Source organism: Silene latifolia, chromosome 7, assembly GCF_048544455.1.
Source record: "Silene latifolia isolate original U9 population chromosome 7, ASM4854445v1, whole genome shotgun sequence".
NCBI classification, from domain to species: Eukaryota; Viridiplantae; Streptophyta; class Magnoliopsida; order Caryophyllales; family Caryophyllaceae; genus Silene; species Silene latifolia.
Genome location: NC_133532.1, coordinates 3,291,866 through 3,363,954, shown reverse-complemented (window position 1 = coordinate 3,363,954; position 72,089 = coordinate 3,291,866).

The window sequence follows — 72,089 nt, the reverse complement described above, 5'->3', positions numbered from 1 at the left end:
GATTTCTGAAATCGAACAGGTTGATTCCAAAAATGAGCTCGGACGCGTGATTGAAAAACAGCGAGAAAAAGAAACAGGTTCCGGTATGACCTTCCGAACGGATGAAATTGAAGTGTATAATACACGGTTTTTCGGGATTCCGGGTCCCGGAATAAAATTCTCCGGAAATCACATAGAAAGTTCCTCGGATCAGATAAAGCGGCCACGCAAGTTTTGAGCACCAACAGAACACATTTGGGGGTCCCGGTGTGCCACAAACAACCATTCGTCGTAACTCGGATTATCGTGAAAAATGTGTTAAAGCTCGTTATTTGAGGCAGAAATCGAACAGGTTGATTCCTGAAATCGAACAGGTTGATTACTGAAATGATCTCGGACACATGATTGAAAAACAGGGAGAAAAAGAAACAGGTTCCAGTGACGACCTTCCGAACGGCTGAAATTGAAGTGTATAATACACGGTTTTTCGTGATACCGAGGTCCCGGAATAAAATTCTCCGGAAATCACATAGAAAGTTCCTCGGGTCAGATAAAGCGGCCACGCAAAGTTTGAGCACCAACGGAAGACATTTGGGGTGCGGTGTGCCACAAACAACCATTCGTCGTAATTTCGGATTATCGTGAAAAATGTGTTAAAGCTCGTTATTTGAGGCGAGAAATCGAACAAAGTTGATTCTGAAATCGAACAGGTTGATTACTGAAATGATCTCGGACACATGATTGAAAAACAGGGAGAAAAAGAAACAGGTTCCGGTACGACCTTCCGAACGGCTGAAATTGAAGTGTACAAAACAAGGTTTTTCGGGATTCCGTGGTCCCGGAATAAAATTCTCCGGAAATCACATAAAAAGTTCCTCGGGTCAGATAAAGCGGCCACGCAAAGTTTGAGCACCAACGGAAGACATTTGGGGGTGCAGGTGTGCCACAAACCAACATTCGCCGTAACTCGGATTATCGTGAAAAATGTGTTAAAGCTCGTTATTTGAGGCAGAAATCGAACAAGTTGATTCCTGAAATCGAACAGGTTGATTCCTGAAATGAGCTCGGACGCGTGATTGAAAAACTGGGAGAAAAATTACAGGTTCCGGTACGACCTTCCGAACGGCTGAAATTGAAGTGTATAATACACGGTTTTTCCGGATACCGGGGTCCCGGAATAAAATTCTCCCGAAATCACATAGAAAGTTCCTCGGGTCAGATAAAGCAGCCACGCAAAGTTTGAGCACCAACGGAACACATTTGGGGGTGCCGGTGTGCTAAAAACCAGATTCGCGAAACCCTCGGATTATCGTGAAAAATGTGTTAAAGCTCGTTATTTGAGGCTGAAATCGAACAGGTTGATTCCTGAAACCGAACAGGTTGAATCCTGAAATGAGCTCGGACACATGATTGAAAAACAGGGAGTAAAAGAAACAGGTTCGTGACGACCTTCCGAACATTTGAAAATGAAGTGTATAATACACGGTTTTTTCGTGATACCGAGGTCCCGGAATAAAATTCTCCGGAAATCACATAGAAAGTTCCTCGGGTCAGATAAAGCATCCACGCAAAGTTGAGCACCAACGGAAGACATTTGGGGGTGCCGGTGTGCCACAAACAACCATTCGTCGTAACTCGGATTATCGTGAAAAATGTGTTAAAGCTCGTTATTTGAGGCAGAAATCGAACAGGTTGATTCCTTAAATCGAACAGTTGATTCTGAAATGAGCTCGGACACATGATTGAAAAAGAGGAGAAAAAGAAACAGGTTCGGACGACCTTCCGAACTACCGAAATTGAAGTGTATAATACACGGTTTTCGGGATTCCGTGGTCCCGGAATAAAATTCTACGGAAATCACATAAAAAGTTGCTCGGGTCAGATAAAGCGGCCACGCAAAGTTTGAGCACCAACGGAAGACATTTAGGGGTGCCGGTGTGCCACAAACCAACATTCGCCGTAACTCGGATTATCGTGAAAAATGTGTCCTCGTTATTTGAGGTGAAATCGAACAAAGTTGATTCTGAAATCGAACAGGTTGATTCTGAAATGAGCTCGGACACATGATTGAAAAACAGGAGAAAAAAAACAGTTCAGTCACGACCTTCCGAACGGCTGAAATTGAAGTGTATAATACACGGTTTTTCGGGATTCCGTGGTCCCGAAATAAAATTCTCCGGAAATCACATAGAAAGTTCCTCGGGTCAGATAAAGCGGCCACGCAAAGTTTGAGCACCAACGGAAGACATTTGGGGGTGCCGGTGTGCCACAAACCAGCATTCGCCGTAACTCGGATTATCGTGAAAAATGTGTCCTCGTTATTTGAGGTTGAAATCGAACAGGTTGATTCCTGAAATCGAACAGGTTAATTCCCGAAATGAGCTCGGACGCGTGATTGAAAAACAGGGAGAAAAAGAAACAGGTTCCGGTACGACCTTCCGAACGGCTGAAATTGAAGTGTATAATACACGGTTTTTCGAGATTCCGAGTCCCGGAATAAAATTCTCCGGAAATCACATAGAAAGTTTCTCGGGTCAAATAAAGCGGCCACGCAAAGTTTGAGCACCAACGGAAGACATTTGGGGGTGTCGGTGTGCCACAAACCAGCATTCGCCGAAACTCGAATTATCGTGAAAAATGTGTTAAAGCTAGTTATTTGAGGCTGAAATCGAACAGGTAGATTCCTGAAATCAAACTGGTTGATTCTTGAAATAAGCTCGGACGCGTGATTGAAAAATAGGTAGCAAAGAAACAGGTTCCGGTACGACCTTTCGACGGCTGAAATTGAAGTGTATAATACACGGTTTTTCGGGATTCCGGGGTTCCGGAATAAAATTCTACAGAAATCACATAGAAAGTTCATCGGGTTAGATAAAACGGCTGCGCAAAGTTTGAGCACCAACGGAAGACATTTGGGGGTGTCGGTGTGCCACAAATCAAAGATTCGCGAAACTCGGATTATCGTGAAAAATGTGTTAAAAGTCGTTATTTGAGGCTGAAATCGAACAGGTTGATTCCTGAAACCGAACAGGTTGAATCCTGAAATGAGCTCGGACACATGATTGAAAAACAGGGAGTAAAAGAAACAGGTTCCGGTACGACCTTCCGAACGGCTGAAAATGAAGTGTATAATACACGGTTTTTCGTGATACCGAGGTCCCGGAATAAAATTCTCCGGAAATCACATAGAAAGTTCCTCGGGTCAGATAAAGCATCCACGCAAAGTTGAGCACCAACGGAAGACATTTGGGGGTGCCGGTGTGCCACAAACAACCATTCGTCGTAACTCGGATTATCGTGAAAAATGTGTTAAAGCTCGTTATTTGAGGCGTAAATCGAACAAAGGTTGATTCCTTAAATCGAAACAGGTTGATTCCTGAAATGAGCTCGGACACATGATTGAAAAAGAGGGAGAAAAAGAAACAGGTTCCGGTACGACCTTCCGAACGGCTGAAATTGAAGTGTATAATACACGGTTTTTCGGGATTCCGTGGTCCCGGAATAAAATTCTACGGAAATCACATAAAAAGTTGCTCGGGTCAGATAAAGCGGCCACGCAAAGTTTGAGCACCAACGGAAGACATTTGGGGGTGCCGGTGTGCCACAAACCAACATTCGCCGTAACTCGGATTATCGTGAAAAATGTGTCCTCGTTATTTGAGGCTGAAATCGAACAGGTTGATTCCTGAAATCGAACAGGTTGATTACTGAAATGATCTCGGACACATGATTGAAAAACAGGGAGAAAAAGAAACAGGTTCCGGTACGACCTTCCGAACGGCTGAAATTGAAGTGTATAATACACGGTTTTTCGGGATTCCGAGTCACAGAATAAAATTCTCCGGAAATCACATAGAAAGTTTCTCGGGTCAGATAAAGCGGCCACGCAAAGTTTGAGCACCAACGGAAGACATTTGGGGGTGTCGGTGTGCCACAAACCAGCATTCGCCGAAACTCGAATTATCGTGAAAAATGTGTTAAAGCTAGTTATTTGAGGTGAAATCGAAGGTAGATTCCCGAAATCAAACTGGTTGATTCTTGAAATAAGCTCGGACGCGTGATTGAAAAATAGGTAGCAAAGAAACAGTTCCGTACGACCTTTCGATTTTGAAATTGAAGTGTATAATACACGGTTTTTCGGGATTCCGGGGTTCCGGAATAAAATTCTACAGAAATCACATAGAAAGTTCATCGGGTTAGATAAAACGGCTGCGCAAAGTTTGAGCACCAACGGAAGACATTTGGGGGTGTCGGTGTGCCACAAATCAGCATTCGCAGAAACTCGGATTATCGTGAAAAATGTGTTAAAAGTCGTTATTTGAGGCTGAAATCGAACAGGTTGATTCCTGAAACCGAACAGGTTGAATCCTGAAATGAGCTCGGACACATGATTGAAAAACAGGGAGTAAAAGAAACAGGTTCCGGTACGACCTTCCGAACGGCTGAAAATGAAGTGTATAATACACGGTTTTTCGTGATACCGAGGTCCCGGAATAAAATTCTCCGGAAATCACATAGAAAGTTCCTCGGGTCAGATAAAGCATCCACGCAAAGTTGAGCACCAACGGAAGACATTTGGGGGTGCCGGTGTGCCACAAACAACCATTCGTCGTAACTCGGATTATCGTGAAAAATGTGTTAAAGCTCGTTATTTGAGGCAGAAATCGAACAGGTTGATTCCTGAAATCGAACAGGTTGATTCCTGAAATGAGCTCGGACACATGATTGAAAAAGAGGGAGAAAAAGAAACAGGTTCCGGTAAGGCCTTTCCGAACGGCTGAAATTGAAGTGTATAATTCACGGTTTTTCGGGATTCCGAGTCCCAGAATAAAATTCTCCGGAAATTACATAGAAAGTTCCTCGGGTCAGATAAAGCGGCCACGCAAAGTTTGAGCACCAACGGAAGACATTTGTGGGTGCCGGTGTGCCACAAACCAGCATTCGCCGAAACTCGGATTATCGTGAAAAATGTGTTAAAGCTCGTTATTTGAGGCTGAAATCGAACAGGTAGATTCCTGAAATCGAACAGGTTGATTCCTGAAATGAGCTCGGACGCGTGATTGAAAAATAGGGAGCAAAGAAACAGGTTCCGGTACGACCTTTCGAACTACTGAAATTGAAAAGTATAGTACACGGTTTTTCGGGATTCCGTGGTCCCGGAATAAAATTCTACGGAAATCACATAAAAAGTTGCTCGGGTCAGATAAAGCGGCCACGCAAAGTTTGAGCACCAACGGAAGACATTTGGGGGTGCCGGTGTGCCACAAACAACCATTCGTAGTAACTCGGATTATCGTGAAAAATGTGTTAAAGCTCGTTATTTGAGGATGAAATCGAACAGGTTGATTCCTGAAATCGAACATCTTGATTCCTGAAATGAGCTTGGACGCGTGATTGAAAAACAGGGAGAAAAAGAAGCAGGTTCCGGGACGACCTTCCGAACTACTGAAATTGAAAAGTATAGTACACGGTTTTTCGGGATTCCGAGGTCCCGGAATAAAATTCTCCGGTAATCACATAGAAAGTTCATCGGGTCAGATAAAGCGGCCACGCAAAGTTTTAGCAACAACGGAAGACATTTGGGGGTGCCGGTGTGCCACAAACCAGCATTCGCCGTAACTCGGATTATCGTGAAAAATGTGTTAAAACTCGTTATTTGAGGCTGAAATCGAACAGGTTGATTCCTGAAATCGAACAGGTTGATTCCAGAAATGAGCTCAGACGCGTGATTAAAAACAGGGAGAAAAAGAAACAGGTTCCGGTACGACCTTCCGAACGGCTGAAATTGAAGTGTATAATTCACGGTTTTTCGGATTCCGAGTCCCGGAATAAAATTCTCCGGAAATTACATAGAAAGTTCCTCGGGTCAGATAAAGCGGCCACGCAAAGTTTGAGCACCAACGGAAGACATTTGTGGGTGCCGGTGTGCCACAAACCAGCATTCGCCGAAACTCGGATTATCGTGAAAAATGTGTTAAAGCTCGTTATTTGTGGCTGAAATCGAACAGGTAGATTCCTGAAATCGAACAGGTTGATTCCTGAAATGAGCTCGGACGCGTGATTGAAAAATAGGGAGCAAAGAAACAGGTTCCGGTACGACCTTTCGAACTGCTGAAATTGAAGTGTATAATACACGGTTTTTCGGGATTTCGGAGTCCCGGAATAAAATTCTACGAAAATCGAATAGAAAGTTCATCGGGTCAGATAAAATGGCTGCGCAAAGTTTGAGCACCAACGGAAGACATTTCGGGGTGCCGGTTTGCCACAAACCAGCATTCGCCGAAACTGGGATTATCGTGAAAAATGTGTTAAAACTCGTTATTTGAGGCTGAAATTGAACAGGTTGATTCCTTAAATCGAACAGGTTGATTCCAAAAATGAGCTCGGACGCGTGATTGAAAAACAGGGAGAAAAAGAAACAGGTTCCGGTACGACCTTATGAACGGCTGAAATTGAAGTGTATAATACACGGTTTTTTCGGGATTCCGGGTCCCGGAAAAAAATTCACCGGAAATCACATAGAAAGTTCCTCGGGTCAGATAAAGCATCCACGCAAAGTTCGAGCACCAACGGAAGAAATTTGAGAGTGCCGGTGTGCCACAAACCAAGAAATAAACTCGGATTATCGTGAAAAATATGTTAAAACTCGTTATTTGAGGCTGAAATCGAACAGGTTGATTTCTGAAATCGAACAGGTTGATTCCAAAAATGAGCTCGGACGCGTGATTGAAAAACAGCGAGAAAAAGAAACAGGTTCCGGTATGACCTTCCGAACGGATGAAATTGAAGTGTATAATACACGGTTTTTGCCGGGATTCCGGTCCGAATAAAATTCTCCGGAAATCACATAGAAAGTTCCTCGGATCAGATAAAGCGGCCACGCAAGTTTTGAGCACCAACAGAACACATTTGGGGGTCCCGGTGTGCCACAAACAACCATTCGTCGTAACTCGGATTATCGTGAAAAATGTGTTAAAGCTCGTTATTTGAGGCAGAAATCGAACAGGTTGATTCCTGAAATCGAACAGGTTGATTACTGAAATGATCTCGGACACATGATTGAAAAACAGGGAGAAAAAGAAACAGGTTCCGGTACGACCTTCCGAACTATTTGAAATTGAAGTGTATAATACACGGTTTTTCGTGATACCGAGGTCCCGGAATAAAATTCTCCGGAAATCACATAGAAAGTTCCTCGGGTCAGATAAAGCGGCCACGCAAAGTTTGAGCACCAACGGAAGACATTTGGGGGTGCCGGTGTGCCACAAACAACCATTCGTCGTAACTCGGATTATCGTGAAAAATGTGTTAAAGCTCGTTATTTGAGGCAGAAATCGAACAGGTTGATTCCTGAAATCGAACAGGTTGATTCCTGAAATGATCTCGGACACATGATTGAAAAACAGGGAGAAAAAGAAACAGGTTCCGGTACGACCTTCCGAACGGCTGAAATTGAAGTGTACAAAACAAGGTTTTTCGGGATTCCGTGGTCCCGGAATAAAATTCTCCGGAAATCACATAAAAAGTTCCTCGGGTCAGATAAAGCGGCCACGCAAAGTTTGAGCACCAACGGAAGACATTTGGGGGTGCCGGTGTGCCACAAACCAGCATTCGCCGTAACTCGGATTATCGTGAAAAATGTGTTAAAGCTCGTTATTTGAGGCAGAAATCGAACAAGTTGATTCCTGAAATCGAACAGGTTGATTCCAGAAATGAGCTCGAACGCGTGATTGAAAAACAGCGAGAAAAAGAAACAGGTTCCTGTACGACCTTCCGAACGGCTGAAATTGAAGTGTATAATACACGGTTTTTCGGGATTCCGGGTCCCGGAATAAAATTCTCCCGAAATCACATAGAAAGTTCCTCGGGTCAGATAAAGCAGCCACGCAAAGTTTGAGCACCAACGGAACACATTTGGGGGTGCCGGTGTGCTAAAAACCAGCATTCGCCGAAACTCGGATTATCGTGAAAAATGTGTTAAAGCTCGTTATTTGAGGCTGAAATCGAATAGGTTGATTCCTGAAACCAAACAGGTTGAATCCTGAAATGAGCTCGGACACATGATTGAAAAACAGGGAGTAAAAGAAACAGGTTCCGGTACGACCTTCCGAACGGCTGAAAATGAAGTGTATAATACACGGTTTTTCGTGATACCGAGGTCCCGGAATAAAATTCTCCGGAAATCACATAGAAAGTTCCTCGGGTCAGATAAAGCATCCACGCAAAGTTGAGCACCAACGGAAGACATTTGGGGGTGCCGGTGTGCCACAAACAACCATTCGTCGTAACTCGGATTATCGTGAAAAATGTGTTAAAGCTCGTTATTTGAGGCAGAAATCGAACAGGTTGATTCCTTAAATCGAACAGGTTGATTCCTGAAATGAGCTCGGACACATGATTGAAAAAGAGGGAGAAAAAGAAACAGGTTCCGGTACGACCTTCCGAACGGCTGAAATTGAAGTGTATAATACACGGTTTTTCGGGATTCCGTGGTCCCGGAATAAAATTCTACGGAAATCACATAAAAAGTTGCTCGGGTCAGATAAAGCGGCCACGCAAAGTTTGAGCACCAACGGAAGACATTTAGGGGTGCCGGTGTGCCACAAACCAACATTCGCCGTAACTCGGATTATCGTGAAAAATGTGTCCTCGTTATTTGAGGCTGAAATCGAACAGTTGATTCTGAAATCGAACAAAGGTTGATTCTGAAATGAGCTCGGACACATGATTGAAAAACAGGGAGAAAAAGAAACAGGTTCCGGTACGACCTTCCGAACGGCTGAAATTGAAGTGTATAATACACGGTTTTTCGGGATTCCGTGGTCCCGAAATAAAATTCTCCGGAAATCACATAGAAAGTTCCTCGGGTCAAATAAAGCGGCCACGCAAAGTTTGAGCACCAACGGAAGACATTTGGGGGTGCCGGTGTGCCACAAACCAGCATTCGCCGTAACTCGGATTATCGTGAAAAATGTGTCCTCGTTATTTGAGGTTGAAATCGAACAGGTTGATTCCTGAAATCGAACAGGTTAATTCCCGAAATGAGCTCGGACGCGTGATTGAAAAACAGGGAGAAAAAGAAACAGTTCGTCACGACCTTCCGAACTAGTGAAATTGAAGTGTATAATACACGGTTTTTCGGGATTCCGAGTCCCGGAATAAAATTCTCCGGAAATCACATAGAAAGTTTCTCGGGTCAAATAAAGCGGCCACGCAAAGTTTGAGCACCAACGGAAGACATTTGGGGGTGTCGGTGTGCCACAAACCAGCATTCGCCGAAACTCGAATTATCGTGAAAAATGTGTTAAAGCTAGTTATTTGAGGCTGAAATCGAACAGGTAGATTCCTGAAATCAAACTGGTTGATTCCTGAAATAAGCTCGGACGCGTGATTGAAAAATAGGTAGCAAAGAAACAGGTTCCGTTACGACCTTTCGACGTCTGAAATTGAAGTGTATAATACACGGTTTTTCGGGATTAGGGGTTAGGAATAAAATTCTACGGAAATCACATAGAAAGTTCATCGGGTTAGATAAAACGGCTGCGCAAAGTTTGAGCACCAACGGAAGACATTTGGGGGTGTCGGTGTGCCACAAATCAAAGATTCGCGAAACTCGGATTATCGTGAAAAATGTGTTAAAAGTCGTTATTTGAGGCAGAAATCGAACAGGTTGATTCCTGAAATCGAACAGGTTGATTCCTGAAATGAGCTTGGACGCGTGATTGAAAAACAGAGTGAAAAAGAAGCCGGTTCCGATACGCTTCTTCCGAACGGCTGAAATTGAAGTATATATATAATACACGGTTTTTCGGGATTCCGAGGTCCCGGAATAAAATTCTCCGGAAATAACATAGAAAGTTCCTCGGGTCAGATAAAGCGGCCACGCAAAGTTTGAGCACCAACGGAAAACATTTGGGGGTGCCAGTGTGCCACAAACCAGCATTCGCCGTAACTCGGATTATTGTGAAAAATGTGTTAAAACTCGTTATTTGAGGCTGAAATCGAACAGGTTGATTCCTGAAATCGAACAGGTTGATTCCAGAAATGATCTCGGACGCGTGATTGAAAAACAGGGAGAAAAAGAAACAGGTTCCGGTACGACCTTCCGAACGGCTAAAATTGAAATGTATAATACACGGTTTTTCGGGATTCAGGGTCCCGGAATAAAATTCTCTGGAAATCACATTGAAAGTTCCTCTGGTCAGATAAAGCGGCCACGCAAAGTTTGAGCACCAACGGAAGACATTTGGGGGTGCCGGTGTGCTCAAACCAAAGATTCGCGAAACTCGGATTATCGTGAAAAATGTGTTAAAGCTCGTTATTTGAGGCTGAAATCGAACAGGTTGATTCCTGAAACCGAACAGGTTGAATCCTGAAATGAGCTCGGACACATGATTGAAAAACAGGGAGTAAAAGAAACAGGTTCCGGTACGACCTTCCGAACGGCTGAAAATGAAGTGTATAATACACGGTTTTTCGTGATACCGAGGTCCCGGAATAAAATTTTCCGGAAATCACATAGAAAGTTCCTCGGGTCAGATAAAGCATCCACGCAAAGTTGAGCACCAACGGAAGACATTTGGGGGTGCCGGTGTGCCACAAACAACCATTCGTCGTAACTCGGATTATCGTGAAAAATGTGTTAAAGCTCGTTATTTGAGGCAGAAATCGAACAGGTTGATTCCTTAAATCGAACAGGTTGATTCCTGAAATGAGCTCGGACACATGATTGAAAAAGAGGGAGAAAAAGAAACAGGTTCCGGTAAGGCCTTTCCGAACGGCTGAAATTGAAGTGTATAATACACGGTTTTTCGGGATTCCGTGGTCCCGGAATAAAATTCTACGGAAATCACATAAAAAGTTGCTCGGGTCAGATAAAGCAACCACGCAAAGTTTGAGCACCAACGGAAGACATTTGGGGGTGCCGGTGTGCCACAAACCAACATTCGACGTAACTCGGATTATCGTGAAAAATGTGTCCTCGTTATTTGAGGCTGAAATCGAACAGGTTGATTCCTGAAATCGAACAGGTTGATTCCTGAAATGAGCTCGGACACATGATTGAAAAACAGGGAGAAAAAGAAACAGGTTCCGGTACGACCTTCCGAACGGCTGAAATTGAAGTGTATAATACACGGTTTTTCGGGATTCCGTGGTCCCGAAATAAAATTCTCCGGAAATCACAAAGAAAGTTCCTCGGGTCAGATAAAGCGGCCACGCAAAGTTTGAGCACCAACGGAAGACATTTGGGGGTGCCGGTGTGCCACAAACCAGCATTTGCCGTAACTCGGATTATCGTGAAAAATGTGTCCTCGTTATTTGAGGCTGAAATCGAACAGGTTGATTTCTGAAATCGAACAGGTTGATTCCAAAAATGAGCTCGGACGCGTGATTGAAAAACAGCGAGAAAAAGAAACAGGTTCCGGTATGACCTTCCGAACGGATGAAATTGAAGTGTATAATACACGGTTTTTCGGGATTCCGGGTCCCGGAATAAAATTCTCCGGAAATCACATAGAAAGTTCCTCGGATCATATAAAGCGGCCACGCAAGTTTTGAGCACCAACAGAACACATTTGGGGGTCCCGGTGTGCCACAAACAACCATTCGTCGTAACTCGGATTATCGTGAAAAATGTGTTAAAGCTCGTTATTTGAGGCAGAAATCGAACAGGTTGATTCCTGAAATCGAACAGGTTGATTACTGAAATGATCTCGGACACATGATTGAAAAACAGGGAGAAAAAGAAACAGGTTCCGGTACGACCTTCCGAACGGCTGAAATTGAAGTGTATAATACACGGTTTTTCGTGATACCGAGGTCCCGGAATAAAATTCTCCGGAAATCACATAGAAAGTTCCTCGGGTCAGATAAAGCGGCCACGCAAAGTTTGAGCACCAACGGAAGACATTTAGGGGTGCCGGTGTGCCACAAACCAACATTCGCCGTAACTCGGATTATCGTGAAAAATGTGTCCTCGTTATTTGAGGCTGAAATCGAACAGGTTGATTCCTGAAATCGAACAGGTTGATTCCTGAAATGAGCTCGGACACATGATTGAAAAACAGGGAGAAAAAGAAACAGGTTCCGGTACGACCTTCCGAAACGAAATTGAAGTGTATAATACACGGTTTTCGGGATTCCGTGGTCCCGAAATAAAATTCTCCGGAAATCACATAGAAAGTTCCTCGGGTCAGATAAAGCGGCCACGCAAAGTTTGAGCACCAACGGAAGACATTTGGGGGTGCCGGTGTGCCACAAACCAGCATTCGCCGTAACTCGGATTATCGTGAAAAATGTGTCCTCGTTATTTGAGGCTGAAATCGAACAGGTTGATTCCTGAAATCGAACAGGTTAATTCCCGAAATGAGCTCGGACGCGTGATTGAAAAACAGGGAGAAAAAGAAACAGGTTCCGGTACGACCTTCCGAACTATTTGAAATTGAAGTGTATAATACACGGTTTTTCGGGATTCCGAGTCCCGGAATAAAATTCTCCGGAAATCACATAGAAAGTTTCTCGGGTCAGATAAAGCGGCCACGCAAAGTTTGAGCACCAACGGAAGACATTTGGGGGTGTCGGTGTGCCACAAACCAGCATTCGCCGAAACTCGAATTATCGTGAAAAATGTGTTAAAGCTAGTTATTTGAGGCTGAAATCGAACAGGTAGATTCCTGAAATCAAACTGGTTGATTCCTGAAATAAGCTCGGACGCGTGATTGAAAAATAGGTAGCAAAGAAACAGGTTCCGTTACGACCTTTCGACGGCTGAAATTGAAGTGTATAATACACGGTTTTTCGGGATTCCGGGGTTCCGGAATAAAATTCTACGGAAATCACATAGAAAGTTCATCGGGTTAGATAAAACGGCTGCGCAAAGTTTGAGCACCAACGGAAGACATTTGGGGGTGTCGGTGTGCCACAAATCAGCATTCGCAGAAACTCGGATTATCGTGAAAAATGTGTTAAAAGTCGTTATTTGAGGCAGAAATCGAACAGGTTGATTCCTGAAATCGAACAGGTTGATTCCTGAAATGAGCTTGGACGCGTGATTGAAAAACAGAGTGAAAAAGAAGCCGGTTCCGATACGCTTCTTCCGAACGGCTGAAATTGAAGTATATATATAATACACGGTTTTTCGGGATTCCGAGGTCCCGGAATAAAATTCTCCGGAAATAACATAGAAAGTTCCTCGGGTCAGATAAAGCGGCCACGCAAAGTTTGAGCACCAACGGAAAACATTTGGGGGTGCCAGTGTGCCACAAACCAGCATTCGCCGTAACTCGGATTATCGTGAAAAATGTGTTAAAACTCGTTATTTGAGGCTGAAATCGAACAAAGTTGATTCCTGAAATCGAACAGTTGATTCAGAAATGAGCTCGGACGCGTGATTGAAAAACAGGGAGAAAAAGAAACAGGTTCCGGTACGACCTTCCGAACGGCTAAAATTGAAATGTATAATACACGGTTTTTCGGGATTCCGGGTCCCGGAATAAAATTCTCTGGAAATCACATTGAAAGTTCCTCTGGTCAGATAAAGCGGCCACGCAAAGTTTGAGCACCAACGGAAGACATTTGGGGGTGCCGGTGTGCTACAAACCAGCATTCGCCGAAACTCGGATTATCGTGAAAAATGTGTTAAAGCTCGTTATTTGAGGCTGAAATCGAACAGGTTGATTCTGAAACCGAACAGGTTGAATCGAAATGAGCTCGGACACATGATTGAAAAACAGGAGTAAAAGAAACAGTTCCGATTCGACCTTCCGAACGGTGAAAATGAAGTGTATAATACACGGTTTTTCGTGATACCGAGGTCCCGGAATAAAATTTTCCGGAAATCACATAGAAAGTTCCGGGTCGAGATAAAGCATCCACGCAAAGTTGAGCACCAACGGAAGACATTTGGGGTGCCGGTGTGCCACAAACAACCATTCGTCAGAATTTCGGATTATCGTGAAAAATGTGTTAAAGCTCGTTATTTGAGGCAGAAATCGAACAGGTTGATTCCTGAAATCGAACAGGTTGATTCCTGAAATGATCTCGGACACATGATTGAAAAACAGGGAGAAAAAGAAACAGGTTCCGGTACGACCTTCCGAACGGCTGAAATTGAAGTGTACAAAACAAGGTTTTTCGGGATTCCGTGGTCCCGGAATAAAATTCTCCGGAAATCACATAAAAAGTTCCTCGGGTCAGATAAAGCGGCCACGCAAAGTTTGAGCACCAACGGAAGACATTTGGGGGTGCCGGTGTGCCACAAACCAACATTCGCCGTAACTCGGATTATCGTGAAAAATGTGTCCTCGTTATTTGAGGCTGAAATCGAACAGGTTGATTCCTGAAATCGAACAGGTTGATTCCTGAAATGAGCTCGGACACATGATTGAAAAACAGGGAGAAAAAGAAACAGGTTCCGGTACGACCTTCCGAACGGCTGAAATTGAAGTGTATAATACACGGTTTTTCGGGATTCCGTGGTCCCGAAATAAAATTCTCCGGAAATCACATAGAAAGTTCCTCGGGTCAGATAAAGCGGCCACGCAAAGTTTGAGCACCAACGGAAAACATTTGGGGGTGCCGGTGTGCCACAAACCAGCATTCGCCGTAACTCGGATTATCGTGAAAAATGTGTTAAAACTCGTTATTTGAGGCTGAAATCGAACAGGTTGATTCCTGAAATCGAACAGGTTGATTCCTAAAATGAGCTCGGACGCGTGATTGAAAAACAGGGAGAAAAAGAAACAGGTTCCGGTACGACCTTCCGAACGGCTGAAATTGAAGTGTATATAATACACGGTTTTTCGGGATTCCGGGTCCCGGAATAAAATTCTCTGGAAATCACATTGAAAGTTCCTCTGGTCAGATAAAGCGGCCACGCAAAGTTTGAGCACCAACGGAAGACATTTGGGGGTGCCGGTGTGCTACAAACCAGCATTCGCCGAAACTCGGATTATCGTGAAAAATGTGTTAAAGCTCGTTATTTGAGGCTGAAATCGAACAGGTTGATTCCTGAAACCGAACAGGTTGAATCCTGAAATGAGCTCGGACACATGATTGAAAAACAGGGAGTAAAAGAAACAGTTCGCACGACCTTCCGAACGGTGAAAATAAATGAAGTGTATAATACACGGTTTTTCGGGATTCCGGGTCCCGGAATAAAATTCTCTGGAAATCACATTGAAAGTTCCTCTGGTCAGATAAAGCGGCCACGCAAAGTTTGAGCACCAACGGAAGACATTTGGGGGTGCCGGTGTGCTACAAACCAGCATTCGCCGTAACTCGGATTATCGTGAAAAATGTGTCCTCGTTATTTGAGGCTGAAATCGAACAAAGTTGATTCTGAAATCGAACAGGTTAATTCCTGAAATGAGCTCGGACGCGTGATTGAAAAACAGGGAGAAAAAGAAACAGTTCCGGTACGACCTTCCGAATTTGGTGAAATTGAAGTGTATAATACACGGTTTTTCGGGATTCCGAGTCCCGGAATAAAATTCTCCGGAAATCACAAAGAAAGTTTCTCGGGTCAGATAAAGCGGCCACGCAAAGTTTGAGCACCAACGGAAGACATTTGGGGGTGTCGGTGTGCCACAAACCAGCATTCACCCAAACTCGAATTATTGTGAAAAATGTGTTAAAGCTCGTTATTTGAGGCTGAAATCGAACAGGTAGATTCCTGAAATCAAACTGGTTGATTCCTGAAATAAGCTCGGACGCGTGATTGAAAAATAGGGAGCAAAGAAACAGGTTCCGGTACGACCTTTCGACGGCTGAAATTGAAGTGTATAATACACGGTTTTTCGGGATTCCGGGGTCCCGGAATAAAATTCTACGGAAATCACATAGAAAGTTCATCGGGTTAGATAAAACGGCTGCGCAAAGTTTGAGCACCAACGGAAGACATTTGGGGGTGTCGGTGTGCCACAAATCAAAGATTCGCTAAACCTCGGATTATCGTGAAAAATGTGTTAAAAGTCGTTATTTGAGGCGTAAATCGAACAGGTTGATTCCTGAAATCGAACAGGTTGATTCCTGAAATGAGCTTGGACGCGTGATTGAAAAACAGAGTGAAAAAGAAGCCGGTTCCGGTACGCCCCTTACGAACGGCTGAAATTGAAGTATATATATATAATACACGGTTTTTCGGGATTCCGAGGTCCCGGAATAAAATTCTCCGGAAATAACATAGAAAGTTCCTCGGGTCAGATAAAGCGGCCACGCAAAGTTTGAGCACCAACGGAAGACATTTGGGGGTGCCGGTGTGCCACAAACCAGCATTCGTCGTAACTCGGATTATCGTGAAAAATGTGTTAAAACTCGTTATTTGAGGCTGAAATCGAACAGGTTGATTCCTGAAATCGAACAGGTTGATTCCAGAAATGAGCTCGGACGCGTGATTGAAAAACAGGAGAAAAAGAAACAGGTTCCGTTACGACCTTCCGAACGGCTAAAATTGAAATGTATAATACACGGTTTTTCGGGATTCCGGTCCCGAATAAAATTCTCTGGAAATCACATTGAAAGTTCCTCCGGTCGATAAAGCGGCCACGCAAAGTTTGAGCACCAACGGAAGACATTTGGGGGTGGGGGTGTGCCACAAACCTATCGTGAAAAATATGTTAAAGCTCGTTATTTAAGGCTGAAATCGAACACGTTGATTCCTAAAATCGAACAGGTTGATTCCTGAAATGAGCTCGGACGCATGATTGAAAAACAGGAGAAAAAAAAGGTTCCGTACGACCTTCCGAACGGTGAAATTGAAGTGTATAATACACGGTTTTTCGGGATTCCGTGTTCCCGGAATAAAATTCTCCGGAAATCACATAAAAAGTTCCTCGGGTCGATAAAGCGGCCACGCAAAGTTTGAGCACCAACGGAAGACATTTGGGGGTGTCGGTGTGCCCACAAACCAAAGATTCGCCGAAACTCGAATTATCGTAATAAATGTGTTAAAGCTCGTTATTTGAGGCTGAAATCGAACAGTAGATTCCGAAATCGAACAGGTTGATTTCGAAATGAGCTCGGACGCGTGATTGAAAAACAGGAGCAAAGAAACAGGTTCCAGACGACCTTTCGAACGGCTGAAATTGAAGTGTATAATACACGGTTTTTCGGGATTGCGGGGTCCTGGAATAAAATTCTACGGAAATCACATAGAAAGTTCCTCGGGTCAGATAAAGTGGCCACGTAAAGTTTGTGCATCAACGGAAAACATTTGGGGGTGCGGTGTGCCTGCCACAAACCAAAGATTCACTGAAACTCGGATTATCGTGAAAAATGTGTTAAAGCTCGTTATTTGAGGTTATGAAATCGAACAAGGTTGATTCCGAAATGAGCTCGGACGAGTGATTGAAAAACAGGGAGAAAAAGAAACAGGTTCCGGTACGACCTTCCGAACGGCTTAAATTGAAGTGTATAATACACGGTTTTTCGGGATTCCGGGGTCTCGGAATAAAATTCTCCAAAAATCACATAGAAAGTTCCTCGGGTCAGATAAAGTGGCCACGCAAAGTTTGAGCACCAACGGAAGACATTTGGGGGTGCCGGTGTGTGCCACAAACCAGTATTCGCTGAAACTCGGATTATCGTGATAAATGTGTTAAAACTCGTTATTTGAGGCTGAAATCGAACAGGTTGATTCCTGAAATGAGCTCGGACGCGTGACTGAAAAACAAGGAGAAAAAGAAACAGGGTCCGGTACGACCTTCCGAACGGCTGAAATTGAAGTGTATAATACACGGTTTTTCAGGATTCCGGGGTCCCGGATCAAAATTCTCCGGAAATCACATAGAATGTTCCTCGGGTAAGATAAAGCGGCCACGCAAAATTCAAGCACCAACGGAAGACATTTGTGGGTGCCGGTGTGCCACAAACCAAAGATTCGCGAAACTCGGATTATCTTGAAAAATGTGTTAATGCTCGTTATTTGCGGTTTGAAATCGAACAAAGTTGATTCCGAAATCGAACAGGTTGATTTGAAATGAGCTAGGACCCGTGATTAAAATACAGGAGAAAAAGAAACAGGGCCGGTACGACCTTCCGAATCAATGAAATTGAAGTGTATAATACACGGTTTTTCGGGATACCGGGGTCCCGGAATAAATTTTTTCCGGAAATCACATAGAAAATTTCTCGGGTCAGATAAAGCGGCCACACAAAGTTTGAGCACCAACGGAAGACATTTGGATGTGCCGGTGTGCCACAAACCAGCATTCGCCGAAACTCGGATTATCGTGAAAAATGTGTTAAAACTCGTTATTTGAGGCTGAAATCGAACAAAGGTTGATTCCCGAAATCAAACAAGGTTGATTCCGAAATGAGCTCGGACGCGTGATTGAAAAACAGGGAGAAAAAGAAACAGTTCCGTGACGACCTTCCTAATTTGAAATTGAAGTGTATAATACACGGTTTTTTTCGGGATTCCGGTCCCGGAATAAAATTCTCCGGAAATCACATAGAAAGGTCCTCGGGTCAGATTAAGCGGCCACGCAAAGTTTGAGCACCAACGGAACACATTTGGGGGCGCCGGTGTACCACAAACCAAAGATTCGCCGAAACTCTGATTATCGTGAAAAATGTGTTAAAGCTCGTTATTTGAGGTGAAATCGAACAAAGTTGATTCACGAAATCGAACAGGTTGATTCCTGAAATGAGCTCGGACGCGTGATTGAAAAATAGGGAGCAAAGAAACAGGTTCCGGTACGACCTTTCGAACTGCTGAAATTGAAGTGTATAATACACGGTTTTTCGGGATTTCGGAGTCCCGGAATAAAATTCTACGAAAATCGAATAGAAAGTTCATCGGGTCAGATAAAACGGCTGCGCAAAGTTTGAGCACCAACGGAAGACATTTGGGGGTGCCGGTGTGCCACAAACCAACATTCGCTAAATCGGGATTATCGTGAAAAATGTGTTAAAGCTCGTTATTTGAGGTGAAATTGAACAGTTGATTCCTTAAATCGAACAGGTTGATTCCAAAAATGAGCTCGGACGCGTGATTGAAAAACAGGGAGAAAAAGAAACAAGTTAGTCACGACCTTATTTAACGGCTGAAATTGAAGTGTATAATACACGGTTTTTTCGGGATTCCGGGTCCCGGAAAAAAATTCACCGGAAATCACATAGAAAGTTCCTCGGGTCAGATAAAGCATCCACGCAAAGTTCGAGCACCAACGGAAGAAATTTGGGAGTGCCGGTGTGCCACAAACTGAAATCGATAAACTCGGATTATCGTGAAAAATGTGTTAAAACTCGTTATTTGAGGCTGAAATCGAACAGGTTGATTTCTGAAATCGAACAGGTTGATTCCAAAAATGAGCTCGGACGCGTGATTGAAAAACAACGAGAAAAAGAAACAGGTTCCGGTATGACCTTCCGAACGGATGAAATTGAAGTGTATAATACACGGTTTTTCGGGATTCCGGGTCCCGGAATAAAATTCTCCGGAAATCACATAGAAAGTTCCTCGGATCAGATAAAGCGGCCACGCAAGTTTTGAGCACCAACAGAACACATTTGTGGGTCCCGGTGTGCCACAAACAACCATTCGTCGTAACTCGGATTATCGTGAAAAATGTGTTAAAGCTCGTTATTTGAGGCAGAAATCGAACAGGATCATTCCTGAAATCGAACAGGTTGATTACTGAAATGATCTCGGACACATGATTGAAAAACAGGGAGAAAAAGAAACAGGTTCCGGTACGACCTTCCGAACGGCTGAAATTGAAGTGTATAATACACGGTTTTTCGTGATACCGAGGTCCCGGAATAAAATTCTCCGGAAATCACATAGAAAGTTCCTCGGGTCAGATAAAGCGGCCACGCAAAGTTTGAGCACCAACGGAAGACATTGGGGGTGCCGGTGTGCCACAAACAACCATTCGTCGTAACTCGGATTATCGTGAAAAATGTGTCCTCGTTATTTGAGGCTGAAATCGAACAGGTTGATTCCTGAAATCGAACAGGTTGATTCCAGAAATGAGCTCGGACGCGTGATTGAAAAACAGGGAGAAAAAGAAACAGTTAGCACGACCTTCCGAACGGCTAAAATTGAAATGTATAATACACGGTTTTTCGGGATTAGGGTCCCGAATAAAATTCTCTGGAAATCACATTGAAAGTTCTCTGGTCGATAAAGCGGCCACGCAAAGTTTGAGCACCAACGGAAGACATTTGGGGGTGCCGGTGTGCTACAAACCAGCATTCGCCGAAACTCGGATTATCGTGAAAAATGTGTTAAAGCTCGTTATTTGAGGCTGAAATCGAACAGGTTGATTCCTGAAACCGAACAGGTTGAATCCTGAAATGAGCTCGGACACATGATTGAAAAACAGGGAGAAAAAGAAACAGGTTCCGGTACGACCTTCCGAACGGCTGAAATTGAAGTGTATAATACACGGTTTTTCGGGATTCCGTGGTCCCGAAATAAAATTCTCCGGAAATCACATAGAAAGTTCCTCGGGTCAGATAAAGCGGCCACGCAAAGTTTGAGCACCAACGGAAAACATTTGGGGTGCGGTGTGCCAAACCAAAGATTCGCCGTAACTCGGATTATCGTGAAAAATGTGTTAAAACTCGTTATTTGAGGCTGAAATCGAACAGGTTGATTCCTGAAATCGAACAGGTTGATTCCAGAAATGAGCTCGGACGCGTGATTGAAAAACAGGGAGAAAAATAAACAGGTTCCGGTACGACCTTCCGAACGGCTAAAATTGAAATGTATAATACACGGTTTTTCGGGATTCCGGGTCCGCTAATAAAATTCTCTGGAAATCCCATTGAAAGTTCCTCTGGTCAGATAAAGCGGCCACGCAAAGTTTAAGCACCAACGGAAGACATTTGGGGGTGCCGGTGTGCTACAAACCAGCATTCGCCGAAACTCGGATTATCGTGAAAAATGTGTTAAAGCTCGTTATTTGAGGCTGAAATCGAACAGGTTGATTCCTGAAACCGAACAGGTTGAATCCTGAAATGAGCTCGGACACATGATTGAAAAACAGGGAGTAAAAGAAACAGGTTCCGGTACGACCTTCCGAACGGCTGAAAATGAAGTGTATAATACACGGTTTTTCGGGATTCCGGGTCCCGGAATAAAATTCTCTGGAAATCACATTGAAAGTTCCTCTGGTCAGATAATGCGGCCACACAAAGTTTGAGCACCAACGGAAGACATTTGGGGGTGCCGGTGTGCTACAAACCAGCATTCGCCGTAACTCGGATTATCGTGAAAAATGTGTCCTCGTTATTTGAGGCTGAAATCGAACAGGTTGATTCCTGAAATCGAACAGGTTAATTCCTGAAATGAGCTCGGACGCGTGATTGAAAAACAGGGAGAAAAAGAAACAGGTTCCGGTACGACCTTCCGAACGGCTGAAATTGAAGTGTATAATACACGGTTTTTCGGGATTCCGAGTCCCGGAATAAAATTCTCCGGAAATCACATAGAAAGTTTCTCGGGTCAGATAAAGCGGCCACGCAAAGTTTGAGCACCAACGGAAGACATTTGGGGGTGTCGGTGTGCCACAAACCAGCATTCACCCAAACTCGAATTATCGTGAAAAATGTGTTAAAGCTCGTTATTTGAGGCTGAAATCGAACAGGTAGATTCCTGAAATCAAACTGGTTGATTCCTGAAATAAGCTCGGACGCGTGATTGAAAAATAGGGAGCAAAGAAACAGTTCCGAGACGACCTTTCGATTACTTGAAATTGAAGTGTATAATACACGGTTTTTCGGGATTCCGGGGTCCCGGAATAAAATTCTACGGAAATCACATAGAAAGTTCATCGGGTTAGATAAAACGGCTGCGCAAAGTTTGAGCACCAACGGAAGACATTTGGGGGTGTCGGTGTGCCACAAATCAAAGATTCGCTAAACTCGGATTATCGTGAAAAATGTGTTAAAAGTCGTTATTTGAGGCAGAAATCGAACAGGTTGATTCCTGAAATCGAACAGGTTGATTCCTGAAATGAGCTTGGTCGCGTGATTGAAAAACAGAGTGAAAAAGAAGCCGGTTCCGGTACGCCCCTTCCGAACGGCTGAAATTGAAGTATATATATAATACACGGTTTTTCGGGATTCCGAGGTCCCGGAATAAAATTCTCCGGAAATAACATAGAAAATTCCTCGGGTCAGATAAAGCGGCCACGCAAATTTTGAGCACCAACGGAAGACATTTGGGGGTGCCGGTGTGCCACAAACCAGCATTCGCCGTAACTCGGATTATCGTGAAAAATGTGTTAAAACTCGTTATTTGAGGCTGAAATCGAACAGGTTGATTCCTGAAATCGAACAGGTTGATTCCAGAAATGAGCTCGGACGCGTGATTGAAAAACAGGGAGAAAAAGAAACAGGTTCCGGTACGACCTTCCGAACGGCTAAAATTGAAATGTATAATACACGGTTTTTCGGGATTCCGGGTCCCGGAATAAAATTCTCTGGAAATCACATTGAAAGTTCCTCTGGTCAGATAAAGCGGCCACGCAAAGTTTGAGCACCAACGGAAGACATTTGGGGGTGCCGGTGTGCCACAAACCTATCGTGAAAAATGTGTTAAAGCTCGTTATTTAAGGCTGAAATCGAACACGTTGATTCCTAAAATCGAACAGGTTGATTCCTGAAATGAGCTCGGACGCATGATTGAAAAACAGGGAGAAAAAGAAACAGGTTCCGGTACGACCTTCCGAACGGCTGAAATTGAAGTGTATAATACACGGTTTTTCGGGATTCCGTGTTCCCGGAATAAAATTCTCCGGAAATCACATAAAAAGTTCCTCGGGTCAGATAAAGCGGCCACGCAAAGTTTGAGCACCAACGGAAGACATTTGGGGGTGTCGGTGTGCCACAAACCAGCATTCGCCGAAACTCGAATTATCGTAATAAATGTGTTAAAGCTCGTTATTTGAGGCTGAAATCGAACAGGTAGATTCCTGAAATCGAACAGGTTGATTTCTGAAATGAGCTCGGACGCGTGATTGAAAAACAGGGAGCAAAGAAACAGGTTCCGGTACGACCTTTCAACGGCTGAAATTGAAGTGTATAATACACGGTTTTTCGGGATTGCGGGGTCCTGGAATAAAATTCTACGGAAATCACATAGAAAGTTCCTCGGGTCAGATAAAGTGGCCACGTAAAGTTTGTGCATCAACGGAAAACATTTGGGGGTGCGGTGTGTTACAAACCAAAGATTCATTTGAAACTCGGATTATCGTGAAAAATGTGTTAAAGCTCGTTATTTGAGGCTGAAATCGAACAAGTTGATTCCCGAAATGAGCTCGGACGAGTGATTGAAAAACAGGGAGAAAAAGAAACAGGTTCCGGTACGACCTTCCGAACGGCTTAAATTGAAGTGTATAATAATACACGGTTTTTCGGGATTCCGGGGTCTCGGAATAAAATTCTCCAAAAATCACATAGAAAGTTCCTCGGGTCAGATAAAGTGGCCACGCAAAGTTTGAGCACCAACGGAAGACATTTGGGGGTGCGGGTGTGCCACAAACCAACATTCGCCGAAACTCGGATTATCGTGAAAAATGTGTTAAAACTCGTTATTTGAGGTGAAATCGAACAAAGGTTGATTCCTGAACCGAGCTCGGACGCGTGACTGAAAAACAAGGAGAAAAAGAAACAGGTCCCGGACGACCTTCCGAACGGCTGAAATTGAAGTGTATAATACACGGTTTTTCAGGATTCCGGGGTCCCGGATCAAAATTCTCCGGAAATCACATAGAATGTTCCTCGGGTAAGATAAAGCGGCCACGCAAAATTCAAGCACCAACGGAAGACATTTGTGGGTGCCGGTGTGCCACAAACCAGCATTCGCCGAAACTCGGATTATCTTGAAAAATGTGTTAAAGCTCGTTATTTTATTTGAAATCGAACAGTTGATTCTGAAATCGAACAGGTTGATTCTGAAATGAGCTCGGACGCGTGATTAAAAAACAGGGAGAAAAAGAAACAGGGCCCGGCACGACCTTCCGAACGGCTGAAATTGAAGTGTATAATACACGGTTTTTGGGATTCCGGGTCCCGGAATAAATTTTTTCCGAAATCACATAGAAAATTTCTCGGGTCGATAAAGCGGCCACACAAAGTTTGAGCACCAACGGAAGACATTTGGATGTGCCGGTGTGCCACAAACCAAAGATTCACGAAACTCGGATTATCGTGAAAAATGTGTTAAAACTCGTTATTTGAGGTGAAATCGAACAAAGTTGATTCCGAAATCAAACAAAGTTGATTCGAAATGAGCTCGACGCGTGATTGAAAAACAGGGAGAAAAAGAAACAGGTTCCGGTACGACCTTCCGAACGGCTGAAATTGAAGTGTATAATACACGGTTTTTCGGGATTCCGGGTCCCGGAATAAAATTCTCCGGAAATCACATAGAAAGGTCCTCGGGTCAGATAAAGCGGCCACGCAAAGTTTGAGCACCAACGGAACACATTTGGGGGCGCCGGTGTACCACAAACCAGCATTCGCCGAAACTCGGATTATCGTGAATAATGTGTTAAAGCTCGTTATTTGAGGCTGAAATCGAACAGGTTGATTCCTGAAATCGAACAGGTTGATTCCTGAAATGAGCTCGGACGCGTGATTGAAAAATAGGGAGCAAAGAAACAGGTTCCGATACGACCTTTCGAACTGCTGAAATTGAAGTGTATAATACACGGTTTTTCGGGATTTCGGAGTCCCGGAATAAAATTCTACGAAAATCGAATAGAAAGTTCATCGGGTCAGATAAAACGGCTGCGCAAAGTTTGAGCACCAACGGAAGACATTTCGGGGTGCCGGTTTGCCACAAACCAACATTCCTAAATCGGGATTATCGTGAAAAATGTGTTAAAGCTCGTTATTTGAGGTGAAATTGAACAGTTGATTCCTTAAATCGAACAGGTTGATTCCAAAAATGAGCTCGGACGCGTGATTGAAAAACAGGGAGAAAAAGAAACAGTTCCGCATTGACGACCTTACGAACGGTGAAATTGAAGTGTATAATACACGTTTTTTCGGGATTCCGGGTCCCGGAAAAAAATTCACCGGAAATCACATAGAAAGTTCCTCGGGTCAGATAAAGCATCCACGCAAAGTTCGAGCACCAACGGAAGAAATTTGGGAGTGCCGGTGTGCCACAAACCAGCAGTCGCCGAAACTCGGATTATCGTGAAAAATGTGTTAAAACTCGTTATTTGAGGCTGAAATCGAACAGGTTGATTTCTGAAATCGAACAGTTGATTCAAAAATGAGCTCGGACGCGCGTGATTGAAAAAAAAGCGAGAAAAAGAAACAGGTTCCGTATGACCTTCCGAACGGTTTTTCGGGATTCCGTGGTCCCGAAATAAAATTCTCCTAAATCACATAGAAAGGTCCTCGGGTCGATAAAGCGCCACGCAAAGTTTGAGCACCAACGGAAGACATTTGGGGTGGCGGTGTGCCACAAACCTATCGTGAAAAATGTGTTAAAGCTCGTTATTTAAGGCTGAAATCGAACACGTTGATTCCTAAAATCGAACAGGTTGATTCCTGAAATGAGCTCGGACGCGTGATTGAAAAACAGGGAGAAAAAGAAACAGGTTCCGGTACGACCTTCCGAACTGCTGAAATTGAAGTGTATAATACACGGTTTTTCGGGATTCCTGGATCCCAGAATAAAATTCTCCGGAAATCACATAAAAAGTTCCTCGGGTCGATAAAGCGGCCACGCAAAGTTTGAGCACCAACAGAAGACATTTGGGGGTGCCGGTGTGCCGCAAACCAAAGATTCGCCGAAACTCGAATTATCGTAATAAATGTGTTAAAGCTCGTTATTTGAGGCTGAAATCGAACAGTACATTCCGAAATCGAACAGGTTGATTTCGAAATGAGCTCGGACGCGTGATTGAAAAACAGGAGCAAAGAAACAGTTCCAGACGACCTTTCGAACGGCTGAAATTGAAGTGTATAATACACGATTTTTCGGGATTGCGGGGTCCTGGAATAAAATTCTACGGAAATCACATAGAAAGTTCCTCGGGTCAGATAAAGTGGCCACGTAAAGTTTGTGCATCAACGGAAAACATTTGGGGGTGCCGGTGTGCCACAAACCAAAGATTTTGAAAACCTCGGATTATCGTGAAAAATGTGTTAAAGCTCGTTATTTGAGGCTGAAATCGAACAGGTTGATTCCCGAAATGAGCTCGGACGAGTGATTGAAAAACAGGGAGAAAAAGAAACAGGTTCCGGTACGACCTTCCGAACGGCTTAAATTGAAATGTATAATACACGGTTTTTCGGGATTCCGGGTCCCGGAATAAAATTCTCTGGAAATCACATTGAAAGTTCCTCTGGTCAGATAAAGCGGCCACGCAAAGTTTGAACACCAACGGAAGACATTTGGGGGTGCCGGTGTGCCACAAACCTATCGTGAAAAATGTGTTAAAGCTCGTTATTTAAGGCTGAAATCGAACACGTTGATTCCTAAAATCGAACAGGTTGATTCCAGAAATGAGCTCGGACGCGTGATTGAAAAACAGGGAGAAAAAGAAACAGGTTCCGGTACGACCTTCCGAACGGCTAAAATTGAAATGTATAATACACGGTTTTTCGGGATTCCGGGTCCCGGAATAAAATTCTCTGGAAATCCCATTGAAAGTTCCTCTGGTCAGATAAAGCGGCCACGCAAAGTTTAAGCACCAACGGAAGACATTTGGGGGTGCCGGTGTGCTACAAACCAGCATTCGCCGAAACTCGGATTATCGTGAAAAATGTGTTAAAGCTCGTTATTTGAGGCTGAAATCGAACAGGTTGATTCCTGAAACCGAACAGGTTGAATCCTGAAATGAGCTCGGACACATGATTGAAAAACAGGGAGTAAAAGAAACAGGTTCCGGTACGACCTTCCGAACGGCTGAAAATGAAGTGTATAATACACGGTTTTTCGGGATTCCGGGTCCCGGAATAAAATTCTCTGGAAATCACATTGAAAGTTCCTCTGGTCAGATAATGCGGCCACACAAAGTTTGAGCACCAACGGAAGACATTTGGGGGTGCCGGTGTGCTACAAACCAGCATTCGCCGTAACTCGGATTATCGTGAAAAATGTGTCCTCGTTATTTGAGGTGAAATCGAACAAAGTTGATTCCTGAAATCGAACAGGTTAATTCTGAAATGAGCTCGGACGCGTGATTGAAAAACAGGGAGAAAAAGAAACAGTTCCGGTACGACCTTCCGAATGGTTGAAATTAAAGTGTATATAATACACGGTTTTTCGGGATTCCGAGTCCCGGAATAAAATTCTCCGGAAATCACATAGAAAGTTTCTCGGGTCAAATAAAGCGGCCACGCAAAGTTTGAGCACCAACGGAAGACATTTGGGGGTGTCGGTGTGCCACAAACCAGCATTCACCCAAACTCGAATTATCGTGAAAAATGTGTTAAAGCTCGTTATTTGAGGCTGAAATCGAACAGGTAGATTCCTGAAATCAAACTGGTTGATTCCTGAAATAAGCTCGGACGCGTGATTGAAAAATAGGGAGCAAAGAAACAGGTTCCGGTACGACCTTTCGACGGCTGAAATTGAAGTGTATAATACACGGTTTTTCGGGATTCCGGGGTCCCGGAATAAAATTCTACGGAAATCACATAGAAAGTTCATCGTGTTAGATAAAACGGCTGCGCAAAGTTTGAGCACCAACGGAAGACATTTGGGGGTGTCGGTGTGCCACAAATCAGCATTCGCAGAAACTCGGATTATCGTGAAAAATGTGTTAAAAGTCGTTATTTGAGGCAGAAATCGAACAGGTTGATTCCTGAAATCGAACAGGTTGATTCTTGAAATGAGCTTGGTCGCGTGATTGAAAAACAGAGTGAAAAAGAAGCCGGTTCCGGTACGCCCCTTCCGAACGGCTGAAATTGAAGTATATATATAATACACGGTTTTTCGGGATTCCGAGGTCCCGGAATAAAATTCTCCGGAAATAACATAGAAAATTCCTCGGGTCAGATAAAGCGGCCACGCAAAGTTTGAGCACCAACGGAAGACATTTGGGGGTGCCGGTGTGCCACAAACCAAAGCATTCGCCGTAACTCGATTATCGTGAAAATGTGTTAAAACTCGTTATTTGAGGTTGAAATCGAACAAGGTTGATTCCTGAAATGAGCTCGGAGGCGTGATTGAAAAACAGGAGAAAAAGAAACAGGTTCCGGTACGACCTTCCGAACGGCTAAAATTGAAGTGTATAATACACGGTTTTTTGGGATTCTGGGGTCCCGGAATAAAATTCTCCGGAAATCACATAGAAAGTTCCTCGGGTCAGATAAAGCGGCCACGCAAAGTTTGAGCACCAACGGAAGACATTTGGGGGTGCCGGTGTGCCACAAACCTATCGTGAAAAATGTGTTAAAGCTCGTTATTTAAGGCTGAAATCGAACACGTTGATTTCTAAAATCGAACAGGTTGATTCCTGAAATGAGCTCGGACGCATGATTGAAAAACAGGGAGAAAAAGAAACAGGTTCCGGTACGACCTTCCGAACGGCTGAAATTGAAGTGTATAATACACGGTTTTTCGGGATTCCGTGTTCCCGGAATAAAATTCTCCGGAAATCACATAAAAAGTTCCTCGGGTCAGATAAAGCGGCCACGCAAAGTTTGAGCACCAACGGAAGACATTTGGGGGTGTCGGTGTGCACAAACCAAAGATTCGCCGAAACTCGAATTATCGTAATAAATGTGTTAAAGCTCGTTATTTGAGGCTGAAATCGAACAGGTAGATTCCTGAAATCGAACAGGTTGATTTCTGAAATGAGCTCGGACGCGTGATTGAAAAACAGGGAGCAAAGAAACAGGTTCCGGTACGACCTTTCAACGGCTGAAATTGAAGTGTATAATACACGGTTTTTCGGGATTGCGGGGTCCTGGAATAAAATTCTACGGAAATCACATAGAAAGTTCCTCGGGTCAGATAAAGTGGCCACGTAAAGTTTGTGCATCAACGGAAAACATTTGGGGGTGCCGGTGTGCCACAAACCAGCATTCGCTGAAACTCGGATTATCGTGAAAAATGTGTTAAAGCTCGTTATTTGAGGCTGAAATCGAACAGGTTGATTCCCGAAATGAGCTCGGACGAGTGATTGAAAAACAGGGAGAAAAAGAAACAGGTTCCGGTACGACCTTCCGAACGGCTTAAATTGAAGTGTATAATACACGGTTTTTCGGGATTCCGGGGTCTCGGAATAAAATTCTCCAAAAATCACATAGAAAGTTCCTCGGGTCAGATAAAGTGGCCACGCAAAGTTTGAGCACCAACGGAAGACATTTGGGGGTGCCGGTGTGTGCCACAAACCAGTATTCGCTGAAACTCGGATTATCGTGATAAATGTGTTAAAACTCGTTATTTGAGGCTGAAATCGAACAGGTTGATTCCTGAAATGAGCTCGGACGCGTGACTGAAAAACAAGGAGAAAAAGAAACAGGGTCCGGTACGACCTTCCGAACGGCTGAAATTGAAGTGTATAATACACGGTTTTCAGATTAGGGGTCCCGGATCAAAATTCTCCGGAAATCACATAGAATGTTCCTCGGGTAAGATAAAGCGGCCACGCAAAATTCAAGCACCAACGGAAGACATTTGTGGGTGCCGGTGTGCCACAAACCAGCATTCGCCGAAACTCGGATTATCTTGAAAAATGTGTTAATGCTCGTTATTTGCAATTTGAAATCGAACAAAGTTGATTCCGAAATCGAACAGGTTGATTCCTGAAATGAGCTCGGACCCGTGATTAAAATACAGGGAGAAAAAGAAACAGGCCCGATGCACGACCTTCCGAACGGTGAAATTGAAGTGTATAATACACGGTTTTTCGGGATTCTGGGGTCCCGGAATAAAATTTTCCGGAAATCACATAGAAAATTTCTCGGGTCAGATAAAGCGGCCACACAAAGTTTGAGCACCAACGGAAGACATTTGGATGTGCCGGTGTGCCACAAACCAGCATTCGCCGAAACTCGGATTATCGTGAAAAATGTGTTAAAACTCGTTATTTGAGGCTGAAATCGAACAGGTTGATTCCTGAAATCAAACAGGTTGATTCCAGAAATGAGCTCGGACGCGTGATTGAAAAACAGGGAGAAAAGAAACAGGTTCCGGTACGACCTTCCGAACGGCTGAAATAGAAGTGTATAATACACGGTTTTTCGGGATTCCGGGTCCCGGAATAAAATTCTCCGGAAATCACATAGAAAGGTCCTCGGGTCAGATAAAGCGGCCACGCAAAGTTTGAGTACCAACGGAACACAATTGGGGGCGCCGGTGTACCACAAACCAGCATTCGCCGAAACTCGGATTATCGTGAATAATGTGTTAAAGCTCGTTATTTGAGGCTGAAATCGAACAGGTTGATTCCTGAAATCGAACAGGTTGATTCCTGAAATGAGCTCGGACGCGTGATTGAAAAATAGGGAGCAAAGAAACAGGTTAGAGACGACCTTTCGAATCTTTGAAATTGAAGTGTATAATACACGGTTTTTCGGGATTTCGGAGTCCCGGAATAAAATTCTACGAAAATCGAATAGAAAGTTCATCGGGTCAGATAAAACGGCTGCGCAAAGTTTGAGCACCAACGGAAGACATTTCGGGGTGCCGGTTTGCCACAAACCAACATTCGCCGAAACTGGGATTATCGTGAAAAATGTGTTAAAGCTCGTTATTTGAGGTGAAATTGAAACAGTTGATTCCTTAAATCGAACAGGTTGATTCCAAAAATGAGCTCGGACGCGTGATTGAAAAACAGGGAGAAAAAGAAACAGGTTCCGGTACGACCTTACGAACGGCTGAAATTGAAGTGTATAATACACGGTTTTTTCGGGATTCCGGGTCCCGGAAAAAAATTCACCGGAAATCACATAGAAAGTTCCTCGGGTCAGATAAAGCATCCACGCAAAGTTCGAGCACCAACGGAAGAAATTTGGGAGTGCCGGTGTGCCACAAACCAGTAGTCGCCGAAACTCGGATTATCGTGAAAAATGTGTTAAAACTCGTTATTTGAGGTGGAAATCGAACAGGTTGATTTTTAAAACGAACAGGTTGATTCCAAAAATGAGCTCGGACGCGTGATTGAAAAACAAGGAGAAAAAGAAACAGTTCCGGTATGACCTTCCGAACGGTTTTTCGGGATTCCGTGGTCCCGAAATAAAATTCTCCGGAAATCACATAGAAAGTTCCTCGGGTCAGATAAAGCGGCCACGCAAAGTTTGAGCACCAACGGAAGACATTTGGGGGTGCCGGTGTGCCACAAACCAGCATTCGCCGTAACTCGGATTATCGTGAAAAATGTGTTAAAACTCGTTATTTGAGGTGAAATCGAACAAGGTTGATTCCGAAATCGAACAGGTTGCATTCAGAAATGAGCTCGGACGCGTGATTGAAAAACAGGGAGAAAAAGAAACAGTTCCGGTACGACCTTCCGAACGGCTGAAATTGAAGTGTATAATACACGGTTTTTCGGGATTCCGGTCCCGAATAAAATTCTCTGGAAATCACATTGAAAGTTCCTGGTCGATAAAGCGGCCACGCAAAGTTTGAGCACCAACGGAAGACATTTGGGGGTCGGTGTGCCACAAACCTATCGTGAAAAATGTGTTAAAGCTCGTTATTTAAATTTGAAATCGAACACGTTGATTCCTAAAATCGAACAGGTTGATTCCAGAAATGAGCTCGGACGCATGATTGAAAAACAGGGAGAAAAAGAAACAGTTAGCACGACCTTCCGAACAATTTGAAATTGAAGTGTATAATACACGGTTTTTCGGGATTTCGGAGTCCCGGAATAAAATTCTACGAAAATCGAATAGAAAGTTCATCGGGTCAGATAAAACGGCTGCGCAAAGTTTGAGCACCAACGGAAGACATTTCGGGGTGCCGGTTTGCCACAAACCAACATTCGCCGAAACTGGGATTATCGTGAAAAATGTGTTAAAGCTCGTTATTTGAGGCTGAAATTGAACAGGTTGATTCCTTAAATCGAACAGGTTGATTCCAAAAATGAGCTCGGACGCGTGATTGAAAAACAGGGAGAAAAAGAAACAGGTTTCGGTACGACCTTACGAACGGCTGAAATTGAAGTGTATAATACACGGTTTTTTCGGGATTCCGGGTCCCGGAAAAAAATTCACCGGAAATCACATAGAAAGTTCCTCGGGTCAGATAAAGCATCCACGCAAAGTTCGAGCACCAACGGAAGAAATTTGGGAGTGCCGGTGTGCCACAAACCAGTAGTCGCCGAAACTCGGATTATCGTGAAAAATGTGTTAAAACTCGTTATTTGAGGCTGAAATCGAACAGGTTGATTTCTGAAATCGAACAGGTTGATTCCAAAAATGAGCTCGGACGCGTGATTGAAAAACAGCGAGAAAAAGAAACAGGTTCCGGTATGACCTTCCGAACGGTTTTTCGGGATTCCGTGGTCCCGAAATAAAATTCTCCGGAAATCACATAGAAAGTTCCTCGGGTCAGATAAAGCGGCCACGCAAAGTTTGAGCACCAACGGAAGACATTTGGGGGTGCCGGTGTGCCACAAACCAGCATTCGCCGTAACTCGGATTATCGTGAAAAATGTGTTAAAACTCGTTATTTGAGGCTGAAATCGAACAGGTTGATTCCTGAAATCGAACAGGTTGATTCCTGAAATGAGCTCGGACGCGTGATTGAAAAACAGGGAGAAAAAGAAACAGGTTCCGGTACGACCTTCCGAACGGCTAAAATTGAAATGTATAATACACGGTTTTTCGGGATTCCGGGTCCCGGAATAAAATTCTCTGGAAATCACATTGAAAGTTCCTCTGGTCAGATAAAGCGGCCACGCAAAGTTTGAGCACCAACGGAAGACATTTGGGGGTTGCCGGTGTGCCACAAACCTATCGTGAAAAATGTGTTAAAGCTCGTTATTTAAGGCTGAAATCGAACACGTTGATTCCTAAAATCGAACAGGTTGATTCCTGAAATGAGCTCGGACGCATGATTGAAAAACAGCGAGAAAAAGAAACAGGTTCCGGTACGACCTTCCGAACGGCTGAAATTGAAGTGTATAATACACGGTTTTTCGGGATTCCGTGTTCCCGGAATAAAATTCTCCGGAAATCACATAAAAAGTTCCTCGGGTCAGATAAAGCGGCCACGCAAAGTTTGAGCACCAACGGAAGACATTTGGGGGTGTCGGTGTGCCACAAACCAGCATTCGCCGAAACTCGAATTATCGTAATAAATGTGTTAAAGCTCGTTATTTGAGGCTGAAATCGAACAGGTACATTCCTGAAATCGAACAGGTTGATTTCTGAAATGAGCTCGGACGCGTGATTGAAAAACAGGGAGCAAAGAAACAGGTTCCGGTACGACCTTTCGAACGGCTGAAATTGAAGTGTATAATACACGGTTTTTCGGGATTGCGGGGTCCTGGAATAAAATTCTACGGAAATCACATAGAAAGTTCCTCGGGTCAGATAAAGTGGCCACGTAAAGTTTGTGCATCAACGGAAAACATTTGGGGGTGCCGGTGTGCCACAAACCAGCATTCGCTGAAACTCGGATTATCGTGAAAAATGTGTTAAAGCTCGTTATTTGAGGCTGAAATCGAACAAGTTGATTCCCGAAATGAGCTCGGACGAGTGATTGAAAAACAGGGAGAAAAAGAAACAGGTTCCGGTACGACCTTCCGAACGGCTTAAATTGAAGTGTATAATACACGGTTTTTCGGGATTCCGGGGTCTCGGAATAAAATTCTCCAAAAATCACATAGAAATTTCCTCGGGTCAGATAAAGTGGCCACGCAAAGTTTGAGCACCAACGGAAGACATTTGGGGGTGCCGGTGTGTGCCACAAACCAGTATTCGCTGAAACTCGGATTATCGTGATAAATGTGTTAAAACTCGTTATTTGAGGCTGAAATCGAACAGGTTGATTCCTGAAATGAGCTTGGACGCGTGACTGAAAAACAGGGAGAAAAAGAAACAGGGTCCGGTACGACCTTCCGAACGGCTGAAATTGAAGTGTATAATACACGGTTTTTCGGGATTCCGGGTCCCGGAATAAAATTCTCCGGAAATCACATAGAAAGTTCCTCGGATCAGATAAAGCGGCCACGCAAGTTTTGAGCACCAACAGAACACATTTGGGGGTCCCGGTGTGCCACAAACAACCATTCGTCGTAACTCGGATTATCGTGAAAAATGTGTTAAAGCTCGTTATTTGAGGCAGAAATCGAACAGGATCATTTCTGAAATCGAACAGGTTGATTACTGAAATGATCTCGGACACATGATTGAAAAACAGGGAGAAAAAGAAACAGGTTCCGGTACGACCTTCCGAACGGCTGAAATTGAAGTGTATAATACACGGTTTTTCGTGATACCGAGGTCCCGGAATAAAATTCTCCGGAAATCACGTAGAAAGTTCCTCGGGTCAGATAAAGCGGCCACGCAAAGTTTGAGCACCAACGGAAGACATTTGGGGGTGCCGGTGTGCCACAAACAACCATTCATCGTAACTCGGATTATCGTGAAAAATGTGTTAAAGCTCGTTATTTGAGGCAGAAATCGAACAGGTTGATTCCTGAAATCAAACAGGTTGATTACTGAAATGATCTCGGACACATGATTGAAAAACAGGGAGAAAAAGAAACAGGTTCCGGTACGACCTTCCGAACGGCTGAAATTGAAGTGTACAAAACAAGGTTTTTCGGGATTCCGTGGTCCCGGAATAAAATTCTCCGGAAATCACATAAAAAGTTCCTCGGGTCAGATAAAGCGGCCACGCAAAGTTTGAGCACCAACGGAAGACATTTGGGGGTGCAGGTGTGCCACAAACCAACATTCGCCGTAACTCGGATTATCGTGAAAAATGTGTTAAAGCTCGTTATTTGAGGCAGAAATCGAACAAGTTGATTCCTGAAATCGAACAGGTTGATTCCAGAAATGAGCTCGAACGCGTGATTGAAAAACAGCGAGAAAAAGAAACAGGTTCCTGAACGACCTTCCGAACGGCTGAAATTGAAGTGTATAATACACGGTTTTTCGGGATTCCGGGTCCCGGAATAAAATTCTCCCGAAATCACATAGAAAGTTCCTCGGGTCAGATAAAGCAGCCACGCAAAGTTTGAGCACTAACGGAACACATTTGGGGGTGCCGGTGTGCTACAAACCAGCATTCGCCGAAACTCGGATTATCGTGAAAAATGTGTTAAAGCTCGTTATTTGAGGCTGAAATCGAATAGGTTGATTCCTGAAACCGAACAGGTTGAATCCTGAAATGAGCTCGGACACATGATTGAAAAACAGGGAGTAAAAGAAACAGTTCCAGACGACCTTCCGAACGGCTGAAAATGAAGTGTATAATACACGGTTTTTCGTGATACCGAGGTCCCGGAATAAAATACTCCGAAAATCACATAGAAAGTTCCTCGGGTCAGATAAAGCATCCACGCAAAGTTGAGCACCAACGGAAGACATTTGGGGGTGCCGGTGTGCCACAAACAACCATTCGTCGTAACTCGGATTATCGTGAAAAATGTGTTAAAGCTCGTTATTTGAGGCAGAAATCGAACAGGTTGATTCCTGAAATCGAACAGGTTGATTCCTGAAATGAGCTCGGACACATGATTGAAAAAGAGGGAGAAAAAGAAACAGGTTCCGGTACGACCTTCCGAACGGCTGAAATTGAAGTGTATAATACACGGTTTTTCGGGATTCCGTGGTCCCGGAATAAAATTCTACGGAAATCACATAAAAAGTTGCTCGGGTCAGATAAAGCGGCCACGCAAAGTTTGAGCACCAACGGAAGACATTTGGGGGTGCCGGTGTGCCACAAACCAGCATTCGCCGTAACTCGGATTATCGTGAAAAATGTGTTAAAACTCGTTATTTGAGGCTGAAATCGAACAGGTTGATTCCTGAAATCGAACAGGTTGATTCCAGAAATGAGCTCGGACACATGATTGAAAAACAGGGAGAAAAAGAAACAGGTTCCGGTACGACCTTCCGAACAATTTGAAATTGAAGTGTATAATACACGGTTTTTCGGGATTCCGTGGTCCCGAAATAAAATTCTCCGGAAATCACATAGAAAGTTCCTCGGGTCAGATAAAGCGGCCACGCAAAGTTTGAGCACCAACGGAAGACATTTGGGGGTGCGGTGTGCCCAAACCAAAGATTCGCCGTAACTCGGATTATCGTGAAAAATGTGTTAAAACTCGTTATTTGAGGCTGAAATCGAACAGGTTGATTCCTGAAATCGAACAGGTTGATTCCAGAAATGAGCTCGGACGCGTGATTGAAAAACAGGGAGAAAAAGAAACAGGTTAGACGACCTTCCGAACGGCTAAAATTGAAATGTATAATACACGGTTTTTCGGGATTCCAGGGTCCCGAATAAAATTCTCTCGAAATCACATTGAAAGTTCCTCCGGTCGATAAAGCGGCCACGCAAAGTTTGAGCACCAACGGAAGACATTTGGGGGTGCCGGTGTGCCACAAACCTATCGTGAAAAATGTGTTAAAGCTCGTTATTTAAGGCTGAAATCGAACACGTTGATTCCTAAAATCGAACAGGTTGATTCCTGAAATGAGCTCGGACGCATGATTGAAAAACAGGGAGAAAAAGAAACAGGTTCCGGTACGACCTTCCGAACGGCTGAAATTGAAGTGTATAATACACGGTTTTTCGGGATTCCGTGTTCCCGGAATAAAATTCTCCGGAAATCACATAAAAAGTTCCTCGGGTCAGATAAAGCGGCCACGCAAAGTTTGAGCACCAACGGAAGACATTTGGGGGTGTCGGTGTGCCACAAACCAGCATTCGCCGAAACTCGAATTATCGTAATAAATGTGTTAAAGCTCGTTATTTGAGGCTGAAATCGAACAGTAGATTCTGAAATCGAACAAAGTTGATTTCGAAATGAGCTCGGACGCGTGATTGAAAAAACAGGAGCAAAGAAAAGGTTCCGACGACCTTTTCGAACTTTGAAATTGAAGTGTATAATACACGGTTTTTCGGGATTGCGGGGTCCTGGAATAAAATTCTACGGAAATCACATAGAAAGTTCCTCGGGTCAGATAAAGTGGCCACGTAAAGTTTGTGCATCAACGGAAAACATTTGGGGGTGCGGTGTGCACAAACCAAAGATTTGAAACTCGGATTATCGTGAAAAATGTGTTAAAGCTCGTTATTTGAGGCTGAAATCGAACAGGTTGATTCCTGAAATGAGCTCGGACGCGTGATTGAAAAACAGGGAGAAAAAGAAACAGGTTCCGGTACGACCTTCCGAACGGCTTAAATTGAAGTGTATAATACACGGTTTTTCGGGATTCCGGGTCCCGGAATAAAATTCTCCAAAAATCACATAGAAAGTTCCTCGGGTCAGATAAAGTGGCCACGCAAAGTTTGAGCACCAACGGAAGACATTTGGGGGTGCCGGTGTGTGCCACAAACCAGTATTCGCTGAAACTCGGATTATCGTGATAAATGTGTTAAAACTCGTTATTTGAGGCTGAAATCGAACAGGTTGATTCCTGAAATGAGCTCGGACGCGTGACTGAAAAACAAGGAGAAAAAGAAACAGGGTCCGGTACGACCTTCCGAACGCATTTGAAATTGAAGTGTATAATACACGGTTTTTCAGGATTCCGGGGTCCCGGATCAAAATTCTCCGGAAATCACATAGAATGTTCCTCGGGTAAGATAAAGCGGCCACGCAAAATTCAAGCACCAACGGAAGACATTTGTGGGTGCCGGTGTGCCACAAACCAGCATTCGCCGAAACTCGGATTATCTTGAAAAATGTGTTAATGCTCGTTATTTGCGGCTGAAATCGAACAGGTTGATTCCTGAAATCGAACAGGTTGATTCCTGAAATGAGCTCGGACCCGTGATTGAAATACAGGGAGAAAAAGAAACAGGGCCCGGTACGACCTTCCGAACGGCTGAAATTGAAGTGTATAATACACGGTTTTTCGGGATACCGGGGTCCCGGAATAAATTTTTTCCGGAAATCACATAGAAAATTTCTCGGGTCAGATAAAGCGGCCACACAAAGTTTGAGCACCAACGGAAGACATTTGGATGTGCCGGTGTGCCACAAACCAGCATTCGCCGAAACTCGGATTATCGTGAAAAATGTGTTAAAACTCGTTATTTGAGGCTGAAATCGAACAGGTTGATTCCTGAAATCAAACAGGTTGATTCCAGAAATGAGCTCGGACGCGTGATTGAAAAACAGGGAGAAAAAGAAACAGGTTCCGGTACGACCTTCCGAACGGCTGAAATTGAAGTGTATAATACACGGTTTTTCGGGATTCCGGGTCCCGGAATAAAATTCTCCGGAAATCACATAGATAGGTCCTCGGGTCAGATAAAGCGGCCACGCAAAGTTTGAGCACCAACGAAACACATTTGGGGTCGCCGGTGTACCACAAACCAGCATTCGCCGAAACTCGGATTATCGTGAAAAATGTGTTAAAGCTCGTTATTTGAGGCTGAAATCGAACAGGTTGATTCCTGAAATGAGCTCGGACTCGTGATTGAAAAACAAGGAGAAAAAGAAACAGGTTCCGGTACGACCTTCGAACGGCTGAAATAGAAGTGTATAATACACGGTTTTTCGGGATCTCGGGGTCCCGGAATAAAATTCTCCGGAAATCACATAGAAAGTTCCTCGGGTCAGATAAAGCATCCACGCAAAGTTGAACACCAACGGAAGACATTTGGGGGTGCCGGTGTGCCACAAACAACCATTCGTCGTAACTCGGATTATCGTGAAAAATGTGTTAAAGCTCGTTATTTGAGGCAGAAATCGAACAGGTTGATTCCTGAAATCGAACAGGTTGATTCCTGAAATGAGCTCGGACACATGATTGAAAAACAGGGAGAAAAAGAAACAGGTTCCGGTACGATCTTCCGAACTAATTTGAAATTGAAGTGTATAATACACGGTTTTTCGGGATTCCGTGGTCCCGAAATAAAATTCTCCGGAAATCATATAGAAAGTTCCTCGGGTCAGATAAAGCGGCCACGCAAAGTTTGAGCACCAACGGAAGACATTTGGGGGTGCCGGTGTGCCACAAACCAGCATTCGTCGTAACTCGGATTATCGTGAAAAACGTGTCCTCGTTATTTGAGGCTGAAATCGAACAGGTTGATTCCTGAAATTGAACAGGTTGATTCCAGAAATGAGCTCGGACGCGTGATTGAAAAACAGGGAGAAAAAGAAACAGGTTCCGGTACGACCTTCCGAACGGCTGAAATTGAAGTGTATAATACACGGTTTTTCGGGATTCCGAGTCCCGGAATAAAATTCTCCGGAAATCACATAGAAAGTTTCTCGGGTCGGATAAAGCGGCCACGCAAAGTTTGAGCACCAACGGAAGACATTTGAGGGTGTCGGTGTGCCACAAACCAGCATTCGCCGAAACTCGAATTATCGTGAAAAATGTGTTAAAGCTCGTTATTTGAGGCTGAAATCGAACAGGTAGATTCCTGAAATTGAACTGGTTGATTCCTGAAATAAGCTCGGACGCGTGATTGAAAAATAGGGAGCAAAGAAACAGGTTCCGGTACGACCTTTCGACGGCTGAAATTGAAGTGTATAATACACGGTTTTTCGGGATTCCGGGGTCCCGGAATAAAATTCTACGGAAATCAAATAGAAAGTTCATCGGGTCAGATAAAACGGCTGCGCAAAGTTTGAGCACCAACGGAAGACATTTGGGGGTGCCGGTGTGCCACAAATCAGCATTCGCCGAAACTCGGATTATCGTGAAAAATGTGTTAAAAGTCGTTATTTGAGGCAGAAATCGAACAGGTTGATTCCTGAAATAGAACAGGTTGATTCCTGAAATGAGCTTGGACGCGTGATTGAAAAACAGGGTGAAAAAGAAGCAGGTTCCGGTACGCCCTTCCGAACGGCTGAAATTGAAGTATATATATAATACACGGTTTTTCGGGATTCCGAGGTCCCGGAATAAAATTCTCCGGAAATCACATAGAAAGTTCCTCGGGTCAGATAAAGCGGCCACGCAAAGTTTGAGCACCAACGGAAAACATTTGGGGGTGCCGGTGTGCCACAAACCAGCATTCGCCGTAACTCGGATTATCGTGAAAAATGTGTTAAAACTCGTTATTTGATTTGAAATCGAACAGGTTGATTCCGAAATCGAAAGGTTGATTCGAAATGAGCTCGGACGCGTGATTGAAAAACAGGGAGAAAAAGAAACAGGTTCTGGTACGACCTTCCGAACGGCTAAAATTGAAATGTATAATACACGGTTTTTCGGGATTCCGGGTCCCGGAATAAAATTCTCTGGAAATCACATAGAAAGTTCCTCTGGTCAGATAAAGCGGCCACGCAAAGTTTGAGCACCAACGGAAGACATTTGGGTGTGCCTGTGTGCCACAAACCTATCGTGAAAAATGTGTTAAAGCTCGTTATTTGAGGCTGAAATCGAACACGTTGATTCCTAAAATCGAACAGGTTGATTCCTGAAATGAGCTCGGACGCATGATTGAAAAACAGCGAGAAAAAGAAACAGGTTCCGGTACGACCTTCCGAACGGCTGAAATTGAAGTGTATAATACACGGTTTTTCGGGATTCCGTGTTCCCGGAATAAAATTCTCCGGAAATCACATAAAAAGTTCCTCGGGTCAGATAAAGCGGCCACGCAAAGTTTGAGCACCAACGGAAGACATTTGGGGGTGTCGGTGTGCCACAAACCAGCATTCGCCGAAACTCGAATTATCGTAATAAATGTGTTAAAGCTCGTTATTTGAGGCTGAAATCGAACAGGTAGATTCCTGAAATCGAACAGGTTGATTTCTGAAATGAGCTCGGACTCGTTATTGAAAAACAGGGAGCAAAGAAACAGGTTCCGGTACGACCTTTCGAACGGCTGAAATTGAAGTGTATAATACACGGTTTTTCGGGATTCCGGGGTCCTGGAATAAAATTCTACGGAAATCACATAGAAAGTTCCTCGGGTCAGATAAAGTGGCCACGTAAAGTTTGTGCACCAACGGAAAACATTTGGGGGTGCCGGTGTGCCACAAACCAGCATTCGCCGAAACTCGGATTATCGTGAAAAATGTGTTAAAGCTCGTTATGTGAGGCTGAAATCGAACAGGTTGATTCCTGAAATGAGCTCGGACGCGTGATTGAAAAACAGGGAGAAAAAGAAACAGGTTCCCGTACGACCTTCCGAACGGCTTAAATTGAAGTGTATAATACACGGTTTTTCGGGATTCCGGGGTCCCGGAATAAAATTCTCCAAAAATCACATAGAAAGTTCCTCGGGTCAGATAAAGCGGCCACGCAAAGTTTGAGCACCAACGGAAGACATTTGGGAGTGCCGGTGTGTGCCACAAACCAGTATTCGCCGAAACTCGGATTATCGTGATAAATGTGTTAAAACTCGTTATTTGAGGCTGAAATCGAACAGGTTGATTCCTGAAATCAAACCGGTTGATTCCAGAAATGAGTTCGGACGCGTGATTGAAAAACAGGGAGAAAAAAAACAGGTTCCGGTACGACCTTCCGAACGGCTGAAATTGAAGTGTATAATACACGGTTTTTCGGGATTCCGGGTCCCGGAATAAAATTCTCCGGAAATCACATAGAAAGGTCCTCGGGTCAGATAAAGCGGCCACGCAAAGTTTGAGAACCAACGGAACACATTTGGGGGTGCCGGTGTGCCACAAACCAAAGATTCGCGAAACTCGGATTATCGTGAAAAATGTGTTAAAGCTCGTTATTTGAGGCTGAAATCGAACAGGTTGATTCCTGAAATGAGCTCGGACTCGTGATTGAAAAACAGGGAGAAAAAGAAACAGGTTCCGGTACGACCTTCGAACGGCTGAAATTGAAGTGTATAATACACGGTTTTTCGGGATCTCGGGGTCCCGGAATAAAATTCTCCAAAAATCACATAGAAAGTTCCTCGGGTCAGATAAAGCGGCCATGCAAAGTTTGAGCACCAACGGAAGACATTTGGGGTTGCCGGTGTGTGCCACAAACCAGCATTCGCCGAGACTCGGATTATCGTGATAAATGTGTTAAAACTCGTTAACAGGTTGATTCCTGAAATGAGCTCGGACACGTGACTGAAAAACAGGGAGAAAAAGAAACAGGGTCCGGTACGACCTTCCGAACGGCTGAAATTGAAGTGTATAATACAAGGTTTTTCGGGATTCCGGGGTCCCGGATTAAAAATCTCCGTAAATCACATAGAATGTTCCTCTGGTTAGATAAAGCGGCCACACAAAATTCTAGCACCAGCGGAAGACATTTGGGAGTGCCGGTGTGGCACAAACCAGCATTCACCGAAACTCGGATTATCGTGATAAATGTGTTAAAGCTCGTTATTTGAGGCTGAAATAGAACAGGTTGATTCCTGAAATCGAACAGAATGATTCCTGAAATGACCCCGGACGCTTGAATCAAAAACAGAGAGAAAAAGAAACGGGTTCGAGTGACGACCTTCCGAACGGCTGAAATTGAAATGTATAATACACGGTTTTTCGGGATTCCGGAGTCCCGGAATAATATTCTCCGGAAATCACATAGAAAGTTTCTCGGGTCAGATAAAGCGGCCACGCAAAGTTTGAGCACCAACGGAAGACATTTGAGGGTGTCGGTGTGCCACAAACCAGCATTCGCCGAAACTCGAATTATCGTGAAAAATGTGTTAAAGCTCGTTATTTGAGGCTGAAATCGAACAGGTAGATTCCTGAAATTGAACTGGTTGATTCCTGAAATAAGCTCGGACGCGTGATTGAAAAATAGGGAGCAAAGAAACAGGTTCCGGTACGACCTTTCGACGGCTGAAATTGAAGTGTATAATACACGGTTTTTCGGGATTCCGGGGTCCCGGAATAAAATTCTACGGAAATCAAATAGAAAGTTCATCGGGTCAGATAAAACGGCTGCGCAAAGTTTGAGCACCAACGGAAGACATTTGGGGGTGCCGGTGTGCCACAAATCAGCATTCGCCGAAACTCGGATTATCGTGAAAAATGTGTTAAAAGTCGTTATTTGAGGCGTAAATCGAACAGGTTGATTCCTGAAATAGAACAGGTTGATTCCTGAAATGAGCTTGGACGCGTGATTGAAAAACAGGGTGAAAAAGAAGCAGGTTCCGGTACGCCCTTCCGAACGGCTGAAATTGAAGTATATATATAATACACGGTTTTTCGGGATTCCGAGGTCCCGGAATAAAATTCTCCGGAAATCACATAGAAAGTTCCTCGGGTCAGATAAAGCGGCCACGCAAAGTTTGAGCACCAACGGAAAACATTTGGGGGTGCCGGTGTGCCACAAACCAGCATTCGCCGTAACTCGGATTATCGTGAAAAATGTGTTAAAACTCGTTATTTGAGGCTGAAATCGAACAGGTTGATTCCTGAAATCGAACAGGTTGATTCCAGAAATGAGCTCGGACGCGTGATTGAAAAACAGGGAGAAAAAGAAACAGGTTCTGGTACGACCTTCCGAACGGCTAAAATTGAAATGTATAATACACGGTTTTTCGGGATTCCGGGTCCCGGAATAAAATTCTCTGGAAATCACATAGAAAGTTCCTCTGGTCAGATAAAGCGGCCACGCAAAGTTTGAGCACCAACGGAAGACATTTGGGTGTGCCTGTGTGCCACAAACCTATCGTGAAAAATGTGTTAAAGCTCGTTATTTGAGGCTGAAATCGAACACGTTGATTCCTAAAATCGAACAGGTTGATTCCTGAAATGAGCTCGGACGCATGATTGAAAAACAGCGAGAAAAAGAAACAGTTCCGACGACCTTCCGAACGGTGAAATTGAAGTGTATAATACACGGTTTTTCGGGATTCCGTGTTCCCGGAATAAAATTCTCCGGAAATCACATAAAAAGTTCCTCGGGTCGATAAAGCGGCCACGCAAAGTTTGAGCACCAACAGAAGACATTTGGGGGTGTCGGTGTGCCACAAACCAAAGATTCGCCGAAACTCGAATTATCGTAATAAATGTGTTAAAGCTCGTTATTTGAGGCTGAAATCGAACAGGTAGATTCTGAAATCGAACAGTTGATTTCGAAATGAGCTCGGACTCGTGATTGAAAAACGGGGAGCAAAGAAACAGGTTCCGTACGACCTTTCGAACTATTTGAAATTGAAGTGTATAATACACGGTTTTTCGGGATTAGGGGTCTGGAATAAAATTCTACGGAAATCACATAGAAAGTTCCTCGGGTCAGATAAAGTGGCCACGTAAAGTTTGTGCACCAACGGAAAACATTTGGGGGTGCCGGTGTGCCACAAACCAGCATTCGCCGAAACTCGGATTATCGTGAAAAATGTGTTAAAGCTCGTTATTTGAGGCTGAAATCGAACAGGTTGATTCCTGAAATGAGCTCGGACGCGTGATTGAAAAACTGGGAGAAAAAGAAACAGGTTCCGGTACGACCTTCCGAACGGCTTAAATTGAAGTGTATAATACACGGTTTTTCGGGATTCCGGGGTCCCGGAATAAAATTCTCCAAAAATCACATAGAAAGTTCCTCGGGTCAGATAAAGCAGCCACGCAAAGTTTGAGCACCAACGGAAGACATTTGGGAGTGCCGGTGTGTGCCACAAACCAGTATTCGCCGAAACTCGGATTATCGTGATAAATGTGTTAAAACTCGTTATTTGAGGCTGAAATCGAACAGGTTGATTCCTGAAATCAAACCGGTTGATTCCAGAAATGAGCTCGGACGCGTGATTGAAAAACAGGGAGAAAAAGAAACAGGTTCGCATTACGACCTTCCGAACATTTGAAATTGAAGTGTATAATACACGGTTTTTCGGGATTCCGGGTCCCGGAATAAAATTCTCCGGAAATCACATAGAAAGGTCCTCGGGTCAGATAAAGCGGCCACGCAAAGTTTGAGAACCAACGGAACACATTTGGGGGTGCCGGTGTGCCACAAACCAGCATTCGCCGAAACTCGGATTATCGTGAAAAATGTGTTAAAGCTCGTTATTTGAGGCTGAAATCGAACAGGTTGATTCCTGAAATGAGCTCGGACGCGTGATTGAAAAACAGGGAGAAAAAGAAACAGGTTCGGTACGACCTTCCGAACGGCTGAAATTGAAGTGTATAATACACGGTTTTTCGGGATCTCGGGGTCCCGGAATAAAATTCTCCAAAAATCACATAGAAAGTTCCTCGCCGTCGGATAAAGCGGCCATGCAAAGTTTGAGCACCAACGGAAGACATTTGGGGTTGCCGGTGTGTGCCACAAACCAGCATTCGCCGAGACTCGGATTATCGTGATAAATGTGTTAAAACTCGTTAACAGGTTGATTCCTGAAATGAGCTCGGACACACGGATGAAAAACAGGAGAAAAAAGAAACAGGGTCCGGTACGACCTTCCGAACGGCTGAAATTGAAGTGTATAATACAAGGTTTTTCGGGATTCCGGGGTCCCGGATTAAAAATCTCCGTAAATCACATAGAATGTTCCTCTGGTTAGATAAAGCGGCCACACAAAATTCTAGCACCAGCGGAAGACATTTGGGAGTGCCGGTGTGGCACAAACCAGCATTCACCGAAACTCGGATTATCGTGATAAATGTGTTAAAGCTCGTTATTTGAGGCTGAAATAGAACAGGTTGATTCCTGAAATCGAACAGAATGATTCCTGAAATGACCCCGGACGCTTGAATCAAAAACAGAGAGAAAAAGAAACAGGTTCCGGTACGACCTTCCGAACGGCTGAAATTGAAATGTATAATACACGGTTTTTCGGGATTCCGGAGTCCCGGAATAATATTCTCCGGAAATCACATAGAAAGTTCCTCGGGTCAGATAAAGCGGCCACACAAAGTTTGAGCACCAACGGAAGACATTTGGTGGTGCCGGTGTTCCACAAACCAGCATTCGTCGAAACACGGATTATCGTGAAAAATGTGTTAAAACTCGTTATTTGAGGCTGAAATCGAACAGGTTGATTCCTGAAATCGAAGAGGTTGATTCCTTAAATGAACTCGGACGCGTGATTGAAAAACAGAGAGAAAAAGAAACAGGTTCCGGTAAGACCTTCCGAACGGCTGACATTGAAGTGTATAATACACGGTTTTTCGGGATTCCGGGGTCTCGGAATAGAATTCTTTGGAAATGACTTAGAAAGTTACTCGGGTCAGATAAAGCGGCCACGCAAAGTTTGAGCACCAACGGAAGACATTTTGGGGTGCCGGTGTGCCTCAAACCAGCATTTGCCGAAACTCGGATTATCGTCAAAATTGTGTTAAAACTCGTTATTTGAGGCTGAAATCGAACAGGTTGATTCCTGAAATCGAAAAGGTTGATTCCTGAAATGAGCTCGGACGCTTAAATTAAAAACAGAGAGAAAAAGATACAGGTTCCGGTACGACCTTCCGAACGGCTGAAATTGAAGTGTATAATACACGGTTTTTCAGGATTCCGGATTCCCGGAATAAAATTCTCCGGAAATCACATAGAAAGGTCCTCGGGTCAGATAAAGCGGCCACACAAAGTTTGAGCACCAACGGAAGACATTTGGGGCTGCCGGTTTGCCACAAACCAGCATTCGTCGAAACACGGATTATCGTGAAAAATGTGTTAAAGCTCGTTATTTGAGGCTGAAATCGAACAGGTTGATTCCTGAAATCGAACAGGTTGATTCCTGAAATGAGCTCAGACGCGTGATTGAAAAACAGGGAGAAAAAGAAACAGGTTCCGATACGACCTTCCGAACGGCTGAAATTGAAGTGTATAATACACGGTTTTTCGGGATTCCAGGGTCCCGGAATAAAATTCTCCGGAAATCACATAGAAAGTTCCTCGGGTCAGATAAAGCGGCCACGTAAAGTTTCAGCACCAACGGAAGACATTTGGGGGTGGCGTTGTGCCACAAACCATTATTCGCCGAAACTCGGATTATCGTGAAAAATGTTTTAAAGTTCGTTATTTGAGGCCGAAATAGAACAGGTTGATTCCTCAAATCGAACAGGTTGATTCCTGAAATGAGCTCAGACTTGAATCAAAAACAGGGAGAAAAAGAAACAGGTTCCGGTACGACCTTCCGAACGGCTGACATTGAAGTGTATAATACACGGTTTTTCGGGATTCCGGGGTCTCAGAATAAAATTCTTCGGAAATGACTTAGAAAGTTACTCGGGTCAGATAAATCGGCCACGCAAAGTTTGAGCACCAACGGAAGACATTTGGGGGTGCCGGTGTGCCACAAACCAGCATTTGCCGAAACTCGGATTATCGTGAAAAATGTGTTAAAGCTCGTTATTTGAGGCAGAAATCGAACAGGTTGATTCCTGAAATGAGCTCGGACGCTTGAATCAAAAACAGAGAGAAAAAGAAACAGGTTCCGATACGACCTTCCGAACGACTGAAATTGAAGTGTATAATACACGGTTTTTCGGGATTCCGGAGTCCCGGAATAAAATTCTCCGGAAATCACATAGATAGTTAATCGGGTCAGATAAAGCGGTCACGCAAAGTTTGAGCACCAACGGAAGACATTTGGGGGTGCCGGTGTGGCACAAACCAGCATTCGCCGAAACTCGGATTATCGTGAAAATTGTGTTAAGGCTCGTTATTTGAGGCTGAAATAGAACAGGTTGATTCCCGAAATCGAACAGGTTGATTCCTGAAATGAGCTCGGACGCTTGAATCAAAAACAGAGAGAAAAAGAAACAGGTTCCTGTACGACCTTCCGAACGGCTAAAATTGAAGTGTATAATACACGGTTTTTCGGGATCTCGGGGTCCCGGAATAAAATTCTCCGGAAATCACATAGAAAGTTCCTCGGGTCAGATAAAGCATCCACACAAAGTTGAGCACCAACGGAAGACATTTGGGGGTGCCGGTGTGCCACAAACAACCATTCGTCGTAACTCGGATTATCGTGAAAAATGTGTTAAAGCTCGTTATTTGAGGCAGAAATCGAACAGGTTGATTCCTGAAAGCGAACAGGTTGATTCCTGAAATGAGCTCGGACACATGATTGAAAAACAGGGAGAAAAAGAAACAGGTTCCGGTACGACCTTCCGAACGGCTGAAATTGAAGTGTATAATACACGGTTTTTCGGGATTCCATGGTCCCGGAATAAAATTCTCCGGAAATCACATAAAAAGTTTCTCGAGTCAGATAAAGCGGCCACGCAAAGTTTGAGCACCAACGGAAGACATTTGGGGGTGCCGGTGTGCCACAAACCAACATTCGCCGTAACTCGGATTATCGTGAAAAATGTGTCCTCGTTATTTGAGGCTGAAATCGAACAGGTTGATTCCTGAAATCGAACAGGTTGATTCCTGAAATGAGCTCGGACACATGATTGAAAAACAGGGAGAAAAAGAAACAGGTTCCGGTACGACCTTCCGAACGGCTGAAATTGAAGTGTATAATACACGGTTTTTCGGGATTCCGTGGTCCCGAAATAAAATTCTCCGGAAATTACATAGAAAGTTCCTCGGGTCAGATAAAGCGGCCATGCAAAGTTTGAGCACCAACGGAAGACATTTGGGGGTGCCGGTATGCCACAAACCAGCATTCGCCGTAACTCGGATTATCGTGAAAAATGTGTCCTCGTTATTTGATTTGAAATCGAACAAAGGTTGATTCCGAAATTGAACAGGTTGATTCCGAAATGAGCTCGGACGCGTGATAGAAAAACAGGGATAAAAAGAAACAGGTTAAGTACGACCTTCCAAACTATTTGAAATTGAAGTGTATAATACACGGTTTTTCGGGATTCCGAGTCCCGGAATAAAATTCTCTGGAAATCACATAGAAAGTTTCTCGGGTCAGATAAAGCAGCCACGCATAGTTTGAGCACCAACGGAAGACATTTGGGAGTGTCGGTGTGCCACAAACCAGCATTCGCCAAAACTCGAATTATCGTGAAAAATGTGTTAAAGCTCGTTATTTGAGGCTGAAATCGAACAGGTAGATTCCTGAAATCGAACAGGTTGATTCCTGAAATGAGCTCGGACGCGTGATTGAAAAACAGGGAGCAAAAGAAAAAGGTTCCGGTACGACCTTCCGAACGGCTGAAATTGAAGTGTATAATACACGGTTTTTCGGGATCTCGGGGTCCCGGAATAAAATTCTCCAAAAATCACATAGAAAGTTCCTCGGGTCAGATAAAGCGGTCATGCAAAGTCTGAGCACCAACGGAAGACATTTGGGGGTGCCGGTGTGTGCCACAAACCAGCATTCGCCGAAACTCGGATTATCGTGTAAAATGTGTTAAAGCTCGTTATTTGACGCTGAAATCGAACAGGATGATTCCTGAAATCGAACAGGTTGATTTCTGAAATGAGCTCGGACGTGTGATTGAAAAACAGGGAGAAAAAGAAAAAGGTACCGGTACGACCTTCCGAACGGCTGAAATTGAAGTGTATAATACACGGTTTTTCGGGATCTCGGGGTCCCGGAATAAAATTCTCCAAAAATCACATAGAAAGTTCCTCGGGTCAGATAAAGCGGCCATGCAAAGTCTGAGCACCAACGGAAGACATTTGGGGGTGCCGGTGTGTGCCACAAACCAGCATTCGCCGAAACTCGGATTATCGTGATAAATGTGTTAAAACTCGTTATTTGAGGCTGAAATCGAACAGGTTGATTCCTGAAATGAGCTCGGACGCGTGACTGAAAAACAGGGAGAAAAAGAAACAGGGTCCGGTACGACCTTCCGAACTATTTGAAATTGAAGTATATAATACAAGGTTTTTCGGGATTCAGGGGTCCGGATTAAAATTCTCCGGAAATCACATAGAATGTTCCTTGGGTTAGACAAAGCGACCACACAGAATTCTAGCACCAACGGAAGACATTTGGGGGTGCCGGTGTGCCACAAACCAACATTCGCCGTAACTCGGATTATCGTGAAAAATGTGTTAAAGCTCGTTATTTGAGGTGAAATCGAACAGTTGATTCTGAAATCGAACAGTTGATTTCGAAATGAGCTCGGACGCGTGATTGAAAAACAGGGAGCAAAGAAACAGTTCCGACGACCTTTCGAACTATTTGAAATTGAAGTGTATAATACACGGTTTTCGGGATTCGGGGTCCTGGAATAAAATTCTACGGAAATCACATAGAAAGTTCCTCGGGTCAGATAAAGTGGCCACGTAAAGTTTGTGCAACAACGGAAAACATTTGGGGGTGCCGGTGTGCCACAAACCAGCATTCGCCGAAACTCGGATTATCGTGAAAAATGTGTTAAAGCTCGTTATTTGAGGCTGAAATCGAACAGGTTGATTCCTGAAATGAGCTCGGACGCGTGATTGAAAAACGGAGAAAAAAAACGAGGTTCGTACGACCTTCCGAACGGCTTAAATTGAAGTGTATAATACACGGTTTTTCGGGATTACGGGGTCCCGGAATAAAATTCTCCAGAAATCACATAGAAAGTTCCTCGGGTCGATAAAGCGGCCACGCAAAGTTTGAGCACCAACGGAAGACATTTGGGAGTGCGGGTGTGCCACAAACCAAGATTCGCGAAACTCGGATTATCGTGATAAATGTGTTAAAACTCGTTATTTGAGGCTGAAATCGAACAGGTTGATTCCTGAAATGAGCTCGGACGCGTGACTGAAAAACAGGGAGAAAAAGAAACAGGGTCCGGTACAACCTTCCGAACAGTGGCCAAATCGAAGTGTATAATACACGGTTTTTCAGGATTCCGGGGTCCCGGATCAAAATTCTCCGGAAATCACATAGAATGTTCCTCGGGTAAGATAAAGCGGCCACGCAAAATTCAAGCACCAACGGAAGACATTTGTGGGTGCCGGTGTCCCACAAACCAGCATTCGCCGAAACTCGGATTATCTTGAAAAATGTGTTAATGCTCGTTATTTGCGGCTGAAATCGAACAGGTTGATTCCTGAAATCGAACAGGTTGATTCTGAAATGAGCTCAGACCCGTGATTGAAATACAGGGAGAAAAAGAAACAGGGCCCGGTACGACCTTCCGAACGGCTGAAATTGAAGTGTATAATACACGGTTTTTGGGGATACCGGGGTCCCGGAATAAATTTTTCCGAAATCACATAGAAAATTCCTCGGGTCGAGATAAAGCGGCCACACAAAGTTTGAGCACCAACGGAAGACATTTGGATGTGCCGGTGTGCCACAAACCAAAGATTCGCGAAACTCGGATTATCGTGAAAAATGTGTTAAAACTCGTTATTTGAATTTGAAATCGACAGGTTGATTCCTAAAATCAAACCGGTTGATTCAGAAATGAGCTCGGACGCGTGATTGAAAAACAGGAGAAAAAGAAACAGGTTAAGACGACCTTCCGAACGGTGAAATTGAAGTGTATAATACACGGTTTTTCGGGATTCCGGGGTCCAGGAATAAAATTCTCAGGAAATCACATAGAAAGGTCCTCGGGTCGGATAAAGCGGCCACGCAAAGTTTGAGCACCAACGGAAGACATTTGGGGGTGCGGTGTGCCCAAACCAAAGATTCGCCGAAACTCGGATTATCGTGAAAAATGTGTTAAAGCTCGTTATTTGAGGCTGAAATCGAACAGGTTGATTCCTGAAATGAGCTCGGACGCGTGATTGAAAAACAGGGAGAAAAAGAAAAAGGTTCCGGTACGACCTTCCGAACGGCTGAAATTGAAGTGTATAATACACGGTTTTTCGGGATCTCGGGGTCCCGGAATAAAATTCTCCAAAAATCACATAGAAAGTTCCTCGGGTCAGATAAAGCGGTCATGCAAAGTCTGAGCACCAACGGAAAACATTTGGGGGTGCCGGTGTGTGCCACAAACCAGCATTCGCCGAAACTCGGATTATCGTGTAAAATGTGTTAAAGCTCGTTATTTGACGCCGAAATCGAAATCGAACAGGATGATTCTGAAATCGAACAAAGTTGATTTACGAAATGAGCTCGGACGTGTGATTGAAAAACAGGGAGAAAAAGAAAAAGGTACCGGTACGACCTTCCGAACGGCTGAAATTGAAGTGTATAATACACGGTTTTTCGGGATCTCGGGGTCCCGGAATAAAATTCTCCAAAAATCACATAGAAAGTTCCTCGGGTCAGATAAAGCGGCCATGCAAAGTCTGAGCACCAACGGAAGACATTTGGGGGTGCGGTGTGTGCCCCAAACCAAAGATTCGCCGAAACTCGGATTATCGTGATAAATGTGTTAAAACTCGTTATTTGAGGCTGAAATCGAACAAGTTGATTCCTGAAATGAGCTCGGACGCGTGGTGAAAAACGGGGAGAAAAAGAAACAGTGCGGTACGACCTTCCGAATGGCTGAAATTGAAGTATATAATACAAGGTTTTTCGGGATTCCGGGGTCCCGGATTAAAATTCTCCGGAAATCACATAGAATGTTCCTTGGGTTAGACAAAGCGGCCACACAGAATTCTAGCACGAACGGAAGACATTTGGGGGTGCCGGTGTGTGCACAAACCAACATTCGCCGTAACTCGGATTATCGTGAAAAATGTGTCCTCGTTATTTGAGGTGAAATCGAACAGTTGATTCTGAAATCGAAAAGGTTGATTCTGAAATGAGCTCGGACACATGATTGAAAAACAGGAGAAAAAGAAACAGGTTCGCACGACCTTCCGAACATTTGAAATTGAAGTGTATAATACACGGTTTTTCGGGATTCCGTGGTCCCGAAATAAAATTCTCCGGAAATCACATAGAAACTTCCTCGGGTCAGATAAAGCGGCCACGCAAAGTTTGAGCACCAACGGAAGACATTTGGGGGTGCCGGTGTGCCACAAACCAAAGATTCGCCGTAACTCGGATTATCGTGAAAAATGTGTCCTCGTTATTTGAGGTTGAAATCGAACAGGTTGATTCTGAAATTGAACAAAGTTGATTCAGAAATGAGCTCGGACGCGTGATTGAAAAACAGGGAGAAAAAGAAACAGGTTCAGTCGACCTTTCCGAACTAGGTGAAATTGAAGTGTATAATACACGGTTTTTCGGGATTCCGAGTCCCGGAATAAAATTCTCCGGAAATCACATAGAAAGTTCATCGGGTCAGATAAAACGGCTGCGCAAAGTTTGAGCACCAACGGAAGACATTTGGGGGTGCCGGTGTGGCACAAACCAGCATTCGCCAAAACTCGAATTATCGTGAAAAATGTGTTAAAGCTCGTTATTTGAGGCTGAAATCGAACAGGTAGATTCCTGAAATCGAACTGGTTGATTCCTGAAAGAAGCTCGGACGCGTGATTGAAAAATAGGGAGCAAAGAAACAGGTTCCGGTACGACCTTTCGACGGCTGAAATTGACGTGTATAATACACGGTTTTTCGGGATTCCGGGGTCCCGGAATAAAATTCTACGGAAATCACATAGAAAGTTCATCGGGTCAGATAAAACGGCTGCGCAAAGTTTGAGCACCAACGGAAGACATTTGGGGGTGCCGGTGTGCCACAAACCTATCGTGAAAAATGTGTTAAAGCTCGTTATTTGAGGCTGAAATCGAACACGTTGATTCCTAAAATCGAACAGGTTGATTCCTGAAATGAGCTCGGACGCATGATTGAAAAACAGGGAGAAAAAGAAACAGGTTCCGGTACGACCTTCCGAACGGCTGAAATTGAAGTGTATAATACACGGTTTTTCGGGATTCCGTGTTCCCGGAATAAAATTCTCCGGAAATCACATAAAAAGTTCCTCGGGTCAGATAAAGCGGCCACGCAAAGTTTGAGCACCAACGGAAGACATTTGGGAGTGCCGGTGTGTGCCACAAACCAGTATTCGCCGAAACTCGGATTATCGTGATAAATGTGTTAAAACTCGTTATTTGAGGCTGAAATCGAACAGGTTGATTCCTGAAATGAGCTCGGACGCGTGACTGAAAAACGGGGAGAAAAAAAACAGGTCCGTACGACCTTCCGAACAGTGAAATCGAAGTGTATAATACACGGTTTTTCAGGATTCCGGGGTCCCGGATCAAAATTCTCCGGAAATCACATAGAATGTTCCTCGGGTAAGATAAAGCGGCCACGCAAAATTCAAGCACCAACGGAAGACATTTGTGGGTGCCGGTTAGACCTGGCAAAATTAACCCGGCCCGATTGACCCGACCCGAAAAGGTTGACCCGAGACCCGAAATCGACCCGAACTTCCGCACCCGAACGACACCTGAAGCCCGAAGTGACCCGACCCGACCCGAAAATGACCCGAGCTTTCATGGACCCGTAACAGACCCGACCCGAAATGCCCGACCCGAAACCACTCAACCCGAAAATGACCCGACAAAATATAACTATAATTGACCCCAAAAGACTTGAAATGCCCTTTTCTCTCTTAATTATTGACCCGAAAATGACCTGACCCAAAATAACCCGACCCGCTTGACCCGAAATAGACCCGACAAACAAACCCGAAAAAGACCCGGAATCCGAAATGACCCGGCCCGACCCGAGCTAACCCGAAAATTTGAGAAACCTGAAATGGCCCGACCCGAAATGGCCTGACCCGAACCCGACCCGTTAACCCGATTTGCCAGGTCTAGTGCCGGTGTCCCACAAACCAGCATTCGCCGAAACTCGGATTATCTTGAAAAATGTGTTAATGCTCGTTATTTGCGGCTGAAATCGAACAGGTTGATTCCTGAAATCGAACAGGTTGATTCTGAAATGAGCTCGGACCCGTGATTGAAATACGAGGAGAAAAAGAAACAGGCCCGTACGACCTTCCGAAAATTTGAAATTGAAGTGTATAATACACGGTTTTTGGGGATACCGGGGTCCCGGAATAAATTTTTTCCAGAAATCACATAGAAAATTCCTCGGGTCAGATAAAGCGGCCACACAAAGTTTGAGCACCAACGGAAGACATTTGGATGTGCCGGTGTGCCACAAACCAGCATTCGCCGAAACTCGGATTATCGTGAAAAATGTGTTAAAACTCGTTATTTGAGGCTGAAATCGAACAGGTTGATTCCTGAAATCAAACCGGTTGATTCCAGAAATGAGCTCGGGCGCGTGATTGAAAAACAGGGAGAAAAAGAAACAGGTTCCGGTACGACCTTCCGAACAGCTGAAATTGAAGTGTATAATACACGGTTTTTCGGGATTCCGGGTCCCGGAATAAAATTCTCCGGAAATCACATAGAATGGTCCTCGGGTCAGATAAAGCGGCCACGCAAAGTTTGAGCACCAACGGAACACATTTGGGGGTGCCGGTGTGCCACAAACCAAAGATTCGCGAAACTCGGATTATCGTGAAAAATGTGTTAAAGCTCGTTATTTGAGGTGAAATCGAACAGGTTGATTCCAGAAATGAGCTCGGACGCGTGATTGAAAAAACGGGAGAAAAAGAAAAAGGTTCCGCACGACCTTCCGAACGGTGAAATTGAAGTGTATAATACACGGTTTTTCGGGATTTCGGGGTCCGGAATAAAATTCTCCAAAAATCACATAGAAAGTTCCTCGGGTCAGATAAAGCGGTCATGCAAAGTCTGAGCACCAACGGAAGACATTTGGGGGTGCCGGTGTGTGCCACAAACCAGCATTCGCCGAAACTCGGATTATCGTGTAAAATGTGTTAAAGCTCGTTATTTGACGCTGAAATCGAACAGGATGATTCCTGAAATCGAACAGGTTGATTTCTGAAATGAGCTCGGACGTGTGATTGAAAAACAGGGAGAAAAAGAAAAAGGTACCGGTACGACCTTCCGAACTAATTTGAAATTGAAGTGTATAATACACGGTTTTTCGGGATCTCGGGGTCCCGGAATAAAATTCTCCAAAAATCACATAGAAAGTTCCTCGGGTCAGATAAAGCGGCCATGCAAAGTCTGAGCACCAACGGAAGACATTTGGGGGTGCCGGTGTGTGCCACAAACCAGCATTCGCCGAAACTCGGATTATCGTGATAAATGTGTTAAAACTCGTTATTTGAGGCTGAAATCGAACAAGTTGATTCCTGAAATGAGCTCGGACGCGTGACTGAAAAACAGGGAGAAAAAGAAACAGGGTACGGTACGACCTTCCGAACGGCTGAAATTGAAGTATATAATACAAGGTTTTTCGGGATTCCGGGGTCCCGGATTAAAATTCTCCGGAAATCACATAGAATGTTCCTTGGGTTAGACAAAGCGGCCACACAGAATTCTAGCACCAACGGAAGACATTTGGGGGTGCCGGTGTGCCACAAACCAACATTCGCCGTAACTCGGATTATCGTGAAAAATGTGTCCTCGTTATTTGAGGCTGAAATCGAACAGGTTGATTCCTGAAATCGAACAGGTTGATTCCTGAAATGAGCTCGGACACGTGATTGAAAAACAGGGAGAAAAAGAAACAGGTTCCGGTACGACCTTCCGAACGGCTGAAATTGAAGTGTATAATACACGGTTTTTCGGGATTCCGTGGTCCCGAAATAAAATTCTCCGGAAATCACATAGAAAGTTCCTCGGGTCAGATAAAGCGACCACGCAAAGTTTGAGCACCAACGGAAGACATTTGGGGGTGCCGGTGTGCCACAAACCAGCATTCGCCGTAACTCGGATTATCGTGAAAAATGTGTCCTCGTTATTTGAGGCTGAAATCGAACAGGTTGATTCCTGAAATTGAACAGTTGATTCCAGAAATGAGCTCGGACGCGTGATTGAAAAACAGGAGAAAAAGAAACAGGTTCGACGACCTTCCGACGCAATTTGAAATTGAAGTGTATAATACACGGTTTTTCGGGATTCCGAGTCCCGGAATAAAATTCTCCGGAAATCACATAGAAAGTTCATCGGGTCAGATAAAACGGCTGCGCAAAGTTTGAGCACCAACGGAAGACATTTGGGGGTGCCGGTGTGGCACAAACCAGCATTCGCCAAAACTCGAATTATCGTGAAAAATGTGTTAAAGCTCGTTATTTGAGGCTGAAATCGAACAGGTAGATTCCTGAAATCGAACAGGTTGATTTCTGAAATGAGCTCGGACGCGTGATTGAAAAACAGGGAGCAAAGAAACAGGTTCCGGAACGACCTTTCGAACGGCTGAAATTGAAGTGTATAATACACGGTTTTTCGGGATTCCGGGGTCCTGGAATAAAATTCTACGGAAATCACATAGAAAGTTCCTCGGGTCAGATAAAGTGGCCACGTAAAGTTTGTGCACCAACGGAAAACATTTGGGGGTGCCGGTGTGCCACAAACCAGCATTCGCCGAAACTCGGATTATCGTGAAAAATGTGTTAAAGCTCGTTATTTGAGGCTGAAATCGAACAGGTTGATTCCTGAAATGAGCTCGGACGCGTGATTGAAAAACAGGGAGAAAAAGAAACAGGTTCCGGTACGACCTTCCGAACGGCTTAAATTGAAGTGTATAATACACGGTTTTTCGGGATTCCGGGGTCCCGGAATAAAATTCTCCAAAAATCACATAGAAAGTTCCTCGGGTCAGATAAAGCGGCCACGCAAAGTTTGAGCACCAACGGAAGACATTTGGGAGTGTCGGTGTGTGCCACAACCCAGTATTCGCCGAAACTCGGATTATCGTGATAAATGTGTTAAAACTCGTTATTTGAGGCTGAAATCGAACAGGTTGATTCCTGAAATGAGCTCGGACGCGTGACTGAAAAACAGGGAGAAAAAGAAACAGGGTCCGGTACGACCTTCCGAACGGCTGAAATTGAAGTGTATAATACACGGTTTTCAGATTCCGGTCCGGATCAAAATTCTCCGGAAATCACATAGAATGTTCCTCGGGTAAGATAAAGCGGCCACGCAAAATTCAAGCACCAACGGAAGACATTTGTGGGTGCCGGTGTCCCACAAACCAAAGATTCGCGAAACTCGGATTATCTTGAAAAATGTGTTAATGCTCGTTATTTTTGCGGTGAAATCGAACAAAGTTGATTCTGAAATCGAACAGGTTGATTCCTGAAATGAGCTCAGACCCGTGATTGAAATACAGGGAGAAAAAGAAACAGGGCCCGGTACGACCTTCCGAACGGCTGAAATTGAAGTGTATAATACACGGTTTTTGGGGATACCGGGGTCCCGGAATAAATTTTTTCCAGAAATCACATAGAAAATTCCTCGGGTCAGATAAAGCGGCCACACAAAGTTTGAGCACCAACGGAAGACATTTGGATGTGCCGGTGTGTACAAACCAAAGATTCGCCGAAACTCGGATTATCGTGAAAAATGTGTTAAAACTCGTTATTTGAGGCTGAAATCGAACAGGTTGATTCCTGAAATCAAACCGGTTGATTCCAGAAATGAGCTCGGACGCGTGATTGAAAAACAGGGAGAAAAAGAAATAGGTTCCGGTACGACCTTCCGAACGGCTGAAATTGAAGTGTATAATACACGGTTTTTCGGGATTCCGGGTCCCGGAATAAAATTCTCCGGAAATCACATAGAATGGTCCTCGGGTCAGATAAAGCGGCCACGCAAAGTTTGAGCACCAACGGAACACATTTGGGGGTGCCGGTGTGCCAAACCAAAGATTCGCCGAAACTCGGATTATCGTGAAAAATGTGTTAAAGCTCGTTATTTGAGGCTGAAATCGAACAGGTTGATTCCTGAAATGAGCCCGGACGCGTGATTGAAAAACAGGGAGAAAAAGAAAAAGGTTCTGGTACGACCTTCCGAACGGCTGAAATTGAAGTGTATAATACACGGTTTTTCGGGATCTCGGGGTCCCGGAATAAAATTCTCCGGAAATCACATAGAAAGTTACTCAAGTCAGATAAAGCGGTCACGCAAAGTTTGAGCACCAACGGAAGACATTTGGGGGTGCCGGTGTGGCACAAACCAGCACTCACCAATACTCGGATTATCGTGATAAATGTGTTAAAGCTCGTTATTTGAGGCTGAAATAGAACAGGTTGATTCCTGAAATCGAACAGGTTGATTCCTGAAATGAGCCCGGACGCTTGAGTCAAAAACAGAGAGAAAAAGAAACAGGTTCCGGTACGACCTTCCGAACGGCTGAAATTGAAATGTATAATACACGGTTTTTCGGGATTCCGGGGTCCCGGAATAAAATTCTCCGGAAATCACATAGAAAGTTCCTCGGGTCAGATAAAGCGGCCACACAAAGTTTGAGCACCAACGGAAGACATTTAGGGGTGTCGGTGTGCCACAAACCAGCATTCGTCGAAACACGGATTATCGTGAAAAATGTGTTAAAACTCGTTATTTGAGGCTGAAATCGAACAGGTTGATTCCTGAAATCGAACAGGTTGATTCCTTAAATGAGCTCGGACGCGTGATTGAAAAACAGAGAGAAAAAGAAACAGGTTCCGGTACGACCTTCCGAACGGCTGACATTGAAGTGTATAATACACGTTTTTTCGGGATTCCGGGGTCTCGGAATAGAATTCTTTGGAAATGACTTAGAAAGTTACTCGGGTCAGATAAAGCGGCCACGCAAAGTTTGAGCACCAACGGAAGACATTTGGGGGTGCCGGTGTGCTACAAACCAGCATTCGCCGAAACTCGGATTATCGTGAAAAATGTGTTAAAGCTCGTTATTTGACGCTGAAATCGAACAGGATGATTCCTGAAATCGAACAGGTTGATTTCTAAAATGAGCTCGGACGTGTGATTGAAAAACAGGGAGAAAAAGAAAAAGGTACCGGTACGACCTTCCGAACGGCTGAAATTGAAGTGTATAATACACGGTTTTTCGGGATCTCGGGGTCCCGGAATAAAATTCTCCAAAAATCACATAGAAAGTTCCTCGGGTCAGATAAAGCGGCCATGCAAAGTCTGAGCACCAACGGAAGACATTTGGGGGTGCCGGTGTGTGCCACAAACCAAAGATTCGCGAAACTCGGATTATCGTGATAAATGTGTTAAAACTCGTTATTTGAGGTTGAAATCGAACAGGTTGATTCTTGAAATGAGCTCGGACGCGTGACTCGAAAAACGGGAGAAAAAGAAACAGTGGTCCGATACGACCTTCCGAACGGCTGAAATTGAAGTGTATAATACAAGGTTTTTCGGGATTCCGGGGTCCCAGATTAAAATTCTCCGGAAATCACATAGAATGTTCCTCGGGATAGATAAAGCGGCCACACAAAATTCTAGCACCAACGGAAGACATTTGGGGGTGCCGGTGTGCCACAAACCAGCCTTTGCCGAAACTCGGATTATCTTGAAAAATGTGTTAATGCTCGTTATTTGAGGCTGAAATCGAACAGGTTGATTCCTGAAATCGAACCGGTTGATTCCTGAAATGAGCTCGGACGCGTGATTGAAAAACAGGGAGAAAAATAAACAGGGTCCGATGCGACCTTCCGAACGGCTGAAATTGAAGTGTATAATACACGGTTTTTCGGGATTCCGTGATCCCGAAATAAAATTCTCCGGAAATCACATAGAAAGTTCCTCGGGTCAGATAAAGCGGCCACGCAAAGTTTGAGCACCAACGGAAGACATTTGGGGGTGCCGGTGTGCCACAAACCAGCATTCGCCGAAACTCGGATTATCGTGAAAAATGTGTTAAGCTCGTTATTTGAGGCTGAAATCGAACAGGTTGATTCCTGAAATTGAACAGGTTGATTCCAGAAATGAGCTCGGACGCGTGATTGAAAAACAGGGAGAAAAAGAAACAGGTTCCGGTACGACCTTCCGAACGGCTGAAATTGAAGTGTATAATACACGGTTTTTCGGGATTCCGAGTCCCGGAATAAAATTCTCCGGAAATCACATAGAAAGTTTCTCGGGTCAGATAAAGCGGCCACGCAAAGTTTGAGCACCAACGGAAGACATTTGGGGGTGTCGGTGTGCCAGAAACCAGCATTCGCCAAAACTCGAATTATCGTGAAAAATGTGTTAAAGCTCGTTATTTGAGGCTGAAATCGAACAGGTAGATTCCTGAAATCGAACTGGTTGATTCCTGAAAGAAGCTCGGACGCGTGATTGAAAAATAGGGAGCAAAGAAACAGGTTCCGGTACGACCTTTCGACGGCTGAAATTGACGTGTATAATACACGGTTTTTCGGGATTCCGGGGTCCCGGAATAAAATTCTACGGAAATCACATAGAAAGTTCATCGGGTCAGATAAAACGGCTGCGCAAAGTTTGAGCACCAACGGAAGACATTTGGGGGTGCCGGTGTGCCACAAACCTATCGTGAAAAATGTGTTAAAGCTCGTTATTTGAGGCTGAAATCGAACACGTTGATTCCTAAAATCGAACAGGTTGATTCCTGAAATGAGCTCGGACGCATGATTGAAAAACAGGAGAAAAAGAAAGGTTCCAGACGACCTTCCGAACAATTTGAAATTGAAGTGTATAATACACGGTTTTTCGGGATTCCGTGTTCCCGGAATAAAATTCTCCGGAAATCACATAAAAAGTTCCTCGGGTCAGATAAAGCGGCCACGCAAAGTTTGAGCACCAACGGAAGACATTTGGGGGTGTCGGTGTGCCAAAAACCAGCATTCGCCGAAACTCGAATTATCGTAATAAATGTGTTAAAGCTCGTTATTTGAGGCTGAAATCGAACAGGTTGATTCCTGAAATGAGCTCGGACGCGTGATTGAAAAACAGGGAGAAAAAGAAACAGGTTCCGGTACGACCTTCCGAACGGCTTAAATTGAAGTGTATAATACACGGTTTTTCGGGATTCCGGGGTCCCGGAATAAAATTCTCCAAAAATCACATAGAAAGTTCCTCGGGTCAGATAAAGCGGCCACGCAAAGTTTGAGCACCAACGGAAGACATTTGGGAGTGCCGGTGTGTGCCACAAACCAGTATTCGCCGAAACTCGGATTATCGTGATAAATGTGTTAAAACTCGTTATTTAAGGCTGAAATCGAACAGGTTGATTCCTGAAATGAGCTCGGACGCGTGACTGAAAAACAGGGAGAAAAAGAAACAGGGTTCGGTACGACCTTCCGAACTGCTGAAATTGAAGTGTATAATACACGGTTTTTCAGGATTCCGGGGTCCCGGATCAAAATTCTCCGGAAATCACATAGAATGTTCCTCGGGTAAGATAAAGCGGCCACGCAAAATTCAAGCACCAACGGAAGACATTTGTGGGTGCCGGTGTCCCACAAACCAGCATTCGCCGAAACTCGGATTATCTTGAAAAATGTGTTAATGCTCGTTATTTGCGGCTGAAATCGAACAGGTTGATTCCTGAAATCGAACAGGTTGATTCCTGAAATGAGCTCATACCCGTGATTGAAATACAGGGAGAAAAAGAAACAGGGCCCGGTACGACCTTCCGAACGGCTGAAATTGAAGTGTATAATACACGGTTTTTCGGGATACCGGGGTCCCGGAATAAATTTTTTCCGGAAATCACATAGAAAATTCCTCGGGTCAGATAAAGCGGCCACACAAAGTTTGAGCACCAACGGAAGACATTTGGATGTGCCGGTGTGCCACAAACCAGCATTCGCCGAAACTCGAATTATCGTGAAAAATGTGTTAAAACTCGTTATTTGAGGCTGAAATCGAACAGGTTGATTCCTGAAATCAAACCGGTTGATTCCAGAAATGAGCTCGGACGCGTGATTGAAAAACAGGGAGAAAAAGAAACAGGTTCCGGTACGACCTTCCGAACGGCTGAAATTGAAGTGTATAATACACGGTTTTTCGGGATTCCGGGTCCCGGAATAAAATTCTCCGGAAATCACATAGAATGGTCCTCGGGTCAGATAAAGCGGCCACGCAAAGTTTGAGCACCAACGGAACACATTTGGGGGTGCCGGTGTGCCACAAACCAGCATTCGCCGAAACTCGGATTATCGTGAAAAATGTGTTAAAGCTCGTTATTTGAGGCTGAAATCGAACAGGTTGATTCCTGAAATGAGCTCGGACGCGTGATTGAAAAACAGGGAGAAAAAGAAAAAGGTTCCGGTACGACCTTCCGAACGGCTGAAATTGAAGTGTATAATACACGGTTTTTCGGGATCTCGGGGTCCCGGAATAAAATTCTCCAAAAATCACATAGAAAGTTCCTCGGGTCAGATAAAGCGGCCATGCAAAGTCTGAGCACCAACGGAAGACATTTGGGGGTGCCGGTGCGTGCCACAAACCAAAGATTCGCGAAACTCGGATTATCGTGATAAATGTGTTAAAACTCGTTATTTGAGGCTGAAATCGAACAGGTTGATTCCTGAAATGAGCTCGGACGCGTGACTGAAAAACAGGGAGAAAAAGAAACAGGGTCCGGTACGACCTTCCGAACAGCTGAAATTGAAGTGTATAATACAAGGTTTTTCGGGATTCCGGGGTCCCAGATTAAAATTCTCCGGAAATCACATAGAATGTTCCTCGGGATAGATTAAGCGGCCACACAAAATTCTAGCACCAACGGAAGACATTTGGGGGTGCCGGTGTGCCACAAACCAGCCTTTGCCGAAACTCGGATTATCTTGAAAAATGTGTTAATGCTCGTTATTTGAGGCTGAAATCGAACAGGTTGATTCCTGAAATCGAACCGGTTGATTCCTGAAATGAGCTCGGACGCGTGATTGAAAAACAGGGAGAAAAATAAACAGGGTCCGATGCGACCTTCCGAACGGCTGAAATTGAAGTGTATAATACACGGTTTTTTGGGATTCCGTGGTCCCGCAATAAAATTCTCCGGAAATCACATAGAAAGTTCCTCGGGTCAGATAAAGCGGCCACGCAAAGTTTGAGCACCAACGGAAGACATTTGGGGGTGCCGGTGTGCCACAAACCAGCATTCGCCGTAACTCGGATTATCGTGAAAAATGTGTCCTCGTTATTTGAGGCAGAAATCGAACAGGTTGATTCCTGAAATTGAACAGGTTGATTCCAGAAATGAGCTCGGACGCGTGATTGAAAAACAGGGAGAAAAAGAAAAAGGTTCCGGTACGACCTTCCGAACGGCTGAAATTGAAGTGTATAATACACGGTTTTTCGGGATTCCGAGTCCCGGAATAAAATTCTCCGGAAATCACATAGAAAGTTTCTCGGGTCAGATAAAGCGGCCACGCAAAGTTTGAGCACCAACGGAAGACATTTGGGGGTGTCGGTGTGCCACAAACCAGCATTCGCCAAAACTCGAATTATCGTGAAAAATGTGTTAAAGCTCGTTATTTGAGGCTGAAATCGAACAGGTAGATTCCTGAAATCGAACTGGTTGATTCCTGAAAGAAGCTCGGACGCGTGATTGAAAAATAGGGAGCAAAGAAACAGGTTCCGGTACGACCTTTCGACGGCTGAAATTGATGTGTATAATACACGGTTTTTCGGGATTCCGGGGTCCCGGAATAAAATTCTACGGAAATCACATAGAAAGTTCATCGGGTCAGATAAAACGGCTGCGCAAAGTTAGAGCACCAACGGAAGACATTTGGGGGTGCCGGTGTGCCACAAACCTATCGTGAAAAATGTGTTAAAGCTCGTTATTTGAGGCTGAAATCGAACACGTTTATTCCTAAAATCGAACAGGTTGATTCCTGAAATGAGCTCGGACGCATGATTGAAAAACAGGGAGAAAAAGAAACAGGTTCCGGTACGACCTTCCGAACGGCTGAAATTGAAGTGTATAATACACGGTTTTTCGGGATTCCGTGTTCCCGGAATAAAATTCTCCGGAAATCACATAAAAAGTTCCTCGGGTCAGATAAAGCGGCCACGCAAAGTTTGAGCACCAACGGAAGACATTTGGGGGTGTCGGTGTGCCAAAAACCAGCATTCGCCGAAACTCGAATTATCGTAATAAATGTGTTAAAGCTCGTTATTTGAGGCTGAAATCGAACAGGTAGATTCCTGAAATCGAACAGGTTGATTTCTGAAATGAGCCCGGACGCGTGATTGAAAAACAGGGAGCAAAGAAACAGGTTCCGGTATGACCTTTCGAACGGCTGAAATTGAAGTGTATAATACACGGTTTTTCGGGATTCCGGGGTCCTGGAATAAAATTCTACGGAAATCACATAGAAAGTTCCTCGGGTCAGATAAAGTGGCCACGTAAAGTTTGTGCACCAACGGAAAACATTTGGGGGTGCCGGTGTGCCACAAACCAGCATTCGCCGAAATTCGAATTATCGTGAAAAATGTGTTAAAGCTCGTTATTTGAGGTGAAATCGAACAAAGTTGATTCCGAAATGAGCTCGGACGCGTGATTGAAAAACAGGGAGAAAAAGAAACAGGTTAGAGTCACGACCTTCCGAACGGCTTAAATTGAAGTGTATAATACACGGTTTTCGGGATTCCGGGGTCCCGGAATAAAATTCTCCAAAAATCACATAGAAAGTTCCTCGGGTCAGATAAAGCGGCCACGCAAAGTTTGAGCACCAACGGAAGACATTTTGGAGTGCGGTGTGTGCCACAAACCGATTCGCGAAACTCGGATTATCGTGATAAATGTGTTAAAACTCGTTATTTGAGGTTGAAATCGAACAGGTTGATTCTTGAAATGAGCTCGGACGCGTGGATGAAAAACAGGGAGAAAAAGAAACGGGGGTTGGTACGACCTTCCGAATCACGAAATTGAAGTGTATAATACACGGTTTTCAGATTCGGGGTCCCGGATCAAAATTCTCCGGAAATCACATAGAATGTTCCTCGGGTAAGATAAAGCGGCCACGCAAAATTCAAGCACCAACGGAAGACATTTGTGGGTGCCGGTGTCCCACAAACCAAAGATTCGCAAAACTCGGATTATCTTGAAAAATGTGTTAATGCTCGTTATTTGCGGTGAAATCGAACAAGGTTGATTCCTGAAATCGAACAGGTTGATTCTGAAATGAGCTCAGACCCGTGATTGAAATACAGGGAGAAAAAGAAACAGGGGCCCGCACGACCTTCCGAACTAGTGAAATTGAAGTGTATAATACACGGTTTTTCGGGATACCTGGGGTCCCGGAATAAATTTTTCCGGAAATCACATAGAAAGTTCCTCGGGTCGATAAAGCGGCCACGCAAAGTTTGAGCACCAACGGAAGACATTTGGGGGTGCCGGTGTGCCACAAACCAAAATTCGCCGAAACTCGGATTATCGTGAAAAATGTGTTAAAACTCGTTATTTGAGGTGGAAATCGAACAGGTTGATTCTGAAATCAAACCGGTTGATTCGAAATGAGCTCGGACGCGTGATTGAAAAACAGGAGAAAAAGAAACAGGTTCCGATTTGACGACCTTCCGAACGGGTGAAATTGAAGTGTATAATACACGGTTTTCGGGATTCCAGGGTCCCGGAATAAAATTCTCCGGAAATCACATAGAATGTTCCTCGGGTCGGATAAAGCGGCCACGCAAAGTTTGAGCACCAACGGAAGACATTTGGGGGTGCCGGTGTGCCACAAACCAAAGATTCGCGAAACTCGGATTATCGTGAAAAATGTGTTAAAGCTCGTTATTTGAGGTGAAATCGAACAGGTTGATTCCTGAAATGAGCTCGGACGCGTGATTGAAAAACAGGGAGAAAAAGAAAAAGGTTCAGTACGACCTTACGAACTTTGAAATTGAAGTGTATAATACACGGTTTTTCGGGATCTCGGGGTCCCGGAATAAAATTCTCCAAAAATCACATAGAAAGTTACTCGGGTCAGATAAAGCGGCCATGCCAAGTCCGAGCACCAACGAGAAGACATTTGGGGGTGCCGGTGTGTGCCACAAACCAAAGATTCGCGAAACTCGGATTATCGTGAAAAATGTGTTAAAGCTCGTTATTTGAGGCCGAAATCGAACAGGATGATTCCTGAAATCGAACAGGTTGATTTACGAAATGAGCTCGGACGTGTGATTGAAAAACGGGGAGAAAAAGAAAAAGGTACCGTACGACCTTCCGAACGGAAATTGAAATTGAAGTGTATAATACACGGTTTTTCGGGATCTCGGGGTCCCGGAATAAAATTCTCCAAAAATCACATAGAAAGTTCCTCGGGTCAGATAAAGCGGCCATGCAAAGTCTGAGCACCAACGGAAGACATTTGGGGGTGCCGGTGTGTGCCACAAACCAAACATTTGCGAAACTCGGATTATCGTGATAAATGTGTTAAAACTCGTTATTTGAGGCTGAAATCGAACAAGTTGATTCCTGAAATGAGCTCGGACGCGTGACTGAAAAACAGGGAGAAAAAGAAACAGGGTACGGTACGACCTTCCGAACGGCTGAAATTGAAGTATATAATACAAGGTTTTTCGGGATTAGGGGTCCGGATTAAAATTCTCCGGAAATCACATAGAATGTTCCTCGGGTTAGACAAAGCGGCCACACAAAATTCTAGCACCAACGGAAGACATTTGGGGGTGCTTGGCGTGCCCAAAACCAAAGAAGATTCGAAACTCGGATTATCTTGAAAAATGTGTTAATGCTCGTTATTTGAGGTGAAATCGAAAACAGGTTGATTCTGAAATCGAACCGGTTGATTCCTGAAATAAGCTCGGACGCGTGATTGAAAAACAGGGAGAAAAATAAACAGGGTCCGGTACGACCTTCCGAACGGCTGAAATTGAAGTGTATAATACACGGTTTTTCGGGATTCCAGAGTCCCGGAATAAAATTCTCCTGAAATCACATAGAAAGTTACTCGGGTCAGATAAAGCGGTCACGCAAAGTTTGAGCACCAACGGAAGACATTTGGGGGTGCCGGAGTGGCACAAACCAGCATTCACCGAAACTCGGATTATCGTGAAAAATGTGTTAAAGCTCGTTATTTGAGGCTGAAATCGAACAGGTTGATTCCTGAAAGCGAACAGGTTGATTCCTGAAATGAGCTCGGACGCGTGATTGAAAATTAGAGAGAAAAAGAAAAAGGTTCCGGTACGACCTTCCGAACGACTGAAATTGAAGTGTATAATACACGGTTTTTCGGGATCTCGGGGTCCCGGAATAAAATTCTCCAAAAATCACATAGAAAGTTCCTCGGGTCAGATAAAGCGGCCATGCAAAGTCTGAGCACCAACGGAAGACATTTGGAGGTGCCGGTGTGTGCCACAAACCAGCATTCGCCGAAACTCGGATTATCGTGAAAAATGTGTTAATGCTCATTATTTGAGGCTGAAATCGAACAGGTTGATTCCTGAAATCGAACCGGTTGATTCGTGAAATGAGCTCGGACGCGTGATTGAAAAACAGGGAGAAAAAGAAACAGGGCCCGGTACGACCTTCCGAACGGCTGAAATTGAAGTGTATAATACACGGTTTTTCGGGATTCCGGAGTCCCGGAATAAAATTCTCCGGAAATCACATAGAAAGTTACTCAAGTCAGATAAAGCGGTCACGCAAAGTTTGAGCACCAACGGAAGACATTTGGGGGTGCCGGTGTGGCACAAACCAGCACTCACCAATACTCGGATTATCGTGATAAATGTGTTAAAGCTCGTTATTTGAGGCTGAAATAGAACAAAGTTGATTCTGAAATCGAACAAAGGTTGATTCTGAAATGAGCCCGGATGCTTGAATCAAAAACAGAGAGAAAAAAAACAGGTTCAGTCGACCTTGAACGGTGAAATTGAAATGTATAATACACGGTTTTCGGGATTAGGGGTCCGGAATAAAATTCTCGGAAATCACATAGAAAGTTCCTCGGGTCGGAAAGCGGCCACACAAAGTTTGAGCACCAACGGAAGACATTTGGGGGTGTCGGTGTGCCACAAACCAAAGATTCGTCGAAACACGGATTATCGTGAAAAATGTGTTAAAACTCGTTATTTGAAATTTGAAATCGAACAGGTTGATTCTGAAATCGAACAGGTTGATTCCTTAAATGAGCTCGGACGCGTGATTGAAAAACGGGGAGAAAAAGAAACAGGTTCGACGACCTTCCGAACGGCTGACATTGAAGTGTATAATACACGGTTTTTCGGGATTCCGGGGTCTCGGAATAGAATTCTTTGGAAATGACTTAGAAAGTTACTCGGGTCAGATAAAGCGGCCACGCAAAGTTTGAGCACCAGCGGAAGACATTTGGGGGTGCCGGTGTGCCACAAACCAGCATTCGCCGAAACTCGGATTATCGTGAAAAATGTGTTAAAGCTCGTTATTTGACGCGGAAATCGAACAGGATGATTCCTGAAATCGAATAGGTTGATTTCTGAAATGAGCTCGGACGTGTGATTGAAAAACAGGGAGAAAAAGAAAAAGGTACCGGTACGACCTTCCGAACGGCTGAAATTGAAGTGTATAATACACGGTTTTTCGGGATCTCGGGGTCCCGGAATAAAATTCTCCAAAAATCACATAGAAAGTTCCTCGGGTCAGATAAAGCGGCCATGCAAAGTCTGAGCACCAACGGAAGACATTTGGGGGTGCCGGTGTGTGCCACAAACCAGCATTCGCCGAAACTCGGATTATCGTGATAAATGTGTTAAAACTCGTTATTTGAGGCTGAAATCGAACAGGTTGATTCTAAATGAGCTCGGACGTGTGATCTGAAAAAGGGGAGAAAAAGAAACAGGGTCCAGCACGACCTTCCGAACATTTGAAATTGAAGTGTATAATACAAGGTTTTTCGGGATTAGGGGTCCAGATTAAAATTCTCCGGAAATCACATAGAATGTTCCTCGGGATAGATAAAGCGGCCACACAAAATTCTAGCACCAACGGAAGACATTTGGGGGTGCCGGTGTGCCACAAACCAGCATTCGCCGAAACTCGGATTATCTTGAAAAATGTGTTAATGCTCGTTATTTGAGGCTGAAATCGAACAGGTTGATTCCTGAAATCGAACCGGTTGATTCCTGAAATGAGCTCGGACGCGTGATTGAAAAACAGGGAGAAAAATAAACAGGGTCCGGTACGACCTTCCGAACGGCTGAAATTGACGTGTATAATACACGGTTTTTCGGGATTCTAGAGTCCCGGAATAAAATTCTCCTGAAATCACATAGAAAGTTACTCGGGTCAGATAAAGCGGTCACGCAAAGTTTGAGCACCAACGGAAGACATTTGGGGGTGCCGGTGTGGCACAAACCAGCATTCACCGAAACTCGGATTATCGTGAAAAATGTGTTAAAGCTCGTTATTTGAGGCTGAAATCGAACAGGTTGATTCCTGAAAGCGAACAGGTTGATTCCTGAAATGAGCTCGGACGCGTGATTGAAAAACAGGGAGAAAAAGAAAAAGGTTCCGGTACGACCTTCCGAACAAATTTGAAATTGAAGTGTATAATACACGGTTTTCGGGATCTCGGGTCCCGGAATAAAATTCTCCAAAAATAAAATAGAAAGTTCCTCGGGTCAGATAAAGCGGCCATGCAAAGTCTGAGCACCAACGGAAGACATTTGGGGGTGCCGGTGTGTGCCACAAACCAGCATTCGTCGAAACTCGGATTATCGTGATAAATGTGTTAAAACTCGTTATTTGAGGCTGAAATCGAACAAGTTGATTCCTGAAATGATCTCGGACGCGTGACTGAAAAACAGGAGAAAAAGAAACAGGTGCAGTACGACCTTCCGAACGGCTGAAATTGAAGTATATAATACAAGGTTTTTCGGGATTCCGGGGTCCCGGATTAAAATTCTCCGGAAATCACATAGAATGTTCCTCGGGTTAGACAAAGCGGCCACACAAAATTCTAGCACCAACGGAAGACATTTGGGGGTGCCGGCGTGCCACAAACCAGCATTCGCCGAAACTCGGATTATCTTGAAAAATGTGTTAATGCTCGTTATTTGAGGCTGAAATCGAACAGGTTGATTCCTGAAATCGAACCGGTTGAATCCTGAAATAAGCTCGGACGCGTGATTGAAAAACAGGGAGAAAAATAAAAGGTCCGATTACGACCTTCCGAACAGCTGAAATTGAAGTGTATAATACACGGTTTTTCGGGATTCCAGAGTCCCGGAATAAAATTCTCCTGAAATCACATAGAAAGTTACTCGGGTCAGATAAAGCGGTCACGCAAAGTTTGAGCACCAACGGAAGACATTTGGGGGTGCCGGTGTGGCACAAACCAGCATTCACCGAAACTCGGATTATCGTGAAAAATGTGTTAAAGCTCGTTATTTGAGGTGGAAATCGAACAGGTTGATTCTGAAAGCGAACAGGTTGATTCTGAAATGAGCTCGGACGCGTGATTGAAAAATAGGGAGAAAAAGAAAAAGGTTCATTACGACCTTCCGAACTTTGAAATTGAAGTGTATAATACACGGTTTTGCGGGATCTCGGGGTCCCGGAATAAAATTCTCCAAAAATCACATAGAAAGTTCCTCGGGTCAGATAAAGCGGCCATGCAAAGTCTGAGCACCAACGGAAGACATTTGGAGGTGCCGGTGTGTGCCACAAACCAGCATTCGCCGAAACTCAGATTATCGTGAAAAATGTGTTAATGCTCATTATTTGAGGCTGAAATCGAACAGGTTGATTCCTGAAATCGAACCGGTTGATTCGTGAAATGAGCTCGGACGCGTGATTGAAAAAGAGGGAGAAAAGAAACGGGGCCGTGACGACCTTCCGAACGGTGAAATTGAAGTGTATAATACACGGTTTTCGGGATTCGAGGGTCCCGGAATAAAATTCTCCGGAAATCACATAGAAAGTTACTCAAGTCAGATAAAGCGGTCACGCAAAGTTTGAGCACCAACGGAAGACATTTGGGGGTGCCGGTGTGGCACAAACCAGCACTCACCAATACTCGGATTATCGTGATAAATGTGTTAAAGCTCGTTATTTGAGGCTGAAATAGAACAGGTTGATTCCTGAAATCGAACAGGTTGATTCCTGAAATGAGCCCGGACGCTTGAATCAAAAACAGAGAGAAAAAGAAACAGGTTCGTACGACCTTGAGTAATTTGAAATTGAAATGTATAATACACGGTTTTTCGGGATTAGGGGTCCCGGAATAAAATTCTCGGAAATCACATAGAAAGTTCCTCGGGTCAGATAAAGCAGCCACACAAAGTTTGAGCACCAACGGAAGACATTTGGGGGTGTCGGTGTGCCACAAACCAGCATTCGTCGAAACACGGATTATCGTGAAAAATGTGTTAAAACTCGTTATTTGAGGCTGAAATCGAACAGGTTGATTCTGAAATCGAACAGGTTGATTCCTTAAATGAGCTCGGACGCGTGATTGAAAAACAGGGAGAAAAAAAACAGGGTCCAGTACGACCTTCCGAACAGTGACGATTGAAGTGTATAATACACGGTTTTCGGGATTAGGGGTCTCGGAATAGAATTCTTTCGAAATGACTTAGAAAGTTACTCGGGTCCGATAAAGCGGCC